The sequence below is a fragment of the Glandiceps talaboti genome, chromosome 15 (assembly GCF_964340395.1).
Source record: "Glandiceps talaboti chromosome 15, keGlaTala1.1, whole genome shotgun sequence".
NCBI classification, from domain to species: domain Eukaryota; kingdom Metazoa; phylum Hemichordata; class Enteropneusta; family Spengelidae; genus Glandiceps; species Glandiceps talaboti.
Window position 1 is genome coordinate 21,470,033 of NC_135563.1, and position 72,089 is coordinate 21,542,121.

Genomic DNA, 72,089 nt, shown 5'->3' on the forward strand with positions numbered 1-72,089 from the left:
AATGTGACATGCGTTTATTTGAACTCCAAAGCCCTGTGTAATAGACAACGTATGAAAGCAAAACTTTTCATTTATCACGCTCAATTGGCTGTCAGAACGAAAGAAATCTGATATGCTTGAAACGAACATGATGTATACATGACAGCATTAACAAGTATTCAACACGAAATTGCCTGGAGTATGGCAAGTAACAGCAAAATATGACGGGCAAAATTAAGAACTTGACAAGCCCTCTTTCAGTTGTTAACCTTTCAGTTACACCATGTACCAGTTTCGTCAAGCAAGCAAGTCGAGGTATTATACATCTCAATAAATGAGAGATTAAAATATAAGTAAAAAACTAAAACTTGGGTAAATTATTCCAAGGGACGGCTAAATAGTATAGCACAGGCATACTATTAAAACGGTGATTCATGATATATATATCGTGGGTTTGGAAATAGATTTGGCACTTAATGATGGTTTTCTTGGCGGTCATTTTGTTAATTGTTATTGTGATCAAACGTGCAGGTGCTAGTTTAGAACTGAATGTTTACCTACATCAAGTCGCTAAAATAACAATAAAATAAAACTCTGTATCCTTCTGTTCCCAGTTGAAAGAGCCACGTGCACGCTCTCGTTCTTTCCTATTTTAAGATGTACTCACTTACGAGTCAATATCATTTTTATTGTTACTGCTATGGTTTTGGAGTGCAACCTCAAAAAAGGCAACGGTTTGTCTCAAAGTGAATACATATTTGTTGAAAGCTATCCTAACTCGTGACAAAACTAGCCGCAATAGCTCGGGGAGTTTACTGAAAACCATATCGTGAACTGAGACGGTTGTTGAACACAATTAACGCGTAGAACCGTGGATGGATGATAATTAACTGGTGCCTCAAAGTGTGTGTATGCTGTTAGAATCGTACGTGTGATACAATGGATTGTTTTTATCACTACGTCATCAAAATAGATTATGTCAAAGTACAGTGATAAGTAATATTACAATAAATGCATGTGAAAAAAAATATGGCCACTGTGGCAGAGTATATGTAATAATCAAAAATTTGAAAAAGCAACAATGTGAAATATCATTTTATTTCGTGCGTATCACTTTAACAATAACGCCAAATGATTTCAATTGCATATAAAATGCTCCCTGGGTTTTGATTTAATTCACGTACAAGACAATAAAACAATACCCATCCATGCCTACCCTCATGTCGACCATTCGATTCACACGTACACGTGTATGCGTTTTAATATACGTAGAAATGTTTAGTTACCAGAAACCCATTGTTCACCTTTTCATGAAGTAATATTTCTAAGTTTTCGTCATGACAACAACTTTATCTCACTAATTTGATAGGACGTAGAAAATCAAAACCACATGAAAGCATTCTAGTGGCATGTTATGTCAATACGATTGGTAGGATTACACTGGTTAAAATCACGATGACAGTCAGGAAATTAACACGGATACATACAAAATAGTCAAAAATATATATAAAAAAAAAATATATAAAAAACTGAGGAATTGAGAGTCCAGGAAATGGTATCAGTATCATTTCAAGTTTAGTACACAAAATATGATACACCATCAAACAGTGTATTCGTTAAAGGTTTTGCACTTCAAGCTTACACTAACCGCTTTCCACAAAGTTTCAATCTCATCATCATATAATCCTCCTTCAGTTCGTCACGTCGCTTGAACCATAAACCTGCATAGTGGAGAGCACATCACAAAGAAGCAAGATTAATTTAATGCTCCAACATATCAATATCCCACTGATTTTTGTCATTGCTTTTCTCACAAATATGCTCCGACCTCGTTCTTTTTATTGGTAAGATACAAAGAAAGGTCTGTCGGGTGTCAATTACATTGGTGTATATTTTCACGCCACGGTTGTTTTCAAATTTACAAATAAAGAAGGATCACCGGGTATCATCCCTCACACTAATATGATATGTTTATATGTCAAGTGAGGGAAATATCGTTGTATTCACATAATTGAAAGCCCTACGCCCTCACAACGTACGGCTTCTTTGCTACTAATGAAGTCTCCGACATCAAACCCCCAAGAAGCGGAATCTGCCATGCATGTGTAAGTCGTTTCATCTTTCCGTCCAGCTGGATGTCAAATTCAGATTTAGGAATTATTTTTTGGATAACACCTTTAAGATATGAAAGCGGCAATATTTGATGAAAGTATAATTACCAACAAAAAGGTATTAGATGTGTGACTGATATATATACTTGTTACTGCTACAGAAATTGTATAAACTTATTTAATATCGTTCGAAGAAAATTAAGTTCATATTGTTACACCATTACAAAATGGTAAGGGAAGGGGTTGAAGCAGACACAACATTTTTATTGGAATATACACAATGTCACCAACGCAAGCTCGAAACAGACACGTATTTAATAAGTTGAAATATGACATAATTGAAAGATTTTACCAACGTATGGAAATATTTATGTCTTTATGATTGAAATATACAAGATTTTACCAAAGCAACACACCAACTGCTTGTTTCCTATACTTTACATCTATATATCCCACAATGTGACAAAACTAAACTTTTACTGGTAAAGGACAAAGAAAAGTCGAATAATTGTAATTTTGTTAGAAACCGGGGTGATATATATCCATATTTTCTGTGTTTGTATGAATAGTAGGACATACTATATGATGTATCAATATGCAATATAATCTAGTTCACTTGAAACAGATCGTCTGTCTACAATTTCCATACATTTTAAAGTTGATCAAGGCCCTCAAATGGATTCAAATGTATCAATTTAACTTCAATTTTTGTGGCGCCAGAAGATACAATGTAGCAAGGATAACAAGGAGCCAGATAATAATTTTATTCATGTTAATTTATTTCTGTTGTACATTACACTTGGTTTCTGTTTTCTACACGGTCCTTGTATGATCTTTAATGTTGTATTCACTATTGTCAATGTAATGTGGAATTATATCATTTCAAACAAAGTTTGTGTATGTTGGCCTCCTCTGTTACAAATCGATATACGAAAGATAACCGTGTTATAAACAATATTATTCGGATAAATATTTTTTTAAATTGTTTTATTCTGAGGAATATGTCAAGAATCACCCGACCCACCATGGAAATATGATTTTCAAACATAGAAGTTTAGCCGACTTTCTTAGCTACAGTATAAAGTTTATTTTCGCATATCAAAGTAAACCTAGATCTGCCCCCTCCGTCGTCACCCCCCCCCCGCCCCAATATGTGTGACATAAATACTTTCATGTTTTAAATATTATGAATCGTGCACGTCAATCATGACGTCACCAAGTCGAGTCTATCATCAAATCAGATTGAAATTCATAGACTGAAGAAATTATTTTGACTATTCTCTCATTTTTTTTCATTCTTGACTTTTGCAATATTACAATCAGCCTTGGGGGGAAAGAGAAAGTCACATACTAAAGTCAAAATGTATGACCATCCTGCAAAGTACGTAAACCTTTGAGACCTTTATAGTAAATAATCAGCATCATCCATTCTTCACTTAAAAGCGTTAACAGTTATTTCTTAAACTGTTTCTGAAGTGCATTGCTATGATCAACTATGAACTTTTCTGTTTTATATTTGGTGCAAGTACTTTAAACGATCTAAGTTTAAGTCGTTGTTTTTGGCTTTCCGTTGCTCACCAAGTAATTTGAATTTGAACTAACAAAACGATTAGTTGTGGTAACGAAATTTTGGACCAGGCAGTTCAGTTCCAATTCTTTACCACAACTAATCGTTTTGTTAGTTCAAATTCAAATTACTTGGTGAGCAACGGAAAGCCAAAAACAGCGACTTAAACTTTGATCGTTTATATATATATATACCAAAATAATATACCAAAATAATGACTAGAAGAGATGAAACAGTTCAAAAGTCGGCTTCACTTCCAATCCCAAGATTATATACATATTGGATTGAAATGTTCCTATGTTCAATCAGTTTCTTGGAATGTGCCTTACTTATGATAAATTCATCATATTACATCTTATCGTGGCAAAATTTCCCCACGGAAATTATAGCCCTCAAATAATATTATGTAGAATTATAGAGTCGCCAAAAAGACGAGTCGAAACAATGTCATAAGCGCAAATTAAAATGGAAAGTAAAGGTTTGGCTATGCCCAAATATTGCATTGGTTGATATAACTGTCTAGAACTGAATTGACAGGATTGAATCATAACTAATTATAACTAATTAAAGAATTAATTAAAGAATTAATTAAAGGTGGTAAAATTTATTTCAATTGAAGTATCTCTTCATCAGTCATGAAACTTATCAATTCCATGCTAATGGTATTCTGTATTCCTTTGCCTTGAATTGGATCATTTACCCCTCCTATTCCCCAGGACTTCAGAGAGAGCTACTTGATAGAGGAAAAACTTTAAATTCGAAAACATTACATAAATTACAAAATCACCAGTGAAAACTGAATGGTCTCAACAAAACTCAACTCAAAGATTTCCAAAAGTTCTGACTAGCTTTCACCCTGTTAACAGAGCATCATCGGTGCCTTAAAATACAAAATAAAAACTCAAATAAAAAAAGGAATACACTTGCTTATTAGAAACTAATGTTATTGGTGAATAATGTTATTGGTGAATAATTTGTTAGCGGAAATAGAGGGAGTATAATTGACAAGTTATGATATTAATAGTTCTAATTAATATTTACATTGATAAAAAACAGCCGTATAGCAGCAGGATACATCTAGGTATAATATTGACACTGGACTCCAAGCAAGGAGTTGACAAATCGTTTTCATCGCCTCTTTCATTTCCTTCATTACCTACGGGTGTTGTGAATTCTCTAAATTTCACTTTATCTCCATGGCGACTATGTATTTGGTAAAAAGTGTGCCGTTCAGTTCACAAACTTGTTTGTCTATCAACTTAGCAAATCTATTGTGATTCATTATAAATTTTCTTGACTCTTTCAACTGAATGGGGAAAAATAGAAAGGTAAGAAACAACAAATTTCAAATTTCTGAAACCAGGATACCTTTCAACACTTGGAAAAACTGACCATGTTGTAGCCACTCGCGACTCTTCAAGGCTATATCTCATAGGCATGTTATTGTGGCCTTCTGGCCCAACCTTCTTAACTGTCATTTAGCTATCTCCAAAGTACCCACTATTTGACAGACGAATGCTTGACTGTGGCAAAAGTTGAGACGCCAGGCAATAAATATGTCACAACTGTCACTTATAGAGTCAGGTGCTGGGTCCACTGAAAACAGACCTGCATACTTCGTATTCTATCAGTCGGTCAAAGGTTTGCACCACCATCTCCGACAACACTCAGCTATTTCCTTCGTAGCGTTCTCGGGGTTTTTCTAGTAAACAGTACTGCGAGGCAAAAAATAACGGCTGCACATGTAAACATCCACCTTAAGTCAATTTTCATTAGTCGAGCTTATAAGTTTCATATGTTTTTATCCCACGCCATGAGTATATGCTTTGGCGTCAACCGTTTCTTTGCATATATGAAGATTTATATGAAATATGATTTTTTTTGGCTGGGACGATAATGACGTTGAAATAAACCCTACTTATCAAAACTCCTGACACCCCAAGTATGACATGTACACATTAATAAACATCATTCTGAGATGAACCTAACCATTCAAGGGATAATTTCATGACCTACCTAACTTGCATGATGCAATTGTTGACCTGTCCGGAAATGTGTTCTGTATTACCTTTAACCCCGTACCACCGTAGGACTTCACATAGACCGATGGCCACTACTATACATGCAGTATTTATTGGTCATATAAATGGTCCCAGTAAAACTGCTTAAAGGCAAAAATTCGAAGGGGACGTTGCCATTTTATGAAGTCCAGTTCAGTATCATAAAAATCGGTTGCCTGTATCTGTACCAAGATACCAGCTTAGCTAGCTAACGAGGGGCCATTGATTATGTTGGAGAGATAAAACTAAAGTGCAAGTTTAAGGTTACTTAATTCATTTTTCAACATATATGAATTTATACAGGAGATTGTTCTCAGGTTTCTATATTATCGATAAGTTTAAAGTTTCACTTGTAAATTTCAATATTTTGAAGAAATGCAATAGTTTGGAACTCCCATAACATATAATGAAAACTAAACTAATTCAATAACAAGTTTATCTTAGGAGAGGGAAATTATGTAAATTAATGAAGCTATTAACACTAAAAGAGCTCTCCTATGTTTGCGATGTTTCAAGTATTATATTAGAAACACAATTTGGGGTATTGGTGTAATATAACGTGTACGTAGCCACATCACACATGTGTAGCACAAATAGTGGAACCGTCACTTGAAATCAAACCTACAATATCCCTACACTTCTCAGAAGTCTTGAACTTTGGTATTAGTGGTATATTTTGTGAATAGTAGCGAAATCTCCAATGAATTAAAAAATCGATCCGTGCATGAGGTTTTGTCAGAACGTGTGAGTTGATGTATGGAAATCAATTTAATATCAGAGTGGCGTATTTTACACTTTTTTCTTAAAACTTGGCATATCACATAATTATGCAGCACATTTGAATAGTACAAACTAGAACTGTAGAAGATACAATGAAATGAACTTTGCAATACATCTAGAGATTTGTAAAAACGATATATCCGTTTTTAAGGTTATATTTTGTAAAAGCAGTCATGTCGAGGAGTGAACAGCGACATATATCTACATATTCTCAGTTCTCTAGAAAAAGCCCGTGTACCTTTGCAAACCAAGTCGAGCCACTTTTTGTTCTCAGTTAAGCTTACAACTGATTTTTCTGTGAAATATATTTTTTATGTCTTTTATAAAAAAAAAACTTAAATAAAATTCAAGTGACATAGTAACCAGTACTCCATAGACACTTGGTATATCATACAGAACAATCCTGTGTTGACAACACACTAGAATTAGTAGTCAAACTATGCCCCTGGTAGGAATGTAGATTTTGTAGTGAATTTAAATTTGTAGCCCGTAAATAACTCTTGTAATATAGTTGTCACAAAACAAAGAATTTGACAATAAAATCACATTCTCATCTCCTGATCTATTGAGTGATTAATAAACATATAAACTCAATTCATACTGAAAGACGTTCTCGTAGGATATTTTAGGTCAAATTTGTGGATTTTTTAATATGAAATAATTAATCACCAGGATAGCGTAGTGACCGGTTTTCTGTAATCTAAATGATGTCAAAAGGACACAGTTTACATTCTCAACATTGTTCTACGTTATTTCTGTTCAATATGAAGAATTCCTGACTTTACTGAAACTTACATACTTAATCCTCGCCAGTTACTGGGCAATCTGTAGCATCGTTGCTAGTTACTGGGAGATCTGTAGCATCGTTGCTAGTTACTGGGAGATCTGTAGCATCGTTGCTAGTAACTGGGGGATCTGTAGCATCGTTGCTAGTTACTGGGAGATCTGTAGCATCGTTGCTAGTTACTGGGAGATCTGTAGCATCGTTGCTAGTTACTGGGGGATCTGTAGCATCGTTGCTAGTTACTGGGGGATCTGTAGCATCGTTGCTAGTTACTGGGAGATATGTAGCATCGTTGCTAGTTACTGGGAGATGTGTAGCATCGTTGCTAGTAACTGGGAGATCTGTAACATCTTTGCTAGTAACTGGGGATCTGTATCATCATTGCTAGTTACTGGGAGATGTGTAGCATCGTTGCTAGTAACTGGAAGAAAGTGATGATGCTGTTTAATTTTGGCAAACTAAATGAATGGTTTGATGGGAGGACCAAAATATGGTCATTGGGATCGTAGCGAAACGAAAATGGTATCATGAAAATAACGATGTAAGGTGATTTTACACTCACAGCGTTTTGCAGCCCTGACATTCATGTGATTGAGAAACAAAGCACATCAAATTTGTTTCATCGAGTCTCATGGTATTGACAACAATCTATAGCTCATGCTAAAATGCAGATTTTGAAATCGGTTTATTCATTTACTCGCCATTTTAATATTTAGTTTGTATTTAAAGACAACGACCCATTTAACGGTACTTTTACACAGAGTACACAATATACTAGTGTCTTTATATAGTGTTGTAACTTACTTTTCTTATTTCCCAAGAATTGTCGTAAACCTCCAACATCTTTATGGCACTTTACGAGAAGCATCATCAAACTCGGAGAAGCGATAAATTGTTAATGTTCGTTGCTCTGGCTTGTCACCACTTATCATAAAGACTTATTCCTTGGGTTTTCCTGATGTAGAAAATCATAACAATACAAAACTAGTAAGTGCCATTATATAAATGCTGACATTCATATCACTTCTAAGGGTGTATTTGTTAGGTTAAAGCCAGTGAGAAGAAACAAGTCGCATACAACTGCTAAGAGATCACAGATAATAGTAGCATTTTGCGATGAAATCTTAAAACATTTTAATCGTTAGTGAATAAAATCTACCTCAACATTTCAATCATCATGATTCGACAAATATTGGCAAGTTGGTAAATGGCCAAGCAAAGAGCAAGCAGAGAGAGAGAGAGAGAGAGAGAGAGAGAGAGAGAGAGAGAGAGAGAGAGAGAGAGAGAGAGAGAGAGAGAGAGAGAGAGAGAGAGAGAGAGAGAGAGAGAGAGAGAGAGAGAGAGAGAGAGAGAGAGAGAGAGAGAGAGAGAGAGGCATGAAAACAGAGAACGCTTTAACATATTCGAAGAAACAGAGAGAGGGAGGGATGGACAAGGGGTTGTAAGATATCATAAATAATGATACAACATGCCTAGGTCACAGCTCACGAACACGTTTAACAATGATACGGACAATTTCTTCAATTCTGTGCTTTCCGGGTTTAATCCCGTGAGCACATTACATATACAATATTCGACGAACAAGCGTCGGTATGACTCGGCAGTAATAAACCATAAACAATATCCCTTTTGAAAGAAAGCGTGACATATCGGGCTTTAATCATAGAGTATTTATGGATCACCTGTATCGCACGTAATCACCGTCAACGGCACGTGAGAGAATCATTACGGGCCGGGATGGATACCATACACAAAAAGGTGGGGCACAGTCAGATTTCTTCAACAATATTAATTCTGGGAGGGTAACACTGATAAGATGAAGTGTTTTTGGCTGAACAAATTGAAAATTGCTATCAAAATGTGGGTGGAGAAATTAACACTATTTTTCCAGATTACCAACGGCTCGGTGAGATATGCTACTGATAACTGTTAGGCCACGCCATGTTTTTAGTCATGTAGTGTTACATAAATATCGTCAACTATATTGTTTTCATTGTTTTCAGAAATATACAGGTGTTATATGACTAGTTTACATGGCAACGATAGCTATCTCTGACGTCAGCATAACTGTGTTGTGTCTGGTGATATTCTATATGAGTGTATTTATTTCACATAGTAAACTGTAACATATCTCGACCTTTTTATGAAAAACTGGTGTTGTTGAAATTCTTAGGTGCTTGTTTTACATGTATACACAGTGTTAAAGGTTGTCCAGAGAGCAACTGTTGAGACCAAAATAGAGTCAGTGGTGTATACTAGTGGGATGGACTTTTAGTTAGGAAGATTTTTGATTTCAATAAAAGACTGAGATAATTGGTAAATTTTGTTAGAATCTTATATCTGGAGGTTGTTTAAAGTTGGAAAGTTGATATAATAATTTCGTTACATTGTTTTTTATTACATGAATCAGCTTAAGCAGAGTATGACTACTTATCGTTACCATATTAGCGTCTTATACATATATAATCGTCTATTCAAGGAATACAATGAAATAACCATTGTGCGTGATAAGACATTTTGACGTAAACACAGGTGCAGTGACAGGGAAAACTTGACATAAACATAGGACTGGTGTGACAGGGAAAACTTGACATAAACATAGGACTGCAGTGACAGGGAAAACTTGACATAAACATAGGACTGGTGTGAGAGGGAGAACTTGACATAAACATAGGACTGGTGTGACAGGGAAAACTTGACATAAACATAGGACTGGTGTGACAGGGAGGACTTGACATAAACATAGGACTGGTGTGACAGGGAAAACTAGACATAAACATAGGACTGGTGTGAGAGGGAAAACTTGACATAAACATAGGACTGGTGTGACAGGGAAAACTTGACATAAACATAGGACTGGTGTGACAGGGAAAACTTGACATAAACATAGGACTGGTGTGACAGGGAAAACTTGACATAAACATAGGACTGGTGTGACAGGGAAAACTTGACATAAACATAGGACTGCAGTGAGAGGGAAAACTTGACATAAACATAGGACTGGTGTGAGAGGGAAAACTTGACATAAACATAGGACTGGTGTGACAGGGAAAACTTGACATAAACATAGGACTGGTGTGACAGGGAAAACTTGACATAAACATAGGACTGGTGTGACAGGGAAAACTTGACATAAACATAGGACTGGTGTGACAGGGAAAACTTGACATAAACATAGGACTGGTGTGGCAGGGAGAACTTGACTGTTTGCCGATTGTCGAGCTATACTCCCAGATCTCAAATCCTATTCTCATGTATTTCATATGCAAATAGTATATACTTTAATACGTTTTATTTCAAAGACTAAAATTTCAAAGACTAAGACAGGCAGACAGACAGACAGACAGACAGACAGACAGACAGACAGACAGACAGACAGACAGACAGACAGACAGACAGACAGACAGACAGACAGACAGACAGACAGACAGACAGACAGACAGAATATATGAATTTATACAGGAGACTGTTCTCAGGTTTCTATATTATCGATAAGTTTGAAGTTTCACTTGTAAATTTCAATATTGTGAAGAAATGCAGTAGTTTGGAACTCCCATAACATACAATGAAAACTAGACAGAACAATTTTGTAATTGTAACTTACTTTAAAATTGGCAATAAAATGAATGAATGAATGAAGCTATTAACACTAAGAGAGAGAGAGAGAGAGAGAGAGAGAGAGAGAGAGAGAGAGAGAGAGAGAGAGAGAGAGAGAGAGAGAGAGAGAGAGAGAGAGAGAGAGAGAGAGAGAGAGAGAGAGAGAGAGAGAGAGAGAGAGAGAGAGAGAGAGAGAGAGAGAGAGAGATCATACACTGTGAAAATTTATCTTGGTTGAAATCGTCGATGGGATGAAACCGGTTATTATTTTGGATGACTAATTTGGGTGAAAGTTAAGCTTTGGTGATGTCTTTGGCAATCCAAGGCAGAGACGCGGTTGTCCGGGGAGCACGGAAACGGTTCGCAGGAGGGTCTATTTGGTTGACAACCTCATTATATGCTATCAAACAAAGTGTCACAACTTGAAACTTTTGTTTGCAACTTAAAAACCGGAAAGCTTGGATGAAAAGCGTTATGGTGAAACAATATAATAGATGGAATTCACAATTCTAAGTAACGATAAACACTTTCTTTCCCAAGTGGTAGAGTGTGGACATAAAAAGTAACATTGATTACAATGGCCTATTGAGTAAAGAAATTCACCTGCTGTATGTATCATACATCTCATCGCTAACCAAATTGGTATTTCACTTTACCCCGTTGAGTTATTGAAGTCCAAATAGTGTTGACTTGGAAGCAAAGTTTTGAGGTTTGGCACCGCTGTCAGGCACTTTCTAGACTAGTGCCTATTAAGCATAGCTAAAAGTTATCATATAAGTTGCTTATATTAGGTGTGGTGAGAATCGGATGGCAGAAAACGAACTATGCATACTATTAACACACACTAACAACATCAACATTCCGAGGTTTCTGTCTGAAAATGTGTGACAGTTATTTTCGACAACTATTGATCAGTAAACTTATGGATTTATTCTTCAATTCCGATTCAAACACTTCCTTGTCTGTACAAAAATGTAGAAAACATGAATGTCGTTCTAACAAGTAGGGTTGGCGGGAATGTCACCGTAGTATCAAGTATGGTACCGAAACCATAACTCTTTCACAAACTTATATACTACAGATAATACTATACATACAGTAAAATGAATGTCATGCAGGTAGTGTATCAATATTATATTTTTTTTAAATATACGTAGCTGCTTATTGTGTTTAATATATCGTTGGTCATTTCATGTATATATTACCCTCTATGTTTTCACATCATATCCCACAGCTGAATCTCAAATCATTCCCATTCCCATTCCGCTCTTAATATGGTTATATTTAGTGTTGGTATAGATCGTACAGGATATTTAAAAAAAGAAGAGATCTCGGTTATAATCAAACAAGCAACTTAGATCATTCCCATTTCATGTAATATAATGCTTTTGTTAGTTGATCATTGTACAACTATGTCGAGATCATTGAGATATGGCTCTGAGATGTATAACAAATATCTGACAATAGATAAAATGCCAGTATATTCAAACCTGCACTCCCTACATTTACACACAAACTTACACACAAACTTACACACACACACACACACACACACACACACACACACACATACATACATACATACATACATACATACATACATACACACATACACACACACATACATACATACATACATACATACATACATACATACATACATACATACATACATACATACATACATACATACATATACTCACGCCAAATTTGACGATTCAATTTCCATGAAGAGCTGAGGAATGTTCACCCCAAGCAGTTGGAATCAATCCACCGTCGATTATCTTTGAAGTAGCTACTTTTCACAAACTTGGACAACAATGTAGGCCACAGTAAGAAACTATCAAGTGAATACTTTGTCATGATTTAAATACCTATCACTTGATAGGTTGTACTACAAATGCAAGCTCAAACCTTGTAGACAATAGAGTCCATAAAATGATAAAATTGACAACGGTTTTGGATTAGTCGGAAGTAGAATAATAAAATTACAAATTTGAATGTTTTGTTAATGTACGTATACATACATAGGCACTAAACATTACTTGTTGCTTTACATATTGATAAAATGAATTTATCGTAGACTTTTTATTATTAGATAATTTTGTCCATCGCTTTGGTTAAAGTGACTGGAGATTTCCACATCAAGACATTGGATGGCTTTAGATAATAGCCGTTTAAAGGTTTATATAAATTATGAGGACTATAATTATGTGACACTTTAGACAAAAATACTTATCTCTCTTTACTAGAGAAAATGTGAGGCAAAAAGTAAAAATATTTGTGAACGAGGAGATAAGTGGATACATTGTGATTGGGATATAGAAAACTGCTTTGCTATAATATGTTTTACATGACAGTGAGGATATTTCAACAACCAACCAGGATCGTATCTTCTGCCAATTACATATAACGACATTAGGTAAACATTCAGCCGACAATTCTATCAAATGATCAGTAATAAATGAATATAAAAACGACTTTCATGTTGGGCTTATGCTTAAATCTACAACCAGTTTAGCACCTCAGTTTGTTTTTTTCTTTCAAGAAGTTAGGTTTGAATTTAATAGAACATGTTGAACAATTCATCAAGAAATTCTGAAAATTCAATGTACCCGTACACATTTTGTGGTGTATGCAACTATCAATGATTAGTCTGTAGAAAAATGTGTATAAGAGACGTTACGCGGATTGTTCTCAGACATCATATACTGGCCTCGCTACCGCTGAGCCAATATGTGTCTTCGGACTGTATCCCTTCCATGATGATAAAATCTACTACCAATGTTGGACCAATCAATCTGATGTATGACGTTCAATTGTTACATTCGATCTTGCTACTTTTACATTTATACTTGAAATGTCCTTAGTTTACTGTTTAGTACATGTTCAACGTGTAGCTGTAAACATTCTCGCAAACCAGAACGGATATTTCTTCCGCGACACTGCGAATGAAGGTGCGTCTTGGACGGTGCAGTAGAAGAGGCTGTAGTTTACGACGATGGTCTCTCAGTCAGTATGTCTGTGTGTATGTCCATGTACCTCTACTCTCGCCCCTATAAGTTGAGAAGGGGGTCGTCTCCTCAGTTTGATTGACCTTATCATATCATTATTATAATTATACCATCACTTCTGATAAATCTTCCTCGATTAACATCTTCATATAATTATTGTTTATAACCAAGTGTTATAAGTGATACGTTTAGGCCATATACCCTATTGATAACATGAACACAAATAATTGACATATTTGACCTCAAAATCTTGACAATGTCTTGCAATTTTGCAAACGTTAGTAAAAAATGTATTTTACGTTATATGTAAAACACTCAAAAGAAAACACTAAACTCAAAATTCTTTTAATTATTACTTTTTTTCTCTCGAGTTGTATAAAATGTGAACACTTCTAATGTATAGTCAATTGTCACTGGGATGATAAACGATATAGTTGTTGATCACTAGTCGCCTTCGTTATGTCAACTTTCTATCCCAATGCAATGTTTGAAGAAATAGTGATGTTTATCATGTATAAATTATGTACATATCTATTATTGGTACATTTTATGTTAGATACGGATCTTGACAGGGATATTCTGATGACCTTTGACCTAATGAGATATTGACCACCTTGACGGCAGCTTGTCAAATGCCATCATTTCTTTCCTGTACGTATCATATTATTCACACATCATGGTGTACATTTCACCTTGATTTGACGCTGGTCTTTTGCTGGCTTTAGATTGAAATACCGAAAACTATTTATTGATCGCGACGGTTTGTACCGCAAAATCTTACACAAAAATAAGTTTAAACCTTGACTGATATTTTCACTACTAGATAATTTTTCATTTTTTCAGCTAGTTCTCAAAGACTAATTTTCACTAATTACTAGACTGGTATATTGTGTTCATGTACAAGAAGGCGTTTTAGTCACTACTTATTTTCACTAATTACCAGACTGGTACATTGTGTTCATGTACAAAAAGACGTTTTAGTCACTACTTATTTTTACTAATTACCAGACTGGTACATTGTGTTCCTGTACAAGAAGGCATTTTAATTTTTAGTCACTACTTATTTTCACGTTTTTGTTTTCCAGCGAAATAAGCAAAAATAAATCTTTAGCGAAAATTGGCAGGTTTACAGTATTAGTTGTAGGTTTTTTCTTTCCTAAAAAGCAAACTTTAGTCAACGAAAAATTGAAAAGTAAAATAAAATCTGTATAAATTTGGTTATCAATACAGACATGTAGAATCAGTTAACTAAACTGAGGTGTAATGATCGGAAAAGCTGCCATTCTTTCCTAGATCTAACGCTTGAAGGATTTTAAGCCCCCTAACTCAATTATCTTAATCGCTATGATAAGCTAAGATAAGATAAGATAGGTGCATCATTTGTAGCTGGAAGATATAAAAAGCATTTGGATATGATGGACATGTTGGTGCTTTGTATAAATATGAAGTCGTCACACACTACACACACAGAACAACGGGTCAATATTTGGGTTATAATCAGGCCGAGGTGAGATAGCATCGAATTAGGGTTACTATGGCAACTATGGCGAAAAACTGGTACTTGTGATAAACGGCCATTGAACTAGTTGAACTCGGGCATATGTGGAAAGTTTGGATCGCAAGATTTTTGAAATTCATAAAATCTTGATGGTGTGTCTTTTTTGTGTGTGTTTATAAACTTTTTATTCGAGTCCCAAAAAGGAAAAGAAAAGGTTACATTACACAACTGTCAGAAAATCAACAAAGAAACGTTACAATCTTCCTGCTTCAACGTCTGACGTAGATTTGAATAAACCCAGGCAGATTTGATGACGTTGACAGTACGAAGAGATGACGTACTCGTGTACTAAGTGCAAATGTGACGGTCACTGGAACTATCCTTATCAATTTCAAACTTTGAAAATACTTAACGTAGTTGTGAATATCCCGCAGTATCAACATAGTGTTGTCATTCAAACGAATATCGTATACATGTACTCGATTTGATCACTAAAACAAAGGTAACCATACGATACACCGTCGGGGATACATATTTCTCGGCCTATCTTGTTTTTATGTGATAAAAAACCGTCAAGCGTAGTGAAAACTCATGTATGGTACCAGTACCGCGGAATTTAACGTCCCTTTCGTTGACTTTGCATTTTGCTACTTCAGATGGCACAAGTCGAGTTTATAAGCTTTTTTTTCACACGGGTGAATAGACTTACAGAAAAGATTGATCAAACAATTTTAGTACAATGTTAACATCGATGGATTGTTTTTAATACCATTACAAATCATCTTGTGGTATATTAATTTGTATGAGAAAACGTCGCGTTATGACCATCAAACTCATTACACGTATAATATGGAAATTGATAATTTCAAAGTCGACTACCCCAAAGATGTCCAACTTAATAGAATACAATTTCAATAAACGTTTGGTATAATCTTTGGTATTAAAATCAAAACGTTGGCGATAAAAGAGCATGAGTCTACAAGTTGAGAAGTAATTGTTTGTGAAAAGAAAAATGTTCGCAGAATCATGACTAAATTTCTTTCTTGTATTTTTTTTATATCCCCCATGTTTCCCCACCCACCACTATCTTTCCCCATCCCCCCACCATGTTTCTACATCCCCCTCCATGTCCCCCCTCCCCTTCCTATGTAGATCGATATTTTTAACGTTAATCAGTCTCACTGGAAAGGCCCAGTTCGGATTATGATTTAAAATTTAGGCCGGGTGTGGATTAGGACTGAAATTTAGGCCGGTTGTGGATTAGGACTGAAATTTAGGCCGGGTGTAGGTTAGGACTGAAATTTAGGCCGGGTGTGGATTAGGACTGAAATTTAGGCCGGGTGTGGATTAGGACTGAAATTTAGGCCGGGTGTCAAACACAAAGCCATGGGCCTAGAATGAGTTGATCAGAACAAAAGAATGGTAGGGTGATATGGATTCATTAATAAGATACGTTTTACACTAAAATGTCACCCTGGGATAGAAACCTTGGCCTTTACATGATGCCCTTTTATTATATCATCTAGTTTAGCTCCTAATATAGAAACTTTGGATAATCATAAATTACTCAAGTTATTACAATAATCACCATCATAACCCCCCCCCCCCCCCCAACCTCCCTACATGTCGGGTCAGTACTGTCGGCAAAAATTGCACTTGAAACACAACCCAGTAATACAGGAATGCGTTGTTGGTACATCGCACCTGGTCAATTCTTCAACTGTAATCGTTTGCCTATGGGTCTGTCTTCGACTCTCGAAAGTGTCTTTTCTGATATTGTAAAATGGTTTGGTAAAATGACAAATCCAAGTCGGTTTCTAGGCGACTCTTGAGTCGTTGGAGAGCGTATACGATCTTACTTGAAATGGGCACTACTTCATGTCAGTTTCACTGTTTGTGTCTTCATTTCACTCTAGTCTGCGCATTACCGACAAAAGGACCAGTTTTGACAGCTACAAGGGAAGAAGTACAAGTACATGTTTTCACTACTGAGTATTCATCCATCTTCTTTTGCCCACAGACATCTTCAAGTTCGGCACATGCTTGACACGCAATATTTTTAAGGGTCGATGACTCTCTTGTTGATGAACACACCCAACTACCGTTTATTAAGCTTTCACAAACTACGGAATGCAGCTATCGCTGATAATGACAAATTAGTCATCGCATCGAGGAAACCGATCAAATTTGTGATGTCACTGTAAAAGTAATTCTACTTTAACTAAGTTGAAGACAACAACAAACACGGCGACGGATGACAAGACCAACTTGTTTCATCTCTCAATATATATACCTTCTCGTGTTTGTAAACACGTACAGGCGGGATTAGGGGTCATAGTGTAAAGTGTGATAGAACGTCTCAAATTAATTCTCATAATTTACAAATGGCGGTTGTTTGACCGTGACAGAGTGGTTATAGGGTACAGAGGTTTTATCCCTCAAAGATCTACAACAGCCCTATGTCCTAAATTTACATATTATTGTCGCCAGTTGCAATCTTCGATCAGTATAAGTGTGGTTAGAGATGTATGGTTGTAGACGTACATTGAGCTTGAGAATAAACAATCTTACGATATGAAAACTGACGAGACGAGACGAGACGAGATGAAGACTGAATATGTACCAAAACTTTGTACGCGTGTAAATTTTCATGAAACTGACACTTACGGTTTGGTTTACAGTATCGCCGAAATTTTGACAAGATATAAATGTAACTTTGAGCAATTCTAAGACTGCGTATGTATAAAGGTATGGCACTAGAGCATGCTTAACAAAGATGATAGTTTTACGATATCGTACTTCGAGGGTTTAATTCAGTACTAAAGATAAATGGAGACATAGACTAAAAAAATGTTAAACCGTCTCTACAACGCATTTCAGGGATTCAAATAAAGCAGAAGCGTTAACCAAACTTGGACTTGTCCTTTTATTCAAACTCAAGTATTTCAAAGTCGATTAAAACTGCAAATCACACCTTATTCTCGATTCTCCATCTATCAACCATTTTACTTTTTAAAGTTAGAAACGTGTCTCTAATTTGGGTCAAATGAAGTCAATTCACTGTTACACCAGACTGAATACAGGTAAAATGGTGGACTCGATTAACTTGCGTCAATTGGACCTGGCCTGGATCAATTCCAAAATATGGGTGCAACAGTATGTACTAGTAATGATACATCTTGACTATGTAATACTTTAGTTAGTTCATTTTTAATTCATTTTGGCCAGCGGGTCATGGGTTTTGAGAACTTCAGTTTTACGGCACTCACGTGCTTCCATAGTAAAACGTCGATTCACAAACCTCATTTTCGGGTCGCAATGATTAATAGAACACATCAACACTTGAAAACTCTACGATGGTTTGCATCGACAAAGATTTTTATTGTTTGTTGACAAAAAGTATGCTCCAACTTATCATCGCCCCACCTCTTCTTAACATGAATTATTCGTTAAATTGGTTTTGATAGACAACTGTGTCCAGTAGAACTACTTTCAATGGTGACGATCGTGAAAACCACGGAGGTCTTAAAAATACTTATGTCTGAAAAGACTTTTTACAGAGTTTTCTTTGGAGAAACCCTTCATCACCCACCCACAAAACACTGAAGTATGTTTCCTTCATCAATTACAGCTGCCGGGTTGTCTCCATCACCATCAACGGACGACAACAAAGGAATAGACGGGAGCGCTGTTGAAAATCCATCCACCATACCTCTCACTCTTACAGGTGGTGACAGATATGCCAGCGTTGCGAGACAAGATGTTGATCTCTGCAGTGAAATGGACGACACTTTGGAAGGGGAGCTACTGTTACAGGTACTACGTTTCAAATCAGTAACAATGTTTTGATTATTGTATACATGATCTATGATCGTGGTCAGTTACATTTAAATAGTGTTTACTACGAGTACGAACAAAGTTGACAGTACGACATCCTTAATCATCTTAATAGTCAACGCGAGACGAAAGTGACGGGTACGTCCGTAACATATTATGCTCTCGAACGGACCGCAGACATCTGTGTGTATTTACTCATTATGCTAACTTAAGTTAAATAACGAGTTTTAAAGACTGGAAATTCTTATACATAGTCAGTAGTTGTTATGAGCAAAATATACTGGATAAATAGCACATCAAAAGGCATGTCTTCGTTTGACAAACAACCAGGTGAAAGATATGGAGTAATGAATATAAGAGAACCATACAGGTAGTGTAAATGTCGTCGAGGGTTTGCGACAATATCTCTGACTCATTTTAAAGAGAGAATTGGTGTCAGTCTGTCTCTCGTTTATTCGATAAACGGAGTCATTTACCACTTAGTAGTGCTTCCATTTCTTTCTCAAACTGTCTGATGACCCTGTGGTTCATAAACAGTATTTGTCCATTGGGCAAAAACTGGTGTATCACTGTTGTTACTTTGTCAGCTTTAGTCATTGCTTCTGTAGGTCTTGAAATTACTCTTACGTACTCTTGAAGGTATCGAACAATTGTCCTTAAAACGCTCTCAGCCTGAATGCGATTTTCGTGTTTGTAACATACCAGAACGAAGGCACAGTTCACTGTGCCAGTCCATACTACAAGTCTTTCTTCCTTGAAGGGGTCGCCATCTCGTAATCGAAATATTCCCGTTTCGTACGGTAAAGATGATTCCGATGAGTTCAGAATCTGTACTTCTTCGTCGAAAGTCCTTCCCGAGACTGCTCTTCTAAAGGAGAATTCTGACTGCACTTGTTTAGCGACGATTTCAATTTGTTCTTTGCGGACTGTCCGAAGTTCACTCCCCTTCAGTTCATCACTGTCCTCGCTATCTGATTGTTCACGTTCGATGTCCTCTTGACCAAATGTTGAGGAATACAACACCCTGCACGAACCTGGTTCGAGCGTGTGTATTATAAAAGCATAAACCATCGTTCTTTTGAGAGGAAATAGTCAAGAACACTGGTTCTTCTAAGTTTAACACGAGAGCACAAAAATCAGATGTACAATCATTAGTCAACCCGGAAGGACTACAACGAAGGCTAAAGCGCATGTGCACAACTATTTTTAGTTTCAAGATGTCTGCCCCCATGGACTGTCATAACAATGCAATCACTCACTCTATTTTTACGGTTGTCTTTCTTCATAGGCGCTTGATGGATTTCTATTTGTGCTTACGTCCGATGGAACTATACTTTACACGTCTGAAAATATTGCCACTCACCTAGGATTCAATCAGGTTGATCTAGTACATCGGTGTATTTATGGCATAGTTCACCCAGATGATCACCATGAACTAATGGTCGTCCTCGAACACACTTTACCAGACCCAAGAAGACCGGTATGACTTTTTTTCGTTTTCTTTTTAAAAAAATTGTATCTATGTTACGATAAACGATTTTCCAAAGACAAGATAAGATTGCTGCTACATCTCATAATTTCAGAGTAGTAACACTAAAAGTTTCTCAAAGTTTGCAGTAACCATGGCAACACTAACGAGCGCGTAAAGGCCCACTTCGGATTAGGATCAGAATTTGGTTTTGAAAAACAGTTGTTTTGGAGAGCTTTATGGAAAATGTTGTTCAAGGACAAAAAAATAATCCCATGTAATCATTATGGCTCTACTGTCAAGATAACACTGTACATAATAATTTAAATGCAGCAGATGAAAATTGCTTGTATACATTTTTATCAATTTTCAACCTTGTATATTTCACTTGCTTTTTCATGATTTGTACCATACTACACTCTCTGATAGTGTGTGTAGTGGATAGTAAAGATTGATTGATTGATTATTTGATTTGATTTGATTTGATTTGCTCTGATTTGTTCTGATCTGATAATTTCCTGGTGCGGTGATCAAGTGATCGGTCGATAATCAATGTGATTATACCCAGGATTGAAATGCAGCCCTTTAAATGGTAATTTATAACTCCAGGAAATGAAGACATTTTTGTAAACTTTGGGTTCTGGTTCATTTCATAACTGTACATCACTTGTATTATTAGCGATTGCTGAGAAAATAACGAGTTGACTTTGTTCATAATTCATTGTTTTACCAGGATTCTCAACAATCTGTCTATGATGTCACAAATTCAGAATGTCCTGATTACAAAAAAGTGTGTTTCCTTTGTCGACTCAAGTGTTTTAATGGCACCAGTACTGGATATGTGGTAAGTCCGTTTTCTCTCTCAATATAATAACAAATTAAGTAAATCTTTATACAAAGCGGGTCACTTCAAGTAATATTTTTGTTGTAACCTATTTGCATACTTCTTTAAAATGTTATGTATGTTTTCACTGATTCTGTACAAGTGTTTGAAATCTCCAGTATTGCTATGGATACTGGTGGTAAACAATTTTTACAGCAACAACTGTAAGAATAATTTATTTCACTGAAAAATATGTGTTTGTCTTCACTACTGGAAATGGAGAGGAAGTGTCATGAGAGGCTCATGAGTTTGAAAGATACATGACTTTGAATGGCTTGTCGACTTTGAATGGCTTGTCAACTTTGAATGGCTTGTTGACTTCGAATGGCTTGTCATAGAGGGTGCTAAAATGAGATCAAGCAGGGAATACATGATGATGATGATGATGATGATGTCATGATGATGATGATGATGATGATTATATGATTTGTGTGATTTCAATCTATGATTTGAACTCTAGGATTGTAAACGGTATAGAGCTGTTTACTGATTTATCTCTATTTAAATATGAATCCAGAAAATGCAGTGCAATGGTACAATGAGGTCATTTCCTGAAGTAGTGAAACCTAGCAGCAGAACGTCATGTCAAGTATTATTTGCTGTCTGTCGACCTTTTGTTACCATGGCATCAGATGCCAACATTGACGTCAAGAAGAATGTGTTCGGTAGTAAACATGAAATGGATCTGAAAATCAAAAATGTTGATGACAGGTGAGAATTTTTGTTAGGTTTTTCTGATCTTTGTTTTGAAATTTTCCATTTTATGAAAAGTAAAACTAAATGATTAAGAGTTGCAAATATAACATTATCTACCCTTAATCATTACTTTATCCCCCATACTTATACTTAATTATTAATTTTACTTTTAATTGACAAGCTATTCTGCACAAATTTTAATTTGATTGATTCATGGAAATTCGGTTACTCATGGAAAATCTTTTTGCAAATCTTTTGATTCTGTTTGAGTAAAAATCAGATAGCAGTGCATGATATAAAGCAGAAACTTATTGTAAACCAAATATCTATAAATAGTTGACTTTATATCGTTGTCAATTTTTCTCCCTAAAAGACTAAAAGTTGTCCATACCCTTCCCTCAAACTACAAAAAGTTGTCCATTTTCATTCCTCAAAATGTAAATTATTGTTAACTTTCCTTCTTAAAAATACTAAAAAATGTTGTCCTAATCCTCCCCCAAAAGTAAAAAATGTTGTCCACTTTCTTCCATAAATCAATTCTTCCTAATGTAGATATCTCTACTATATTTATTATTCCTGTAGGGTATATGATGTAACAGGTTTCCAAGCTGGTCAACTTGAAGGCAAATCATTCTATGAAATTGCTCATTTACATGATATCACTACAGTCTATGCCTGGCACAAACTATGTGAGTATTTGTTTGTCTCAAGTTTTAAACCCCAATGTTTGAATCTCATGGTATTGGATTACTACTATCTTGTCAGTGAAGATGTACAGATTAAAGTGGTCATATTGATGAGGATTGGGTATTTATTTGGGATTTTGGATTAATAAAACAATTTTTATCATGGCTTTCTACTTGACAAATCAATGTGAAACAACATTGACCAAGTCTATGTTTGTAACGCAATTAATTGCAAAAACGTCAAAAAAATGTGTAAAAAGTTTGTTATTGTACATACAATAACAAACATTTCACACATTTCTTAGTCTTTTGCGAGTTATTGAGTTACAAACAAGGACTTGGCATATGTTGTTTCACATTGATTTTTCATGTCAAATCCTCATCCATCTGGCCACTTTAAATAGAATTATTCAAATACTCAGGAACAAGCTTCGTTTGACAGTTATTTTTTATACCCAAAATTTTAATTCTAATATTACATTTGACTTTCCGATTTTTGTTCTATATTCCTACAAAAATTCACTCAGCTGAAACATACTTGACATAAGGGATAGTTTACTATTCATCCTTGATACATAGTGAGAAGGCTTTTTACGGTAATTGTATTTTCCTGGACAGAACTAGAATAACATCTCATTCTATTTATTTCCACAGTGGTCGACACATGTGAAATAAACACCATGTATTTTCGAATGATGAAAAGTGATGGTTCATGGGTGTGGCTTCATACTAGAGGGAAAGTGGTCTATAAAAATTCCAGGAAATATTCCATAACCATGACACACTGCCCTGTCAGGTGAGTCACACAAAACAATATAGTCCTTTGGCTTCAGTATTCCATAGTTCTTTGACAAGAATGTAAGCACAAGCAGACTGAAACGTCTATCTGCTTGGTATTAAAATGAAATGAAAGATGTAACACACAAGCAGACAGCTGCTGTACTATCCTTGCATCAACAGAGTTGAGGGGACATTAAAACAAAAGATATAGCACACAAGCAGACAGCTATACTATCCTTGCATCAACAGAGTTGAGGGGACATTAATTCCCTGGCATTATGAACATCTACAATTCACTGATTATGCCGCCACCTTGAGGTCAGATTTAACTAATTATGATGTGCCAGAATGTTGTATAAAACTTAAAAGACATGCTGAAGACAAAAGCAAAACTTGTGTGAAATTCTGTGCATAAAGAAATGATCACATCATAATTGTGCAGTATGCCATACTCTAGTTACACATCTTGTAGCAGTCTTGTTCAAACGAAGTGTCACAAGAGAATGCTCCACATAAGGAAAAATAAGGGCTAATAAAACCCTTTGATAGTACATGAAACAATCAACAAAATGTAGCTATTTAAGACAACTCTGTGAGTTCCTAAAACTAATGAAATCTAAAAGACAGTTTACAGATGCTGTGGCTGCGTCACAATGCAACCAACTTAATGTTTCATAAAGAGGCTATAGTGCTTAACTATCATGGCCCTCACTTCTGAACCAAAAAGCTAGCGGTCAAACTCCTAGTGGTCAAACTCCTAGCGGTCAAACTCCTAGCGGTCAAACTCCTAGCGGTCAAACTCCTAGTGGTCAAACTCCTAGTGGTCAAACTCCTAGTGGTCAAACTACTGTAAAACTGGAAATTTTTTATAAAGACTTATTTTCGATTATTATGCTAGAATACAAAAATGGAAAATTAAGTAGTGACTAAAATGTGTACATGAACAATGTACCAATATGTTAATTGATTAAAACATAGTCTTTGAGAACTAGCTGAAGGTTGTACAATGAAAAAAAAAAAATTCTAGTGGTGAAAATATCTAAGATTTACAGTATACTATGTTTTGTCTTTGTGATAATCAGATCATGGCATATTTGATTCAATGATTGACTTATTCATTTTACTACAGGGAAGAAGACAGTTCTTATTTGAAACAAGAGGCAATGATGAGAAGTCGGTATGCCATTGAAGAATTGATGAAGAATAAACTACCATCAGAATCCATAACAGATGCTGACCAGTACATGCAGTGGTCTCCACACTGTGCAGTCTTAAAACATAAACAGTTCATTGAAGACGGACCACTGTCATTGCAAACATCAGCAAATATTTGTCCATCAAGTTATCACCAGTCATCAGATAGGCATTCCCCAGTGTTTCCCTCCACATATGTCTACAACAGGTATCAACCAAGAGATCGATCGATAAAATCAAAAACTTTTGAAACAACTGCAGCACAGCAGCAGCAATTTCAATCACTGCAGCAACAAGAACTGCAGCAGTTCAATGTGTACGGGTATTCCTATGGGCAGCAGTTTACTTGCAGGCCAGTGGAGGAAAGAATGTTCCAGTTTAGTAGCCAACAAAGACTGACTCACCTTCCAATGGAATGTTACAATGAATGTACAGTGCCAGTTGAGCAGCCGGAAATCAAAACAGAGCCTGTATATTCAGATTTTGATAATTATCCTGCAATACCACATGATCAGATGCTAACACCCCAAACCTCTCCTGACTGTGTATACCAAGTGCAATATCAAACTCCCGGAATGACAGCACAAACAAATCACATTGTCTATCCCAATACCCCACTCTCTCCTCCTCCATCTCCTGTTACCATGACAACAGCACATACACAGTGCTCCCAAGTGAATCCTGCCAGAAGCATACATCATGTCCAAGGTCCCGACAGCGGGTTTTCTCAGTTTGTTGCCAGAGATAACTGCAGGGGGGTGATGCATGGTAATGCTAATCACAGGACAGCAGTCATTAACAATACACATCATTCCAATAAACACATAGACAATAATTGTCATATCTTTATGCATGGTAATGTTGGTATGATAAGTAACAATAGCTCACAAACTTTCACAAAAAGCTGCCGGTATGCGTCAACCAACAGTAGAGTTTCTGGTCAGGCTAAATACTGCCAAGTTGCAGAAAGTCCCTCCGTCTCTCAACTGCCTCCCTACCCAATCCAAGCTGCCAATAATAGCAACTTTGTAGGAGCCAGGGTTGCTAGTTACCATAGCGATGAGCTATTCCCCAGGGCTTCATCGCTTCCTCCTATAGGTAGTTTTTTAGACTTTCTAAATGAGGAGATGATTGTACCTATAAATAGCTCATAGCTGGTGTTCACAGGTGTCTGCTATATTGTTGTGTTTTTGTAAATTATTATAAAGGTAAAGAGATGTGGTCCAAACTATAGGCTGTAAAACGCAGCTTTTCTGCACCTGTTATTCTTACCTCACATAATCTAAAACATGTGCAGCAGTGCCAAATGATCATAGCTGTCAGACAATCCAGAACACAACAATATATGTACATTCAGTAAATTCAATATTCTCACAAACTATCATTATGATAATTATGTCAATTTTGATACACCTTTTATTTAATGCTATGTGTACTGTCAATTATTTATGGTTATAAACTGGTTATCAAGACTTTAAGTTTCAGTACATGTATTTCATACTTTGTACATTTACAGTAACATGGCTTCATGATTGAAAATGCTCTTTAATAATACCTTGATAAAAGCTGGTTAGAATGATGTCTTGTTGATACCTTAATAATATCTGGTTGTTATCTTGATAATATCTGGTTGATACCTTGACAATATCTGGTTGATACCTTGATAATATCTGGTTAATATCTTGATAATATTGGGTTGATACCTTGATAATGTCTGGTTAATATCTTGATAATATTGGGTTGATATCTTGATAATATCTGGTTGATACCTTGATAATGTCTGGTTGATACCTTGATAATGTCTGGTTAATATCTTGATAATATTGGGTTGATATCTTGATAATGTCTGGTTATTATCTTGATAATATTGGGTTGATACCTTGATAATATCTGGTTATTATCTTGATAATATTGGGTTGATACCTTGATAATGTCTGGTTAATATCTTGATAATATTGGGTTGATACCTTGATAATATCTGGTTGATACCTTGATAATGTCTGGTTGATACCTTGATAATATCTGGTTGATACCTTGATAATGTCTGGTTGATACCTTGATAATATCTGGTTATTATCTTGATAATATCTGGTTGATACCTTGACAATATCTAGTTATTATCTTGATAATATCTGGTTGATACCTTGACAATATCTGGTTGATACCTTGATAATGTCTGGTTATTATCTTGATAATATTGGGTTGATATCTTGATAATATCTGGTTGATATCGTGATAATGTCTGGTTATTATCTTGATAATATTGGGTTGATATCTTGATAATATCTGGTTGATACCTTGATAATGTCTGGTTATTATCTTGATAATATTGGGTTGATATCTTGATAATATCTGGTTGATATCGTGATAATACCAGTTAATATCTTGATAATGCCTGTTATTTTCTTGATAATGTCTGGTTAATATCTTGAAAATACCGGGCTGATATCTTGATATTATCTGGTTTCTATCTTGATAATGTCTGTGTAATATCTTGATAATATTGGGTTGATATCTTGATAATATCTGGTTTCTATCTTGATAATGTCTGTGTAATATCTTGATAATATTGGGTTGATATCTTGATAATATCTGGTTGATATCTTGATAATGTTTGGGTAATATCTTGATAATGTCTGTTTAATATCTTTGATAATATTGGGTTAATATCTTGATAATATCTGGTTTCTATCTTGATGTCTGGTTAATATCTTGATAATGTCTGGTTATTATCTTGATAATATTGGGCTAATATCTTGATAATATTTTTGGTAAAAGAGTCTTTTGAGGGATTACCTCGCTATCAAAAGAGAACGTGTATAATTAGAATCAAGTTATAGGCGATAACTCTTTGATAATCTTTGTGATGACAATGAAGGCTGTCATTTAGTAAAGTCTTGTTCAAAATAAATCATTTGTAAAAACCCTTGTAGCTGTAATTAGAATCAGGTTTCTAATCTTTGGTCATGTGGATGACAAATGTGTATTTATTTTTGTGAAGTTTAAACTTTTCAATTTCCAACACAACCAACTCTTGGAAAGCTGTACCTGAATACTGTGTATTTATTTTGAATCTTTACTTTATAAAACAACTTTACTGAAGTTTTCTACTTCAACAAATGATGCAAAACAGTATACATCATATCCTTGTTTGTAAATCAATAATTTACAAAAAGCTAAAAAAAATGTGTCAGATGTTTTTTATCGTATTTATGAACATAATCTATGATATAAACATTTTAAGGATCTCAAATCTAAAATAGAATTTGTCATTTATTGAGTTACAAACAAGAATTTGGTATTTTGTTGTTTTACAGTGTTTTTTCAACTACAAAAACATAGTAGAGTTGTATTATCAATAAAGAATTCCAAAATAAATCCATATTTTTCATCCAAATAGCCACTTTTAATTTGTATTTGTTGAGGTCACCTAGTGATCAAACCTTATCAGCTTCCCTCAAAATTACACTTTGTTGACAAACAAATGGTGCATACTGCCTATTTCAAGTGTTTACACATGGACATCAAGCTAGTGTACAGTACAACCATAAGCCTATTTATACTGTTTACACATGGACATCAAGCTAGTGTACAGTACGACCATACAGCCTATTTATACTGTTTACACATGAGCATCAAGCTAGTGTTCAGTACATCCATACAGCCTATTTATACTGTTTACACATGGACATCAAGCTAGTGTATACAGTACTGTCATTGACTATGATAGTAGATATATTTGTGAATTGGCTGTTTCCAGTAAAGGTTTAGGTGTACTTTTCAACTCACTAAACTTAATGAAAACTAGTATTGAAAGTTTAAGCTACAAGGGTTTCACACTATTATTGTTACATGTATTTCATCATTGTATATAGCTATGGCTGACTTCAGACCTATGAAATTAAACTATTGGCTTTGAAATTGTGTGGTATTTCTTTCCTCTTATTTCTAAAGTGTAATACATTGCCAGGAAATGTCTCCTACTTCAGACTTGTTTTGCATACCTAGTTAGTCTGTAAGATACATTGTGTTGTGGTGGCCATGACCTATCAGCAACTACTTCAGAGAAGGGTCAAATGAGTTTATCCTGACAAGGCATATCCTGCAGACTATACACCTTATAAAATCTGTGAAAATTACATTCAGTCTTTGATGGTGGCTTATCAACGATTATTAGTGCATTTCACCCTAGACTGTGAGGGCGCTGTAACAAATACGTGTTTAAATTTACAAGTGGCATGTACGACTACCCTCTATCAATGTTCCCTGTTAGAATGCTGTATTGATATTATTGCTTATTTAATTTTCTTGTGGAAAAAATCATTTCGTAAGTTCCACTTGTGAGGCCCAGAGGGTGCTGTATTGAAATTTGTAGATTACACCTATGAGGGCGCTGTACTGAAATCCAGTTTCTGTATATGAAGTCTGAGGTTTCATGATTATTGAACGTTACAAAATTGTTACAAAATTGTTGATGAGAATCATACATCTACAACCATGGAGAGGAAACTGTTTAGGAAACACGTACTTGGAAAACTCACAAATTTATATATTCTATGGCCTGTTAGCTATTAAAGAGAATGTGTGTTCTTGAATTAAGTATTAATCATCTCTAACCCTGTAATACATTGAGATCATCTGATTCAAACCCAATGGATAGCCTCTACACTAATTGCTGTAGATTTACATATGTTACTCATGGGATTTATTGCTGTGTGAGGGCGCTATTGAAGCTGCAAATTTACATATGTTACTAGTGGGTTTTATTACTGTGTGAGGGTGCTATTGAAAACTGTAGATTTACATACATTAGTGGATTTTATTGCGGTGTGAGGGTGCTAATGAAAACCCGTCGATTTACATACTTACTAGTGGGTTTTATTGCTGTGAGGGCGCTATTGAAGCCGTAAATTTAAATACGTTACTAGTGAAATTACCTACCATGTACAACCATATTTTGATATTGATACCTACCCATGTACAACCATAGTTTGTATCAGATCAACAGTTTACTAGTCACCTTATCAACAAGAGATCCATCTACACAACAATTCTGATCAATTGATAAAGAAATGTATTTTATTACACCTGGAAATGATTTTTAATAGATTAATTTCGAAGGCCGAATACTGGTAAACTGTTGTGTAGATAGAAGCAGACAATGCTTGCATCTATGCTAGTAACACTTGCCTGCACTGACTGAATATACTTATAAACAATAAACTACTTTGTGCACCACATATACACGGTCAGAATTTAAAAAAAAAAAAAAATGCATATATGACAAAAAAATCAAAACAGAACCTTCACCACACTTAATTACTACATACAAATATGTAATTACTCAAGGCTTTATCAATGGTGACTGTTGAGATGTTGATATGTATATGTATGTATGTATTTAAATTGGCAGTAACACATGATGAACAACACAATTGGAGAAATCTCCATGAAATAGTCAAACAAAATAGACTCATATTGGTTTAAGCTATCGATTTTAGAGTGTCCCCTCCAAGATCTATGGTTGTGTTGGGAATATTCCACACTAAGTATGTCTGTTTGTATCAAGACAATATGTCCTCACACTGGTGTCAGGTGATTGAGGTCATTATAGTCAAATCAAATATTGGGTGATTGAGGTCACTAGGGTCAAATTTAATGTCAGGTGACTGAGGTCATTAGGGTCAAATCTAATGTCAGGTGACTGAGGTCATTAGGGTCAAATCTAATGTCAGGTGAGGTCACTAGGATGATATAAGACTATCACTTTCACTATGACTATGTCATTGTGTTTTTGCTAAGGTTTGGAAACCCCGGTAACAAAGATGGAAACTCTGGTAATACTTTATATAGATTTCCAGGGTCACACCATAATGTTGATGGAATAACTATCAAGGGTAAAATAACTGATGAACTTACTGATTTTACCACACCTTAACATAAACACCACTACTAAATATTGATAATTATAATTATAATTCTACCCAGGGAAGACTGATGATGAAACAGGGTAAGTCAAGAACTACCCATCAACATTAAAGGAGGGGGTGGGGGTGAGGAGGGATGGGGATGTTCTGTAGTTGCCACAACCCCCTCCCTCTAGCCATACACGACTTAGATCAACAGAGGGGTGTTATGTATTCACCACAACTCCCTACCCCCTTATCAACTCCTCTCCTCTCTTTATACACACACAACTTACATCAATAGAGGGGTGTTCTGTAGTTGCCACAACCCCCTCTCCTCTTATCAATTTCTCCCCTCTATTTATACACACACAACTTACATCAATAGAGAAGTGTTCTGTAGTTGCCACAACCCCCTTCCATCTATTCATACACAACTTTAATAGATCAATCAAATCATAGAGATGAAATATCATTTAATGCTCAAATGATTAACTTTGAAGGTGTTGGCCTCCATTACAACTTTACAAGTTGACAAGACAGTATTCAATACTCAAGTTAGATATATGACACTTCAAGAAACTAAATCTACATAATAGAAAAAACACTATGTTAAGAATTAGACATTGTTAGACATAACTACAAGCAAACACTATTTAGTAATACAGTTTACCATGAACAGATCCTGGCAAAAATCCATTTATTGAATTGTGCTCTCATGATCTTTTCAGTGTTTTCATTTTAAGTTTCTTCACATATTTCATGAGAAGCACATGAAACGATTTTGTAGGTCATCATAAAATGTACAGTATGGCATCCACCAACTGACCCATTCTGTCAATGTCAGAGACATTCTTGGTAGAGGTAATACCATTGGTTGGATTTGTAGACTGTGTCTATCCAATGGTAGAGGTAATACCATTGGTTGGATTTGTAGACTGTGTCTATCCAATGGTAGAGGTTATACCATTGGTTGGGTTTGTAGACTGTGTCTCTCCAATGGTAGAGGTTATACCATTGGTTGAGTTTGTAGACTGTCTCTCCAATGGAAGAGGTGATATCATTGGTTGGGTTTGTAGACTGTGTCTCTCCAATGGAAGAGGTGACATCATTGGCTTATTTTGTAGACTATGTCTGTCCAATGGTAGAGCCAATACCATTGGTTGAATCTGTAGAAAGTGTCTAACCTGTGGTCAATTTGGGTACCAACTGATGGATGCTACACTGTATGCAAGAGTCATGGTAGTTATGGTAACAGATTATTTATTACATGTACAGCTTGGCTATACAGGATATGTTAACTCTTTCAGGAAATCATTCCAAAATATTTTGTTTGCCAATTTTTGTGTCATATGATCACATGATATATGTAAATATGTCAGTATTTCATTTGACAACTGAATATCATAAGTTTTATTTGTCTCCTTGCAAAAAATTTCTTCAAGAAATGAACAAATTAGTCAATTATTTTGTTTGGCAGGATTCCTACACCTCTCAAAGTTTCAATCTAATGAACTTGTCGTTGGAGAGAATCCACCTACTAGTAATTTTTATTGAGTTTAATAGGGTTCAACATGTCATAATTTTTATAAGTCTGTGTTTAATAAATCATGATTTCTGGTAAACAAGTTTCAAATGGCTTCTTTTTTTTGCACCTTTACTAACTTATGTGAATCATCATTAACATCTGGAGATGAACAAACAAAAACTGGAAACCTAAGACATACATTTCTTATTTTGGTTTATGAAGACAACCATGGATCTTTTACTGGCAAGATGTCTTGGATCCTTTACTGGTAAGATAAAATGGTTTTGTTGATGATTTCAATACACTCTTGCAGCTGGTCTTTGGTGATGTTGAGAGGGGGAGCAAAACGGATGATATCACCATGGGTTGGTTTGGCTAGGAGACCGTTGTCACGGAGACGCATGCATACCTTCCAAGCATCAAACTCTGAAAACAGAAACAAAGTATTCAAATTTTAGTGGTATAAACATGTACTCGTATATATTATTATTGCCCCCATAAATATGGGCTTTTGTCACTAGAGGATTGGATGGTAATTATCCACATGATACAAGGAGGGGGAATCAAATCCTACTCTCAAATGTCTACATCAGGGATGTATGATGAATATTTATATAATTCATGATAGAGGTGAATTAATCTCCTCTCTCAGAAGGTACTGAAATACACATATAAAACATTGCATGGTGTCCCATAGACTGTGAGTGTATATACACTACTGGAAGAAAAGAAGCTCTGTAACAGCACCTAGGCAACTCATGAGCATCCCGGGATGAACACATCTGGGCATGTGAGTCACATATGACGGTATTTTGAGTAATCTAGGGTCACATATGTATGTTTTGATAATGTTTCAGCATCGAGTGACTTCCTGACACGTTTATGAATTTCTGTATGTGTATATCACGTTTCCATGTAAGTTGTCTAAAATGTGAAAAAGTCCATTGTAGCTTGCAACAGTGTGTATGTGTGTATTTTGTGTGGTTGATGTGTTGATATGTTATATAGACATCTAACCTTTCATAAATGAAAATGGCTATTTTCTGAGGTTGCCATCTGCGTGATTGTGACAAAGTTACTTATTAATCATTTTCTTTACTTTCATGTCTTGCTCATACTGAAACATTTACCTAACATTACCTTCAATAATTCCCTAGGAATATGACAGAACCACATGACACGAGTGCAAGTGTGGCATTCTCAGGATATTTGCATGAGCGCTTGCAATGTTCTCTGTGTCCTCTATGAGCAGAGCGACTGAAAATGCAGCAGAAAACACTACAAACACAAGTAAAAATAGCCCTGAGTACCCACACTGGATCTAACATGGCATGGGGTTCTGTTATTATTATACATGTTTATTTGAAACGGCAAGTTTCTATAAAAATCATACAGCGAGATCACCTAATTTCATGTGTCGTGAACGATCATGTCCACATTTGCATATCATTTGCATACAGGTATGCAATAATGTTTTCCGTATTGTACTGCAGTGAAAATACTTCTAGTATGTGCGCACACCAGTGCAAGTAAACTCTGGTACATATGTAATAATAAATAGCATGTGTTATCTATTTTGCTTCGTACACAATCTTGTCCAATACATATGTACTTTACCATGTTGGTAAAGTCCTGTGCTGTGGTTGATGGAATGTCCAGTAGTGGACTTTACCATATTGGTGCAGTCATGTGCTATGGGTTGTTGGAATGTCCAGTAGTGGACTTTACCATATTGGTGCAATCATGTGCTATGGGTTGTTGGAATGTCGAGTAGTGAACAAAGAACACGTGCTGCCAATATTTCTTCCCTGTCACATTAACCAAGTCTTTGTTCCTTTCATTAGTTTTCTCAGATATTTTGAATGATTTAAAATTAGTTTGTGTCTCATTGACAACATTTCTTTGAATTTGAAGTTTAGACACTTTTTGAATTGCGATATTTTCTCAACACAAACGTTGCTCATGTACATAATACTATAAGACATCACACTTTCACCTGTTTCCTTCAGTGCCCACATTAATCTAGGTCAAGGGTCAAGGGTCAACTTCCACTTCCACTATTCAGACTTCTATGGAACTCAGAAAATGTCATAATTGGTCAACTCTGTATTTGCAAATGTTGAAGGTGAATTCAAAGCAACCTGGAAGACAGTATCTTGATAATTTTGCTTACCTTTATCTAAATCCGACAAACAATATATCCACACCTGCATCTACCCGAAATCCACATAAATACAACCTTCTCGCACACGTGAATTCAGATCAACCTGTTTCTCTCGATGGCAAGCAATTTCAATGTGAGAGCCCCTCAACAGTTTAACACCCTCGTTACTCATGCAACATGATAGCTTCTTTTTTTTCCACACAGGACTTGATATCAGTAGTCCAAAGCACATAGACCACTAAACATAGTATCTTGACTACCAAATTAGCAATAGTCCAGGGCACATAGACCACTGAACATATAGTATCTTGACTACCAAATTAGCAGTAGTCCAGGGCACATAGACCACTGAACATAATATCTTGACTACCAAATTAGCAGTAGTCCAGGGCACATAGACCACTGAACATTGCATCTAGACTACCAAATTAGCAGTAGTCCAGGGCACATAGACCACTAAACATTGCATCTAGACTACCAAATTAGCAGTAGTCCAGGGCACATAGACCACTGAACATAGTATGGCCTTTCCAAAATTTGCCATGGTGGCACTCTACTTCCTGTCTGTGTGTACCTTGGGGGTATACATGGTATAGGTAACTCACTTAATCATAGAGCACTGCTGCTTTCCTTGATGTCTGAACAATATGAAAAATATCCCTGCTTTACACTTCTACAGAATACCAAGGGACAAAGCTCTTTAAGAAACAGTACTATGAGGTAATGATACCCCCAATTTGAGCGAGGGCGCTGTATTCTCAATTTCCTGTTTGCAGTCTGGAATGTCTAACAGATCAATGGAAATCAATAGAAAATCGTAGCTGAAGCATTTCATTTGGTTAAGTCTGACCCCCCAATATGTACTTAGTTAAAAATGTGATATTAATGTCCATTAATGTTGATACCAGGAAATCACAACAATTGTTATTTGCTTCTATCTTAGCTTATCTAAAGTGAGCTCACCACAGAAATATTTTAACATTGAAAAGATTTAAGGAGTGTCAACCAATGTCAGAATTCTTATCAAGTTTGCGTGACATTGAAAGATTTCATAGAATACATACTTGTGACCATGACTGACAGATATGATAATTGTGATTATGCTGTCAATGGGTTAGGGTCAGATGTAAAACTTAAAAGTGATATGTAGGCAACTTATATGCTTTCATGAACAAAGGCTGTATCAACAACTGATAATTGTTACTTGTTTACACTGAATCAGTGAATGCCAAAATCTAGTACTAGTATGGACATAAGGCAAGACTACATTTTCTTATTCACAGTCATAATATGCAAAACACTTGCAATGTTTAAGTTATATTTATTATTGCATTGATAGTTTGTTATTTATTCTCTCACCTGGTGTTTCTTTGATAACAATGGCATTTAATAATCCCTTTCCTCTAACTTTAGTTACGACATTCTTGTCTAACTTATCCAGTTCACCACGTAAAAAGTGTCCAAGAGTCTCAGCATTTTCAGCCAGTTTTTCATCCTCCAAAACTTCCAGTGCTGCTATGGCAACCTTGCATCCAAGAGGGTTGCCACCGTATGTAGATCCATGTTCTCCAGGCAATATTGTCATCATGATTTCATCATCACATAAGACAGCTGACACCTACAAAGTATAGATCACAACTGTCACACATCACTAAATATCCGAGGCATACACCTCTTCCTCACATTTTCCACAAGTTATAAATTGGTCACTTGCCCACAACCAAACAGCATCTGTCTGTCTATCTGTCTGTCTGTCTGTCTGTCTGTCTGTCTGTCTGTCTGTCTGTCTGTCTGTCTGTCTGTCTGCCTCTCGAGTTACCCTGAGTGATATACATACATACTTACTGGATATAGACCTCCTGATAATGCTTTGCCTAAAATAACAATATCAGGACGAACATTTTCATGATCCACACAAAGTCTCTTTCCTGTTCTACAAAGACCAGTCTGAACTTCATCAGCAATGAACAATACCTACAAAGAAATAGGACAATTTACATGAACAATATACGTACACAGAAATTGGATAATTTACATAACCTGTGACAAAAGTCATAATCTTAAGACCAAAACATAAAACTGTAATTAACATATCATAATTTATGAAGAGGCACAATTTTTAATGTATATCAAAGTTTAAGAACACAAACCAAAAACAACCACATTGACTATAATTTGAACTACAGTAACTTTAAATTATTAGAAATCCAAGAACACAAACCAAAAACAACCACATTGACTATAATTTGAACTAAAGTAACTTCAAATTATTAGAAATCCATTAGGGTTATGATTTAATTATAATTATTATTTATTGATAAGTATTAAAGCTATAAATAAAAACCTGATATTTTCGTGTAGATAGATTTTTGTTACTGCGAGGTTAATAAACTTTGGTCTACATCTTATCAGAGATACATTAATCATATGATTTAGAGTAATGCATTCAAATAAATAATCAACAAAGATTTATCAGACTGGTTTTCACTCCTAAGTGATTACACATGTTCTGTTCTTAGCTCAGAACTAAAGGGTAATTAGTAATTATATCTCTCTATTTCTGTTAGTCTATAATATCTTGATAATACTTGAGAAGGGAAATTGTATCAAATGTTTACTTCTGGTCTTTCATTTATTAAATAATAATTTTTTTCAATTGTTTCATGTATTACGTATAATCTGTAATTTTCATTACATAGTGTTTTGATGATATTTGAGAGGGCTATCATATCAAAATGTGTACTTCTGGTTTTATATTTCAGTTATTACAATAACATAACGAAATAATTCATCTTTCAATTCTTTTACCTATTTCCATACCAGGTCCTGTAAAATTGCAATCTATAATTTTCATTATATGTATTAAATCGATAATATTTGAGAAAGGCAATCTTATAAAAGTGTCTACTTCTGGTGTTTCATTTGTGTTCCATCAATATCTTTTGTAGGCATTGATTCAATTGATTTAGACAAGCTGAGTGATTTTTACAATGACTACTAAAATCCATTAAAGTAGTCTTCTAAGTAGGTCATTGTTTTCATTTCAAGGTACAGTAATCTTCTACTTTCATTTCATTTCATTTCCGATAATATTCAGGAAAACAGGAAGTACCTGCATTTACATTCTCTCTACAAAATACAGAATGACCATATCTAATGTAATTCAATTTGTATTTGTCATTTGTATGTTGTATGTGTTTCACTTGATATGTCGTATATGTTTCACTTGTTATGTTGTATATGTTTCACTTGTTATGTTGTATATGTTTCACTTGATATGTTGTATGTGTTTCACTTTATACTATTTGCTTGGTAATTGTACTTGTTAATTCTATATTAGATGTGACTACATGCAGGTAAACCTTTCTATTCTTCTTTTGGTCAAACCTTACCAGCATGTCACAATTTAAAATAAAATACATTGATCACAAGTATTCATCTGAATTATTACATATGTATTATAATTGCTTGCACCAGTACACACTAATACTTGTGGTGTTTGGACTGCAGTGCAATACTTAAAACGTTATTGCATACCTGTATGCAAATGAGTGGCCGTTCATTGTGCATGACAGAACATGATATTCTATAAATGCTTTCATGATCACTATTTTCGAATGAATTTATAAATGCAGGGCACCTAATTGCTGTCATGACATAACATGTTACATGGTAGGAATTCTTAATTATCCATAGTCTAGACCAATCTTCACTGAACCATAAAATGGCAGAATAATTAACACTTTGTTCATGTACTCATGTAGACATTAATACCAGATGTGATCATATACTTCAAATGTAGACAGTGTTTTCTTGGCTCGCCACGGAAAACATCAGCTGTCTTGCATACAGATAGAGAATCTCAAATTGGACCAAATTGACTGAATGAAAGCGTGCTCAAAATAGCATTATAATGAAATCAATGTACTGTAAGATTCCTATCGCTATAGCAATGACACTCTCACCACCATTACCATGGTGACAGCACAGTTTTTATTTCATTTGTATAGCAAACATACGTATGTACAAGCAGTGCACATTGTAAATTGGTTTTACAAGTCAGATATAAAATGAGAAAACTAATGCAATGACAATCTAAGGCTGGTTTTGCATGATAATAACATTTGTGTGAAAAAATGTTCACGATTTTTTTCAACTAATAGGTATTCTGTGATGATTAACATGATCATGGTTTTCAAGACATCACTTACATTTATACTTTCAATGTCCTTTCAATGTCTTGGGACTGACTTCTATATATACATCTTCAAATTTCAAAGCACTTTTATATATCTTGCTTGATTACAGTACTATTACATATATCGCTATAGTAACCAACATGTCTAATAACTTAAAACATGTCATTATTATTGGAACTGATTTGGAATTAGGTAACGCAGTGTCTTTAAATTGTACATCATTTGTTGTATAATGTACCTGATGTTATTTCTAGGCACACTCTTTTCCTTGTAATTTGTTCTAATGAGTTTAGTCCTTACTGAACACTAGATTTAATTTGATTGTGTGTGTGTGCGTGCGTGTGTGTGTGTGTGTGTGTGTGTGTGTGTGTGTGTGTGTGTGTGTGTGTGTGTGTGTGAGCATCTGTATCAATGTGACATTGTGACATTCTCTGAGGACTCACTTGCAAATCATCTTGCATGTAACCCTTGTATAAATTCATAATATATTTGCAATTTTAATGATCTTACTGCTGTGTGTTTCTCTTTTCCATTTTTTTCCATTTCAAATTTGCCATAATGTACTCTTTTTTTTTTAAAACAGTGCATTACAAATGACTGGTACCCAAAGCCCTTTTCAATGAACCACATTTGACGAAAGTATGGACATGTTTCAAAACATACTAAATACCGGTACTTACATTATTTTTTGTACAGATATCCCTGACTCCCTTGAGATAACCTGGATCTGGAACCATTACTCCAGCTTCACCTTGAATTGGTTCCACCATAAATGCACATACATTAGGGTCACTGGTAGCTTCCTGGAAATAAGACAAGAAATTATATCAAGTTATATCAGATGTGTGGTAAGATGGAACTCAGTTTATGAAACGATCACATTACTTATGCTATCAAATTTCTTGACACAGACCACTGAAACAATTGTGCCAACATTGTAATAAATACATGCTATGGCAATAAAACTAAGTCTTCGTTGAACACATACTGAACGATAGTACAGAAGTATACTGAACATCAAGGTCAAAATCTAGTGATACCAAGATGGAAGGTCATCTCTGATAATATGGAGTTAGACACGAACTGAAAGGTCATTTCTGATAATATGGAGTTAGACACTTGAACTGAAAGGTCATCTCTGATAATATGGAGTTAGACACTTAAACTGAAAGGTCATCTCTGATAATATGGAGTTAGACACTTGAACTGAAAGGTCATCTCTGATAATATGGAGTTGGACACTTGAACTGAAAGGTCATCTCTGATAATATGGAGTTAGACACTTGAACTGAAAGGTCATCTCTGATAATATGGAGTTGGACACTTGAACTGAAAGGTCATCTCTGATAATATGGAGTTAGACACTTGAACTGAAAGGTCATCTCTGATAATATGGAGTTGGACACTTGAACTGAAAGGTCATCTCTGATAATATGGAGTTAGACACTTAAACTGAAAGGTCATCTCTGATAATATGGAGTTAGACACTTGAACTGAAAGGTCATTTCTGATAATATGGAGTTAGACACTTGAACTGAAAGGTCATTTCTGATAATTTGGAGTTAGACATTTGAACTGAAAGGTCATCTCTGATAATATGGAGTTAGACACGAACTGAAAGGTCACCTCTGATAATATGGAGTTAGACATTTGAACTGAAAGGTCATCTTTGATAACATGGAGATAGACACGAACTGAAAGGTCATCTCTGATAATATGGAGTTGGACACTTGAACTGAAACGTCACCTCTGATGATATGGAGTTAGACATTTGAACTGAAAGGTCATTTCTGATAATATGGAGTTAGACACGAACTGAAAGGTCATCTCTGATGATATGGAGTTAGACACTTGAACTGAAAGGTCATCTCTGATAATATAGTTAGACACTTGAACTGAAAGGTCATTTCTGATAATATAGAGTTAGACACTTGAACTGAAAGGACATCTTTGATAATATGGAGTTAGACACTTGAACTAAAAGGTCATCTCTGATGATATGGAGTTTAGACATTTGAACTGAAAGGTTATTTCTGATAATATGGAGTTAGACACTTGAACTAAAAGGTCATCTCTGATAATATGGAGTTAGACATTTGAACTGAAAGGTCATCTCTGATAATATAGTTAGACACTTGAACTGAAAGGTCATCTCTGATGATATGGAGTTAGACACTTGAACTGAAAGGTCATTTCTGATAATATAGAGTTAGACACTTGAACTGAAAGGTCATTTCTGATGATATGGAGTTAGACATTTGAACTGAAAGGTCGTCTTTGATAATATGGAGATAGACACTTGAACTGAAAGGTCATCTCTGATGATATGGAGATAGACACTTGAACTGAAAGGTCGTCTTTGATAATATGGAGATAGACACGAACTGAAAGGTCATCTCTGATAATATGGAGTTAGACACAAACTGAAAGGTTATTACTGATAATATGGAGTTAGACACTTGAACTAAAAGGTCATTTCTGATTATATGGAGTTAGACACAAACTGAAAGGTCATCTCTGATAATATGGAGATAGACAGTGTAAGACACAAACTGAAAGGTTATTTCTGATAATATAGTTAGACACTTGAACTGAAAGGTCATCTCTGATGATATGGAGTTAGACACGAACTGAAAGGTCATCTCTGATAATATAGTTAGACACGAACTGAAAAGTTATCTCTGATTATATAGTTAGACACTTGAACTGAAAGGTCGTCTTTGATAATATGGAGATAGACACTTGAACTGGGACACTGATTAATTGTGGATTTTATGCAAAAAAAAACATGGCCACAAGTTGGTCAAATTTGATCATATAGAAAATTTAGGAATGTACATATGCCCACAGTGACTATGTCACCTTTTTGTCAATTCTGAATGAAACCAGACTATGTATGTCAAAATTATGGTTGAACACGTACAAACGAAGGCATAGACAGACAGAACCCATTCTTATAGCCCCCTGGATTTTATCTATTTGGTCCCGGCTAACGAGAAAAGTAAATGCTGCAATCTTAATAGTTTTAATTCATACAATATACAGTGGGTAAACTGAAGCGAGGGCACTGCACATATGGATCTTGATATCAGCATAAAAATTTATTTGGTAAACATTTCACTTGTCATTATTTATATTTATTACCGTCAAAGTATGACAAGGTACCATACTTTATTTGGTTAGTGATTAATTTATAATAATTCAATATCAAAGATATATTTATATACATATATATATCATTTATGAATGTTTTTATATCTTGACACACAGGATGATGCAATCCAACCAACTACGGCATGATGCAATAACTGACTTTTCATTAAGCATCAGTTGGCTGTTGTTGTAACAGGACTTACACATAACTTGGAATACTGGTTTTTGTCAACTGTAATAACTTTCAGACTAATGTGGCAAAATCTAATTTTCAATCAAAACAAAACAAAAAACATAATTTCCTTACAAATTACATTGCTATTATCATTATAATATGTAAATTTTTCGGCAGCAAGCTGTACATATTTTTTCCAATGAAAATACTAGTCTTCATTATGTGTTTTTTGATGGTTTGGTTGACAGAGAGTTCCACTTTCCACAACAATAAGGAAAGTTTTGTTCCTGATCAACCAAAAAAATGTCCTCCCATGAGTACACCAGTATATAAATCAAAATTCAACATAACAGTATTCTGACCACAATGCATACAGCGTGATTTTATTTGCTATTTTGAAAACAAACTGCCTAAGCAATCATTTTGAGTAATAAATTTCAACTTCATCTGGTTTAGCTATAATTAGGATACTTTACTAACTTTTGATATGCCACAACAGCAAGTCAAAGTTCAAACACAAACCATGTCAGGGTTTACAGGTATGTAAAACTGACCTAGTTCCTGTTACTAATACAGTAATAATAAATCATTGATTGCTATACTAAAATGGGGACAGCATAACCTTGAGTAAATCATTTAAAGAGTTCAAACACTGTTTTCTGTATTTTGTGAAGAGTTCCCATATGGTACATACTGGGATGCTGGTCTATTACTTGCATAGACATTATACACTGTACACACTGGGACTGGTCTATAAATTGCATAGATTGTGTACACTCTACACACTGGGATGCTGGTCTATTACTTGCATAGACTTTATACACTGTATACACTGGGACAGGTCTATTACTTGTATAGACTATATACACTGCACACTGGGATTCTGGTCTATTACTTGCATAGACTTTATACACTGTATACACTGGGACAGGTCTATTACTTGTATAGACTATATACACTGCACACTGGGATTCTGGTCTATTACTTGTATACACTTTTTTACACTACACACTGGGACTCTGGTCTATTACTTGCATAGACTATATACACTGTATACACTGGGACGGGTCTATTACTTGTATAGACTATACACTGCACACTGGGATTCTGGTCTATTACTTGTATAGACTGTATACACTGTACACACTGGGACGCTGGTCTATTACTTGTATAGACTGTATACATACATGCAGCATACACCATAGCTCTGCTAATACTTTCTGTACTCTACACACTGTGGTCTTGCTGTATTAATTGTGACTAACTGCACTGTACAGGGATGTAGCTGAATTTAAAACTAGTTGGTTAAATGTGAAAAGTTGGTGGTAATATTTATAAGGAATGAAACCCAGTAATCTGTCCAACTGTGGAAATATACTGGTTGAAACAAAGAATTAGATAGAAAATTCTTGAAAAAGTAGCCGGTAAAACATTGCAGTGGAACCAGTTATTTTTGTTGGCTATGGCAGTCTCTCATCTACATCCCTGACTGTATAATACATTGTTACAATTTTACATCCAGGTCCTCATCTACACCATTGACTGGATAATACATTGTTACATCCAGGTGTTTGTAAGTTACTCTCTATATTATTATTGATCTCAATTTAGTACACTATGGACTTTGGTATTTCGGTTTGCTTCTGATAATAACAGAACGATGGAAAAGTGCTGAATCAGCAATTTGATGATTGCTGACTCATACTATTAGAATCTGAATTCTAACATAGAAATTAGAAAAGTGCAAAAAGGGGAATATTTATAAGACACAAGGCTGAAATCTACCCTACATGCCAAGACTGCTTAAATACAAAGTCTAAACTGCTTCGAAGAAAAAAGAAGTTTTTCAAGAGATAAATATGATAGAACAGAGTATGTAAAGTGTCAAAAAAATGTGTATTTACTAATCTGCAAAAAAAAATAAAAAATTAGGAAAAAAAAAAATTTGCGTCGTCGTACCACTTTAGAAAGTTTACCCTGATCAGAACCAGATAATTTTTTATTTTTGGCCTAATCATTCAACCATTCATTCAGTGCTGGTGGCCTTATTTATAAGATACATTTAATCTTGTTGGACAAACAGTGTCTAGAATAATTCATTTTGTGCACGTCTACTTAACCACAGTTGACTTGGTTGAAATCTCAAAACTGTGAATTTATAAAGATTAATAGTAAGAATAATAAGGTTAATAAGATTAATACAAAAACGGCATTGGAATAGGTTGAGCTTGTAAGTATTTTACTCGGGTGAAATTAGTTACATCAAATATCAATCAAACTGATCCATTATAATGTTAATGTTGATGCCTAACTTTATCTTTTGGCATTGTTTAAGAATTGTATAGTTGTTAGCATAGAGGTTATTCAATACATATACCAAATCATGTCACTGACTCATTTACATGTTATGGCTGAATATCAGCTTTGTGTTCTGCCAATAGCAATTTGATATTTAGGAAGGCTTCAGTGTGATATTCATCTACTAAACCTCAGAGTAACAACTTTGATCAGATAAAATAGAGTGTATAAATTAGTATTATGCTAAAAATACTAGGAAATATCTCCTGAGATTCTGACTAAGAATATGATGACAGTAAAGTGACATATAACCTTCACAGAAACAACTACTTCAAATTGATAATTTTTTTCTCAACTAACACTTCAAAATGTTATACATGTACTCAATTATACATTAACAAATACTCAAGGTGAAAACAAGTTTGACTTTTCTGTAGTATCCTTACACAATATGTGTACTCACTTTGTTATCTGAAAACAGTTTGTGCCAATACAATATATAAAAACAAATTTCATGAACTTTTCTGTTTCATTCATGTACAAAATATGTACAATGTATTTTTATGTGTATATAATACTATTTTTGATAGAAGAATATATAGAAAATAAATCCACTTACATCCAATGCCTTCAAATCATTGTATGGAATAATTTCAAGTCCTGGCATGTAAGGTCCGTAATGATCATATGCAGATGGATCGGTTGAACTGGACACTGCAGCCAAAGTACGACCCCAGAAATTGTTAGCAGCAAAGAGAATTTTGGCTTGGTTTTTGGGTACCTTCTTGACTTTATAAGCCCACTTCCTTGCAAGTTTACATGCAGTTTCTCCTCCCTCCACACCTTCGAAGACCAAAATAGAAAATTAATTATTAAAAATAAAATGTATGACTAGTCATCATAATAAGGAATATGAAGAATAGTTACAAATTCATTGCAGTGTCATCTCATCCATTATATGCTCAATGATAATATGAATGAAATGTCAGCCAGAACATTGCTAGTTTCACTGGTTTTTATATATATGTGATGTGTCAACTGACATCTAGTATAAGTGATGTGAGCCAATGAGAGTGCATCTAGTTAACATAAAAAGAGGATTAGCCAATCACAAAGAGGTAAATTTTTTGATTGATTCTGATCATTCAACTATGATTCAGCATTCTACACATGACATCACAGTACATGTATGTATTAAATAGGAAGACCCATTACTACATAAATAGTGATACAACTTTGGGTTTGATCACTAAATTGTTGGGCAAATTAAAGAGTATGGTGATCAAAATCATCCAAAAACTGAGACGGGTTCTATGTCAAATTTAGGACAAATAAAGCAAATCAAAGACAGGACAATTATTTGAATTGAACAGGACATTAATGACAACAATAAAACAAGTCGTTTTATGATAGGGCAAATTTTATTGTTCGTAAATTTAGTCATTGCTCCAAGAAGGTGAAATGTACACTTTTTAGAAGTTTTTTATACAATGTATATTGTTTAAATGTTTGGTGTAACTATAGTACTAGGATGATGCATACTTTAAAAGTGGCATATAACAACACAATGAGATTAGTATTTGACCTAAGAGGTGCAGTCAGCATTAGTAATATCTGTGTATCCAGTGATATTTTGAATTTTTCATCGCTCCACCGAAAGTTGCTGTATACATTTAACAGACGTATTGTTGAGAGTCACAATACTTTAATTCGAATCTGCATAGACTCTGATGCATACTTTCGTTCAAACTTTTGGAGAAAGTATAGGATTGTCATGTATACTACAAGATAGTTGCTAGTTTAATATTATTTTATCTGTCTCATTCTTTGTGTTTGTATGTTTCTTATATTTTTATGGGACATCTTGCTGGCCTGAATTAAAGTAATAATAATAATAATAATAAGGCTTAAGCTACAAAGCATTGTTATTAGCAAACACAAGAATAAGTCAACCTTCTACCAATGACCCACCAGGGGACCACTAATATTGGTTTTAGAATGACATGCTCATACCAGATACAACACAACCTGGTTGATTTTACAAATAAATAGTTCCCTGTATTAGTACAAGTACTATGTATAGAACCTGGTTATCAGTAAATAAGTACTATGCACTGGTAACTCTGGTTGACTGTATCCAATGACAGTAAGAAAGCATGGCAAACATATCATTGTGTCAGTGCAGTAAGGCCGTATCATAAAATCTGCCTATACAATTGCATAGCAGATACAACCTTTCTGCACTGACTCAATGATATATAATCACTGGGGATGACTAATCAATATTGGAACAGAAACATTGAAACTAGGTCCGGTCAGGTCAGGTCAGGTCAAGTTACCTCTATGTATGTCTGATGAAATAATGGGTCATTCTTATCTACAACACCTGGAGTAGGAAAGTATTTTATGACATATCACAGTATTACTTGTTTGTGGATATCAATGTAGGTTACCTTCACCCGATCAAATATTAGCTAATACTTCTATACCTGGAGAAGAAAACTTTGCTGTTTATGGACATCAGAATATTTCACAAATGGTGTTACTTTGTGCCAAGTGTCTTAATGTACTCTTAGCTTTTACTTGAATTACAGAGGACTTGTAATTTTACCACATAGTTTCTCACCTGTATTCATTGGTAGTACTTTATCATATCCAAACAACTTTGTAACATACTCTTCATACTCTCCTAGTACATCATTATAGAAAGCCCTGGATGTCAAAGTTAATTTAGCAGCTTGGTCTTGTAAAACTTTCACTAGCTTAGGATGGCAGTGACCTTGATTGACAGCACTGTATGCACTCAGGAAATCATAATATCGCTTTCCCTCCACGTCCCATACAAATACACCTGTTGGTAGAGAATCAGAGAAAATTGCATACAGACTCATATGTTCCTGCTTTTTATTTTAAGAGTGGTTTTTGTCCTTACCACTTATATTTCTTTGTCATATTTAGTCAATGGAAAGTGCTCTATATTTAAGTTCTTCATATCATTTGCTATTATAGCATTGCTACCCTTTCTCATTGCACCCACACTAAATGAATTTACATTATTAGACTGTGGCCCTTGAATATTCAGCAAAAAATGATCTTTACAGTGTTGTAAAAACACAGCAAATCCTTGAGGCACAATACAGCATATGGTGTTGTATCACAGTAAAAATATGTTGTTAGCTTGTCAGAATGACACATACCTTCACCCTTAGCTAATGCAACTGGTATTGGAGCATAGTTGTGAGCACCATAAGTTTTCTCTCGATGAAACACCTCTTCTGGTGTGAGTTTTTGTACTGCAGCAGCTGCTGGGTTAGTACTCTGACTTCGGACTATCAGAGGAGCAACTTGGCGTACTTTCTGACTCAGTCGGGATAACATCTTTTATACTTTGATCTGACGATTTGACAGAACAATAATAAAGAAATCATTTTGTTTCATCTAAAATATATGGCAAACTACACTATTACACATTTCATTCATTCCCTCAGTCATTCAAGATTGTATACAAATTTTACTTTCTGTGAAATAATTAATTATTGCATTATAATTTGGTAAAAAGAGAGAAAAGTTGTTTAAGCTTACTGTTAGTGATATGCATGTTTATTATCATGACTTATACTTCCAGTGAAATTACAGAAAGATAAACTATTATTGGATAGAAACCTTTTCTTCTAAAGTAAATTTTGAGGTATACCCATTTGGTGCAGTACAAAGTTTTTAAATTTATTTTGTAAGTTTTATATTAATATATGTTGTGTTGTCATGGGTGTGAATCATTTTTGTATCACTGCTATTTCAGCAGTTCACCTAAGACATTGACACGTGAAGAGAGATCGAGCATGAAGCTGGCCATATACTGACCCCCTGGTTATTGTACTGTACCACCAAACAATGTCTGAGACTGAACACATCACTCTGGTTGGCCATGTGGAACATTGACATGCAAATGAGGTTGTCGTACGTTACATTGCTGCAGTATCCTCAGAAAAATACAAGGCCAGCTGTCGTTATATAACAACTGTACAACAACAACACAGTCTTGCAAACAACCTTTCAAGTAACATCTTGGTTTTGAGATTATAACTGTGACAGTCATAACGTTAATCATATCAGTAGTGACCTTAAAAGTTAGAACTCGTGTTGTTTGCGTGCATGGTGCGCGCATATATCCATACGCTGTTGGTTCAATAAAGATCTCGGCTCAAAAACACGGCGTAAAAGAAGTCGGGGTCGCAAAACCTAACCATTAGTAATCCGTGGGGAGACAACTGTCAGTCTGGGCAATGTGCTCATATTACTCTAACATCTCGACTTTGAAACACGCGATGGGCTAGCAAAATACGACATCAACGTTTTGATGACAACTACGGCCGGTCGCACTGGCACTGATAGGACATGCAGCGGTATGTCCACATACAAAGCCTCCCCGAATGACAGAAATTGAGAAAATGATAGTGATATATATATATTGACAGCGGACCAATTTCGACTGTCCAAGCGGTGATAACTAATGCTATTTGTTAACATGTATGTCAGACGGTATCCAGTCAAAACGTCCCCGGGTCAAAACGTCCCCGGTTTCCATAAGTCAAAACGTCCCCGGGTCAAAACGTCCCCACGTCAAAACGTCCCCGTCTTTCCATTTTCCTTGACCCAAACTATTTGTGTGTGAGTGTGTGTGTGTGTGTGTGTGTGTGTGTGTGTGTGTGTGTGTGTGTGTGTGTGTTACATTATATCCTTATTTCTTACTATTTCTTACATCACAATACAGTAATGTGACTGCGTACCCACCTCAGGTGGAATCCCGACGTTACGTAGATGTATGGAGATCATTCAAATCGAAATATAGTAACGTCGGGATTCCAGACTAAGCAGAGGGACTCTTCGTATTTTCTATTTCATTAAAAAAAAGGCCGAGTCTGCTGATAAGCGCTTGTCACTAGAACAATATGCTGCTGACAAGCGTGACCTTTGACACCCATTATGATGTGTTTTGGCGTCAAGTGTAAAACGTTCTTATTACCCTTGAAATTGATTGCACTTTATCACTTTATCAAACACCATCAGTTCTTAAAACTGTTAATTTACGTGTGATAGCTCCTGTTTTATCCAACAACCGCGAAGTCCGCCGCGTACACACATGTACACTTCACCGCCATGGCCATGGCCGCGTATGTGATGTAGTACTACGTGCAACGTGTAAACAGTAAAGGTAATTAATCTAAAACAACTAAAGTTTGTTGCATCAATAACATTCATTATTGTGAAGGACAGGTAAAATGCGTATAGTTTTTGTGGTGTTGCGTGGTCTTTTTACTTGTTTTATCCCATGTGCAGTGATGGCCTCAAAGTAATGACATTTGACCTGAACAGCTCGACGACAGCTCACCGGCCGCGCAAGTTTAAACGCCGAATCGTGAAATAAACATTAAATCTCAAGTACTATTAAAGCTGGGGTGAGAAACTTGAAACTACTACAGGAAAACGACACGGTGACGGTATTACTCCATTCCGGGACTTAATTGTGTCAAAGGTACGGGTCAGTACTAGCGCACATGTTGACGTCGACCAGGCTGTAGTACACACGTACGCTCGGCGCTTGTGAAACGCTGTTGATCGGCTTACTTTGCAGTTTATCGATATTGAATGTTCAAACGGGGAAGTACTCACTCGCACTGCTGTTCCAAATCGTCAGTCTATTTCATTAAAGACTATAACGTTGAATTAGCCGACCAACTAGTTTCTTCTCAAACCATCTCTTCTACGAGGTACCGTACCGACTTGAATTGTGTTGAGTAGAACTCACAACGAAACATACGTATCTGGTTCAACGAACGCCAAGCTAACCACTTGGTTGATTTTATTACATGACCAATCTCCGTCTCCGCCTCTCCTCTCGAGATGGGCTAAAAACCCAACTTAAATACATTTCAAAGTTTACACAAAATCTCTATTCTTAGAGTATGACGTATTCTTAAGTCTTATGATGAAAGACATCATCCGAGATCTAATATCCAATCACCTTCCCTAGATTAGTAATACAAGTTCATATCTCAAAGACCATAAAATAGTCATGTCATAATAAAACTTATTGACAATTCAATCGTACCTGGTACAAACAACTCAGAAACACCCCATGTAGAGATGTCAAAGACCTATGTTGTTACGCAACGGAATGTCACTGTTTGTACAAAGTTTAAATGCTTTTTGACTTCAATTTAGAGTTCATAATGAAAATATACCAAAATGTCCTGAATGAATATATTTTAGATCTGTGACTCGTAACACTTGTCACGAGAACAATATGCTGCTGACAAGCGCTTGTCACCAGACACTCCGTAAAAAAAATGGAGTGTCTATTGACACGCGCGCGTCAATAGCAAATAAGTATATACATATATTTGCTATTGACACGCAAGACTTTTACAATCTAAATTACTTGGCAATGAATGGATATGTATAAATATTCATGTCTACGTGGGTGAACGCCATCCAATTTTTATGAAAATGAGCATGTAAATCACGAACAGAAAATGGTTCGGAATATGGGCATCGATACTTGACCGTGTTTTAGGGAAGGAACGGAAACTGTTACACAGTCAAGTCTCTTGGTTAAATTTTGGTCATACCCGAGGACGTTTTGACCCGGGGACGTTTTGACCCGGGGACGTTTTGGTCATACCCGGGGACGTTTTGACCCGGGGACGTTATGACTGGTAAGCTGTCAGACCATTAGAAATTAGACAATAATTGAAAGCACAGACCTTGCATTGCACCATGGAGGTGGTTATACGCATGCGAGCATATGGCATAGCTCGATCTCCGTGCTCTCACAGACTTGCAACTGAAAACACTTTCTCAGTTCTTGCGTCAATTCCGACAACTTTTGTAAATCTCAAATTACTATTTTAGAACAAGTGAAACCATAAACACGCACTTGGCCAAGAAATGTCATGATGTGTTTTCAACCTACCTGTTTTAGCGCCAAAGGTCGCCGATCTTATGATGTTGACGTTTGTGCACACACTGAAAATAACTGTGAAGGACACGTTATGGAAAACGGTAACCGGAAGCTATTCAAAGTTGTTTCGCGAATGATTGAGGGCGTTATCAGCCGGAATCTCTGGAGAAAGTTCCAATACATCGTTCCAATAAAGTAATAATGGTTAGGCCTACATGTATGGGAAGCCGTTCAGGCTTAGTTTGTAAGTACGAAAAATATAAAATACTATAGCTAAAATAAAAAAATACTTTTGGCCTGAACGGCTTCCCATAAACAGCTGCAATACCTAAAAGTTGAAATCCTAACAGATTGAAAGAAAACATAGAGGTGGGTATTTGCAGATTATGAACACTTTCAACTATGGGAAGCCGTTCAGGCCAAAATTATTTTTTTATTTTTGCTATAGTATTTTATATTTTTCGTACTTACAAACTAATTTTAACAGTTTATGTACTTTTATTCCATGTTCACATTATTTCAATTGAAATAAGTTTTCATTTATTTGAGAATATTGTTTTATTTTTCGTCAAACCAGAATTATTTTAAGGATTATATATAATTGAAAGTCAAAATATATTTTTGTTAAAGTTATTTTATTTCATTTTTTAAATCTAAAAAAAAAAATTTCAACTTTTTTTTTTTTCTTCCCAACTTTTTTTTTTTTGGGCCGAGTCTGCTGACCAGCGCCTGTCACGAGTACGTCGTGCTCGTGACAGGCATGTCCTTCGACATCCATTACGACGTGTTTCGGCGTCAAATACACCTTCTCATTATCTTCGAAATTGGTCGCTCAAACATTATATCAGATCTCAAAACTGTTAATTTACGTGTGATAGTATCTGTTTTTTCCAACAACCGCGACTTCAGCCGCGTACACACATGTGTACACCGTCACGTTAAGGTTATCGACCGCATGTATGATGTATTACATGATGTTACGTAGGACACGATCCATGTGCAAAGGGTATAGGTAGTTAATCTAAAACAACTAAAGTTTGTTGCATCAATAACAATTACATTCATTATTGTGAAACTGACCAGAATTGAAATAAGATGGTACACTATACTGTGAGCGTGAGCAAAACAGCTTTAGGAACAAAAACGTGAGGAAAAGCGAACGCGTATTTCCAATGGGTCAGTCAGGTACTACTTCTTGTACGAGCGCACATATTGACGTCGACCTGCTGTATTACATATCAACCTAAACCAGCTATTATCGCCTTGTTATCATTGTTGTTGTTGTTGTTGTTGTTGTTGTTGTTGTTGTAAAGATTCAGTTTACTTCATCGTACATTGTAGTATACATTCTCTCGGTGTTCTGAGTACACATGCAAAGTTGAGAACAACACGTCTACGTATGTAATACAGCAGGTCGACGTCAACATGTGCGCTCGTACTAGAACTTAGAAGTACCTGACTGACCCATTGGAAATACCTTTACCCGTTGCACATGGATCGTACGCGGCTGAAGTCGCGGTTGTTGGAAAAAAACAGATACTATCACGTCAATTAACAGTTTTGAGATCTGATATAATGTTTGAGCGATCAATTTCGAAGGTAATAAGAACGTGATGTCAAAGGTCACGCCTCGTACTCGTGACAGGCGCCTGGTACGAGCACGACGTGCTCTGCACCGGCGCCTGTCAGCAGACTCGGCCAAAAAAAAAAGTTGGGAAAGAAAAAAATAAAGTTGAAAATTTAAAAAAAAAATAATTTAAAAAATAAAATAAAAAACTTTAACAAAAAATATATTTTGACTTTCAATTATATATAATCCTTAAAAAAATTCTGGTTTGACGAAAAGTAAAACAATACTCTCAAATAAATGAAAACTTATTTCAATTAAAATAATGTGAACATGGAATAAAAGTACATAAACTGTTAAAATTAGTTTGTAAGTACGAAAAATATAAAATACTACAGATAAAATAAAAAAATATTTTTGGCCTGAACTATGGGAAGCCGTTCAGGCCAAAAGTATTTTTTTATTTTAGCTATAGTATTTTATATTTTTCGTACTTACAAACTAATTTTAACCGTTTATGTACTTTTATTCCATGGTTACATTATTTTAATTGAAATAAGTTTTCATTTATTTGAGAATGTTGTTTTATTTTTCGTCAAACCAGAATTTTTTAAAGGATTATATATAATTGAAAGTCAAAATATATTTTTTGTTAAAGTTATTTTATTTTATTCTTTTAATTTCAAAAAAAAATTTCAACTTTTTTTTTTTCTTCCCAACTTTTTTTTTTTTGGCCGAGTCTGCTGACAGGCGCCGGTGCAGAACACGTCGTGCTTGTACCCGGCGCCAGTCACGAGTACGAGGCGTGACCTTTGACATCCATGGCATTACGTACACGTTCTTATTACCTTCGAAATTGATCGCTCAAACATTATATCAGATCTCAAAACTCTTAATTTACGTGTGATAGTATCTGTTTTTTCCAACAACCGCGACTTCAGCCGCGTACGATCCATGTGCAACGGGTAAAGGTATTTCCAAACGGTCAGTACGTGTAGACTGTCGACAGTCGCTCGCGCCTTTTTCCCCCTACGTTTTATCTAAACTCCGATCCGGCGCAACACTAGTCTAATCGCAAACTGATATCGAGGGCCGAAGGCCCGAGTGATCGAGCAATTCGGCCCTCGAAATCAATTTGCAATTATACTAGTGTTGCGCCGGACCGGAGTTTAGATAAAACGTAGGAAAAAAAAGGCGCGAGCGACTGTCGACAGTCTAGTAGACGTGTTGTTCTTAACTTTTCATGATATATGCATGTGTACTCAAGGAGAATGTATACTACAATGTACGATGAAGTAAACTGAATCTTTACAACAACAACAACAACGACGACGACGACGACGACGACGACGATGATGATGATAACAAGGCGATAAAAGCTGGTTTAGGTTGATATGTAATACAGCAGGTCGACGTCAACATGTGCACTCGCACAAGAAGTAGTACCTGACTGACCCATTGGAAATACGCGTTCGTTTTCCTCGCGTTTTTGTTCCTAAAGCTGTTTTGCTCACGCTCACATTATAGTGTACCATCTTATTTCAATTCTGGTCAGTTTCACAATAATGAATGTAATTGTTATTGATGCAACAAACTTTAGTTGTTTTAGATTAACTACCATTACCCTTTGCACATGGATCGTGTCGTGTCCTACGTACTACATCATGTAATACATCATACATGCGGTCATAACCTTAACGTGACGGTGTACACATGTATGTACGCGGCTGAAGTCGCGGTTGTTGGAAAAAACAGATACTATCACACGTAAATTAACAGTTTTGAGATCTAATATAATGTTTGAGCGACCAATTTCGAAGGTAATGAGAAGGTGTATTTGACGCCGAAACACGTCGTAATGGATGTCGAAGGACATGCCTGTCACGAGCACGACGTACTCGTGACAGGCGCTGGTCATCAGACTCGGCCAAAAAAAAAAAAAGTTGGGAAGAAAAAAAAAAAAAAAGTTGAAATTTTTTTTTTTAAATTAAACAATAAAATAAAAAACTTTAACAAAAAATATATTTTGACTTTCAATTATATATAATCCTTAAAATAATTCTGGTTTGACGAAAAATAAAACAATATTCTCAAATAAATGCAAACTTATTTCAATTAAAATAATGTGAACATGGAATAAAAGTACATAAACTGTTAAAATTAGTTTGTAAGTACGAAAAATATAAAATACTATAGCAAAAATAAAAAAAATACTTTTGGCCTGAACGGCTTCCCATACTGAACGGCTTCCCATATTCAACTTCATGTCTTCATATGTTTGTAATTAATAGTTGATTGGAATATTCACACGGTGTGTTGGCATTCCTGTTAATCATTAATTAAACGCGTTTGTAAGTGGTGTACTGAACGACGTTTGTAAGGAAGGGGTGTACTGAACGACGTTTGTAAGGAAGGGGTGTACTGAACGACGTTTGTAAGGGGTGTACTCAGTGAACGACGTTTGTAAGGGTTGTACTGAACGACGTTTGTAAGGGTTCAAGTGTACTGAACGACATTTGTAAGGAAGAGGTTACTGAACGACGTTTGCAAGGGGTGTACTGAACGACGTTTGTAAGGAAGGGGTGTGCTGAACGACGTGTGTAAGGAAGGGGTGTACTGAACGACGTTTGTAAGGGGTGACGGCATTCAACGACGTTTGTTAGGGGTGTACTCCTTAATTTCTGTCCAGTACCTAATACATCAACACCGTCCTTTTATGGCAGGTATTTGACTTTATACTGTCTACAAAAGATATGGGTGACATTGATGGTTTGAACAGAGATATGAACACTGCAATGAAACGGTAAATAACAAAATCTCGAGTATCAAGTTATTAGATTATACACAAATACAAACAAGTAAACAAATCCCTTGACAAAATAACATTTCAACTTATCAAATAATGTAACAATTATCTTTGACATTTATTATTAAATTTGACACTTAAAAATGCCAGCGGCAGTCACAAAGCACAGCCCTCATTACTTTGAATAATGGTCAAATTTATTGACGCAATTAATTATCTACATTAATTTAGAGGTTCACGTTTTACTTCCCCTGCATGTAAGTAAAAACCAACATATGGACGGAATAATACGTAAAAAGTGGAAAATATATTTTCTCCATTAATCTGTATTCATTCTTTTATCTTACAGACCTGCAGATGATGTACATTTTCCCTACAAATCACCAAGTGACTTTAAGTAGTTGGTGCTGCATGCTGTGATAATAAACTTAAATGCTAATCATCAAAAAATAGCGTAAAATTGAAATAAAATAAAATAGCAATCGAATTGCTTCAATGAGAGCTTATTCTTTTGTTTGAACTTGAAGCCATTCCTCAATATTTCCTACATTTAATTCTTTCCATTTGATGTTGGAACGGATTCTTTCAATGGCTTGCTGGAAGGCTTTAGTTGCTGTGCCAAGATTTGGGTGATTTTCCACGAACTCCTCTAGCTGTAGGGAGAAATATAGAATAGAAACAGATATACACTCGAGATAGATTTTGTACACAATTAAGCTTACATGTTGACTTTAAAAATATAATTCTGCGTTTATAATACTTTCTTGATTTCAAAATATGTCTACATAGATAAGTTATTATTATTATTATTATTATTATTATTATTATTAATATTATTTATATATTAATATATTATAGATTATGAATAACAAGCTGAGATTTGGTGGCAATGTTGGCCGATCTAGACCGCGCCCTCACCAGTTACTAGTATTCAAAATAGCGATATTGGACGATCTTGCGATAACTAAATGTCCAATTATTGCCAAAGGGGTTTATTTTAGGTTTAGTCATTCAAATGAATTGTTAAATACATTCCTCGAAGACCACTTCGCTCGTCTTCTGATTCTCGTCTTCTCTGTGTTCCAAGGGTGTCAACCAAAACATTTGATGAAAGATCCTTCTCTTACATTGGCCCTACTTCATGGAACCACCTCCCTTTTGATCTCCGCCATTCCAAATCTTTGTCAACCTTCAGACATTCTCTCAAAACACACCTCTTCAACTGCTAATAACTGTTTTTCTTTCTCATTTTATTTAATACACATTCCATTGAATTCACATTTCCATTAACTATTTCTGTATCCACTCTTCCTCTGCACTTTGAGCTCTTCGGAGATGAGGCGCATTACAAATCATCTTATTATTATTACTAGCTAGTTGATACGAAATTGATATACACTGATTGATTCAGGGAGATAACACTTTAAATTTATACCTACCTCTTGTAGCCTAATTGGAGTAGAGAAAGGGTTTGTAACGCCAGTTACCAGTGTAGGAAATGAAAACATATTTGTTCCATATCTGTTGAGTTAACACAACTTATTGGATTAGATTATATGTTGGGTTAACACGATTTAGTGGATTAGATTATCTGTTGGGTTAACACGATTTAGTGGATTAGATTATCCAGACGATTTACATTTAATTATACCTTTCTCCATAATTTACTTAATCTTACTAAGTATTTGAATCACCATGGGTAATTGCCATCAAACAAAGAGTAGTTATTTTTGAAGTATCACCTTCTCAAGAAAGCAGTCACGTGATATAAGGGCCGATAGCCTACAAAAACAAAATAAACAGCTTTGCCATTTCTTTCTGTCGATTTTGTTGTTGTTGTTGTTGTTGTTGTTGTTGCTGTTGTTGTTGTTGTTGTTGTTGTTGTTGTTGTTGTCGTGAAATTATGTAAAAACAGCCTGTGTACCATCATACTACCAGTGCTTGAATGATTGGCAGATCTTATTCTTAGTCTTGGAGAATACTAAAGCTGCAACTGGGACGTTTTTTAAAAATGTTTTGTTGGGTACAATAACTTAGTACTTGTAATATCGTACCCCGAGAACAGTATTACATCACCTGTAGGTAAGCATTTATTTTTTTGTAGTTGTATACACGATAAATCAAATCAAATCAGCGCCCTCAACGGCGATCACGATTTCAACCTCAATGTTTCTGTACTGCTTTTGGATAACATTGACCACTGATTAACCACTGATTAACATGTACAATGTCTAATTATTGGTATTTTAACAATTTTCAGTGAATATACAGTGGTTGTCTGATTGACTTGAAAATTGATACTCCAGTTACAACAGTACAGTTTTAACATGGAGACTTAATGAGAACTTGCCGCAACACTTCCGGCAATATTGATCACTAATTAAATGATGCAATGGGTTTTTTTTACATGTATAAGCAATTGACAATTTTTGGTTGAATATCTCTTTGGTTATTTGATGAAACAATGTCCTAGTTGCAGCTAGTGCAGGTTTAGTATATGCATTTAAAATAGCTTGGGGTACGGGGTGTAATGGTGGTTTTTTTACAGTTAGCATGACGATGTTGAAAATCTCACTGATTCTACCCCAAAATAAAGAGAAGTGTGCTCAAATGTTGAATGTTGGTGCACTGTCCTAAAAATTGTTGAACATTTGACCTCATCCCATGACGTTCTCCGGCCTGCTTTAGGTAAATAAATTTGCATAATTACGCATGAAAAAATATGTGCGTCACAATAACACAGACCACGCCCCTTCCTGAATTGTGAATATTGGTGATGCCAAGTATGTTGACAGTACCCGGATGACAGTAGTAAAATTGTAACATAATCAAAAACTTACGTTTCGAAGTAAAAGTCCCAGTTTGCTCTAAAGAAGTCCCAGGCTAAGGACTCACCATAGGGATTGCTAGCAATGTATGAGATGACATTAGTAGCATCTTGACGACGAATTTCATTGGATTGTATAGAAAGTTCAAGGTATCTAAGAAAAGACAAGCAATACTACAATATTAGTGAAGACTAGTTTAGAAATTTGTTTTCAATACAAAACCCATTTTTAGGATCTGAAAAGACCACACATGATTTACTGGGAGTTTTTAGATTAGGAGTTTTCCTCGACATAAAGAATAAATACCATAAAGTCTCTCTTGTGGAAGTATAAGAAATGTAAATGTATTCAATTTATCAAGTTCCTCATTTTGGTATAAGATACTATATCATGTGACAATTTTAAGTTCAGCTCATTTTTTTGGTATTTTCTTTGACCAATTTTAATATGTATATGGCAATGACTATATATTTGTAGTTGAATAACACGTAATTTACTAATCGTCTGGTTTTGGGTATACTGATTGTGAAGATTTCTTCACTACTTTTATATGTATTCTTTCCAGTAAATTTGATTTTATAAAATCGTCTTTAACATTTGGATGTTCCCTGTGTTGTTTCCATTTGTCTTTTTAACATCCCATAATATTGTACCGTAAGTTGGTATTCTATTATTTCTCACCGACTTAACAACCATGGTAGTTTGGTGCATGCCAATGCTTCCATTAACAACGACTGTTCACCACTTTCAGTGGTTTTGTACTGATCCCAAGCAAACTTCCAATGTTCTTTACTGCCATGGGTGATAGCCGTACAATATACAACACTTCTTATGTTAGCAGAGATCCTATGCAAAAATAAACATTAATTATAATCACTAATTATAATCTCTCTCTCTCTCTCTCTCTCTCTCTCTCTCTCTCTCTCACACACACACACACACACAGACAGACAGACAGACAGACAGACAGACAGACAGACAGACACACACACATATATATATATATATATATATATATATATATATATATATATATATATATATATATATATATATATATATATATATAGTTACACCCTCAAATAAATATGTTTATCACAAAATATAACTTACAGATTGACACTGCTGTTACTCATCCATTGGTCAAATAATGCTATGGCTGTACTAATACATTCTGTATGACCATGGTGACAAGCTAGATTCAGTGCCAACGTTCTGGAAAGACTGTAAAATACAGAATCAATGAACTCACATACAAGAACTCTCAATATGCAATGTCTACACTGATATTTAACACTTTTCAGGGAATATATTGTTGGGTATCTGATCACTAAAATAATATCCGAGTTACAATTAGTACAATTTTAATTAATATATCGATCATTTGTCATGAGAGTGGCGAATAAGAATTAGTGTCCCTTCTGGGCACTGCCCAAGGGGAGGGATGGGTTCGGTCAGTCTGTCCATGTGTCTGTCTCAGTGTCCGTCCATCGCTATATAACTCTGTCTCTTGCATGTAATGGTTGATTTCATTCAAATCTGGCACAAAGGTGACATGCTATAGGGGATGCATGCACGTTATAACTTTAATTTAGTAATTTACAGTCAACAGACAAAGATGACCGGGAAATAATAAATTAGCCCCGACAAAAGCAAGGGAAAATATAGACAGTATCAGGCTTTACGCGTTTCTATATTGGTTCGAGATGGTTATAGCCACAGGTTTATAGGATTGGCTATTCTTTAACAGCTACAGGGTGGTATAAATGATAACATCACATCAGCTCAATACCTTTCTGCGACGTCTGAGTTCGTATCATCCCAACCAACATCTGAGTAGTATGGTGTCACCAAATCAACTACGAATTTCTGAAATAAAAATGTCAATTTTGACGTTGAATGTTTGATAAATTCAATATTAAAGTCATTCAGAAATAAAGGAAGTCGGTCTGTCGAAATATCTTAATAATTATGACACGGTTTTAATTAACAAAGTGACGGACATTGTTGGTTTTACATCACAATATGAGTGATATCCATGATTCAGGATCCTGTTTCTCGTTGATACCTACATGCATTACTGTAACATTGACAACTCGCCACCAGTAGCTAACTTACCTGATACATGCCATGACTACCCGTTGACTGCAACATCTCCCCTACATATGAAAATGCAGAAAAAGCAGCAGACCACGGAACGTACTCCTTCTCATTCCTCAGATAAAGGCTCAAGTCAAGTGCATTTGTCGTACTACTACGATCTCCTCTAGCTAGAGTAAAAATATCATTGACGAGGGCAGCGCGACTAGTCGGGGGGATCACCTATACCATAAAAGTTAAAACGATATAATTGTTTTAATAAATAATATTGAATTTTAAAAACACTGGAAAATTGACCTTTTTTCAACGTAAATGTTTGTAAGAAAATTTGGAAAAACAATTACAGTATGGTAGACATAACCTGGCTAACAGAGAGTACATCGTAACTTTCAGACTATCGTTACACCAGAAGTACTCTATAAAGTAATTGGTGAAAGTAAAATGTTCGTATCGTACATGTATACCCAGTGGCCGCTCATCCTAACAAAACAATTGACAATTGAAAGCTCAAAATCTAAGTTGTATTTACCAACGTACCTAAAGCAGTTCAGTACTTTCGAGAGATCTTGCCGTAATACAAAAGGGTAGAGTCTTACCTCGTGATCCACCAGTAGTTGGGTTTTCAATAAATTCCAGTTTTCGTTGTCATAGTTGACAATAAAGTAACCGGTCTGGTTAATATTAGCAAGGAGCCAATCTTCGTTACCACCAGCCAAGGAGGAAGTATTGTCCATAATAACTTGTAAATCAAAGTTTAAACAGATAGGTAAATAATATACCATAGCAATAGGGAACTATAGAAAGTATATACAAGAGAGAGAGAGAGAGAGAGAGAGAGAGAGAGAGAGAGAGAGAGAGAGAGAGAGAGAGAGAGAGAGAGAGAGAGAGAGAGAGAGAGAGAGAGGAGAGGAGAGGGGAAAGAGGAGATATAGAGAGAGGGGAGGGAGTGAGAGACAGAAAGGTAGAGATACAGAGAGGTTGACAAACGGACAGATAGACAGTCAGTCAGTCAGTCAGACAGACAGGCAGGCAGACAGACAGACAGACAGACAGACAGACAGACAGACAGACAGACAGACAGACAGACAGACAGACAGGAAGAGGCAGAGACAGACAGACAGACAGACAGACAGACAGACAGACAGACAGACAGACAGACAGACAGACAGGAAGAGGCAGAGACAGACAGACAGACAGACAGACAGACAGACAGACAGACAGACAGACAGACAGACAGACAGACAGACAGACAGACAGACAGACAGACAGACAGACAGACAGACAGACAGAGAGGAGGGTTTAGATGGACTCTTAAAATCAGTTCAATGATAAGTGCATAAAATGTTGTGAGAATCACAGTAATTACCAGAATTCTTTTCTAGCCAAATCATCCTCACATCTTGTTCGTTGTATTTGGGGTTAGAACCATCAGTAAAAGTAAGCGGTACGTACCATGTATACCTTTTAAGAATAAAAAATAAAACAGTATGAAACAATGTTAATGTCCATGGTTTTGATGTTAAGCTTTCTAATTTAAAATCAAATTCTCGTTTCGCTTATCCACCGTGAAGTAATTGGCATTCCTTTGGAATGTGATACGGTGCACTATACAATATCAACATATAACAGTCTTTGAAGGGTCTTTTTAAAACATCACGGCGTGGAATGACAGAAAATGAATGACTTAATAAATAGAATGACACCCAATACAGTGTAGATCAGTGTATGAAAAGAAAGTAGAAAAACAGCGGATAGCTAGAGGAGCGATTTACCAAACACATAAAATATGGTTAGACTAACGACTATCATGATTAGAAACTTACTCATCATCCGGAGATGCTTCAGGGTCAACAAGAAAATGGTCTTGATCGCATGAAAAGCTAATTACGTCATCAACTGAGTAATCACGTGATACTGTGACGACAGGGAAACCCATCTGTAAAGTCCAGGTGTTCATGATATCTCTAATGGAAGCTGGCAGAATAAGTCCATCCTCGTCCACTGCCTAGCAAAGACAGCATATAGCAAAATTAGTTTATTATTGAAAATGTTCACCAGGAGATGTACACTACAAGCCAGTGAACCTAAAGCCGAATGTTGTCTGACTCGATTTAAATAAATCTCACTACATTTTATCGTTTGGCTCCACAAATCTTACTAATTACATTTCACAGTCCAGAGCGACAAACTCTTACCATAGAGGTATATCGCCATGCTCTTACCGGCATTGCTACATTTTATTTGCCTAAAACGGCCTTTACGCAATCTACACCGGGTCCCTTAAAAAGATTAAAATGTAGTAACATTCGCACCAGACGATAAAATGTAATGGAAGATATTTATCGAGTCAGAAAGACGGTCTGTTTCATTCAGGTTAACCGCTTACTTTTATAAAACCATAGAGTCTGAGTCGGGTAGTGACTGAGTGTTTATAATGACAGAACATGGTATTAAATACGACTAAACGTCAGTCATACGACTTTTTAAAAACGTTTTATCTGGTCGGTCAACAGGCTTCGTCAAACTGCTCATTTTCTGTAATCTTTAATTCAACTCAGTGAAATCCTTACCTCACTCAGTACATCCCAAAGATCATTCATTTTGGCGTTGCTATAGGCATATCGATTCAGATATTTCTACAGGTAAGAAAATAGGTGTATAAAGTTATTGGAGACTTACGGCTTACTACTAGCATGGAACATGGATGGATATATACATGTACAGTCTGTTTCAAGTTATCGTTCATACATAGGCTCTGTTTGGTACAACCACGCATCGCAGAAACCAATAGAAAATTACATATTCTGCATTAAGATAGAAAGATTACAATTTCTAGCTACATTTAGATGAACTGCAACTACGTGCAGGCGGCGATGTTTTGACGTCTGTAAGAAACTGTATTCATGCAATCTGACTATCTTAAATAAACTGGTTTCAGGGTGATTGTATCAAACAGAGCTGATGGACGGTAGTTTGAAAAGAGCTGTACGACAACTCAGCAAAATAGAAAGAAAGTGACCCAGAGAAGCTGTAATGGACTGATTGCCTTTGTATCTGCCTACAGTATCATCATTAGCAGCTCCGAGATAAGATGGCACGGAATCTGATTTTTTTATACTGCGAACTATAAGTAGTCCAGAAAATTACAATTATATTTGATAATAGAACAATGTTACACATTTACCTGTAAGCCATTGCGAAATGTATCGTGTCCCAGAAAATATCGAAGCATTCGAATTATAGATGCCCCCTGGAGTAAAGTAAAGATTGGGTTATACATTAACATGCGATCATTATACTAATATTCATTCACGATCATTTGTCTATTTATTTTTTATATATTACTAAGTTATTTGTTTTTATTTATTTATTATAAAACGCTTCAGAACAGCGTGGTTTTATACACAGAGCACAGGGAGTATATGTATTTTACTTTACGAAGTACCAGTAAAGTCAAGAGTGTACAACGCTATCTTTAAAAGCTGTACATTTGTCAAGTACTTTCATGTGCAGTCACCTCTTTTTGATTATATACTATAGATGGCGGCAGACCATGCTTATTATATTAAGATTTATTCACCCCTCCCCTACCCCTGCCCCTGTAAATATGTGATTGGAAATATACTAAGTACTATAGATGTCGGCAGATCATGTTTATTATATTAAGATTTATTCGCCCCTCCCCTACCCCTGCCCCTGTAAATATGTGATGATTTACTATAGATGTCGGCAGATCATATTTATTATTCACCACCACCACCACCACCACCACCACCACCACCACCACCACCACCACCACCACCACCACCACCACCCTACCCCACCCCAGCCCACCCCTCCCCGGTAAATATGTGATTTAAGAATGTAACTTACCTTGCTATAAGAAATAGCATCAAATATTGAGTTAATTTCATCCACATGATTGACAGGCACGGAGATGGGATGAGATGATAGCAGAGAATCCAGGTGGAATGCTGGATGCACATCAAGAATTAGAAATTGATCAAGCTGTAACGATATAATATCAATGTAACCACTACAGGCAATAGAAACTGATCAAGATATGATATCAATGTAAATGCTTGCTTACTTGCTTGCTTGCTTGCTTGCTTGATTGATTGATTGATTGATTGATTGATTGATTGGTTGATTGGTTGATTAATTGATTGATTGATTGATTGATTGATTGATTGATTGATTGATTGATTGATTGATTGATTGATTGATTGATTGATTGATTGACTGACTGAATGCTGACCTGACTCATTATTTTAATATATTGATTAACGACTGACTGCTTGACAAACTCATTAATTTTTTTATTTATTTATTGAATGCCAATTAATCGATCGATTGACGGATTGGTTGGTTGATTGATTGAGTTCCTTACCATGTGCCATTGAGGTTCGACGTGATCAACTCCATAATATTCCATAAAACTTGCAAAACCTTCTTTAAGCCATAGATCCTCCCACCACCAGTGGGTAGCTAGATCTCCAAACCACTGTCAAGTTAAACATTGTATTAAAGCTCACATGTAGTCTGTAAGGTACGCCGTGATGGGGCGCCCTCAAACAGGGCGAAACGTCACGACGTATCTTACAGTCTAGCTCACATGTAAATCTATCCAGCAACATTATATTGAGAAACGACCGTCCCAAAAATTCCCAATCATGTAGCTTTTCGCAAGACAGAGACGACAGTGCCTGATGGGCTATTAGATTAATGTAATTACACTTAGTTTTTTCATGTGGATGCACATTCAACCTAGTTTCTAACTGAATGCAACAAGTTTTTTAGTTTTTCTGTAGACTTCTATGATCATCCACTACATACGTTTTCGGAGACTTCCAGTTACACTATCTTGATTACAGGGTGATTATATCCACATACCCCAGGCGCTGCTATCACCATCATCCACTGGTGTAATATGGGTAGATCTATTTAAGTTTGTACTTTTGTCATAGAAATAATACATGTGTGTGTTGTAAGGATATGCGATCAGATAAACACGTGATTTTTTAACTTCTGTACCATACAGTGTGGTGTATATAGGGTATAACAAGTTGCATTTCTAACCTGATGAGCAAGTTCATGTGATACTACTGTGGCCACTCTTCTCTTTGTTAATGTTGTTGACACTAATGGGTTGTACAGAAAAGCACTCTCTCTGTAATTAATTAAACCCCAGTTTTCCATACCTCCAGCACCATAGTCAGGAGTTGCAACCATATCTAGTGGATGTAATAAATCAGTGTAATTATGAGAGAGAGAGAGAGAGAGAGAGAGAGAGAGAGAGAGAGAGAGAGAGAGAGAGAGAGAGAGAGAGAGAGAGAGAGAGGGAGAGAGAGAGAGAGAGAGAGAGAGGGGGGAGGTGAGTGGACAGACAGACAGACAGACAGACAGACAGACAGACAGACAGACAGACAGACAGACAGACAGACAGACAGACAGACAGACAGACAGACAGACAGAAAGAAAGACAGACAAACAAACAAACAAACAAACACACACACACACACACACACACACACACACAAGTAAGTAAGTAAGTAAGCATTCATGTAGGTAGTTACGGTGGCTTTATTATATTTATGTTTTCAACAATCTTACATCAATTTGCGCAATGGGATAACACATGTACACGAATAGTACCCTTATTTCGATTTGGTTAAGACAGTCATGAAGTGGAAACATTAAACAACAAGTTTTTTCCTACCTATTTTTGGTAGCGGAAATTGAATGTCGAAATAATCTTCGTAATACTGCAGAATTGGTACAGCTATATTCATTGCATAATCAACCTGGTCGATGGCATTACTGCGAGCCCAGGCACAAACCTGTATAGGATATACCGGCCATGTAAATCAAAGTGACGTTAAAGGAATGGTCCAAAAGTGTTTCATTTCCCTTTCGTTCGTTTTGGTGTAAAAGGATAGTGTGTGTTTTGCCTACACACTATTTCACACATTTTCAACATTGAATGCATAATTTAATTATAGAGTGTCTTACCTCCACTTTTTCTCTTGAAGTATGACACACTTTTTCGAAGTCGGTTACAGCGAACCCTACCACATATGTTGACATCTTAGGAGTTGAAGCAAAAGTTGTCTCCATCCAGCCACTGTGTTCTGAACTTGGTAGGCTAGTGTACGGGGCCATGTTAGAGAGGGCGCTATACTCTGCTCTGTGTACTAATGTAGTTGTAATATTTGCTTTCATCGTCGGTTCGTCAAAACATGGAAATGCCTTTCGAGCATTTGCAGGTGAGAAAAAAGATGCTGCCAAGTACCTTAAATGAACAAAAATATACACACTTAGAATGAAAATGACGAACACCGTTCGTTTGTGAAATAAAAATGTGTTATAACATACACGTACATACTATACCAAAATCAGAAAGGAGTCATGGACACTGTTTGAAGTATATAGCATGGCTTTTAATTTACTATTCCATTTGCGGGTTCATTCCCAGCAGTTTCTATGTACCCAGTTTCTATGTAGGCAGCTCCATGATACTACTAGTATATGGCGTTATCTGAACCAAAGAGTCAATCACTGAAAAAGTTTTCGACGGATATCAAGCTGTGTAGTTAATTATTCACGAGCAACTTTTTTTGGGGGATTTTACGCACCTTTTGACACCTGTAGCATTGGTGTACGAGCTTCTGTATATACCAATAAGGTCATCCTGTAGTTGACCTCTGTAGATAATACTGATGACATATTGCTGACCAACAGTCAGAGTGCTTGACAATTTGACAGCGAGATACTGTGTATCTGGATAAAGTTCAGGCTCTCCTGACAGTGGTACGTCCTGGTTATCTAGAATACGTGTAATTTGCACTGAATCTCTTTCAATATCTAACTCTTTGCTATGAATCAACACTATGTCTGTCTGTACTAAACAGTTGAATGTTATCGCTACGTTACCGTCAAATACAAACTGGTCCAAATCCACTTTTATCTTGAGATTGTACGATTTGGGTTCAAGTGTACCGGGGAGACGGTATTCTTCCCAGGGTGCTTTGGGTTCTACGGATGGTGGTTGGTTTGTATGCGGTGGTGGTGTGGAGGACGAGGGTAGTAACACGCCAACGTCTGAACGACAATTTGGGTCGCGTATGAAATATGCAAGTATTCCAGTACCAGACAGCAACGTTATAGACAGCAATGATGCTATCACAATAGCAGTGGAACTCATGTATATACTGGTATCGCTCTTCATGTTTCTACCTTAATTAAAGTTCGGGTTCTGTGTACCACCTGTCGACGACTTGGTGTACTACTGTGGAACTGTCTCCAACCGAGGTGATTGTCGAACAGAGACCAGTATGCAACAAACGATTAATTGTGTTCGATATTGACAAACAAAGTGACAACAGTGACAAGTTTCTACCCCCTCTCCTTCAATCAAACATAAATATAAACCAATCGCATTGACACAATATTGGCAAACTGACAACTGGCTTGATATACAGCATGTATAATTTGTTCTAAATATAAAAGTTAAAAACACAAGAGCTAGACTAAATGATAAAATACCAAAAGAACTTGTTCATAACCTCCGTCGTAGTAAAGAAAGTGTTGTAACTACGTTTTTTAAATGCTTTGTGTTCCTTCAACAGTTTTATTACAAATAGGATTATACAGACAGTTTTTATTGACAGAGTTCCATGAACCTGCAGTGTACTGTTTTGGGACTTCCAATGTATACACTATCTTAATCACAGGGGATTAGATTCACACAACAGTGGAACCACTATCACCCGAAACCTTGGTTACCAGAGTCGTACAATATCGGGAATAATAAATAAGACTTCCGTCTGGTGATTTAGCATTTTCATCACTCCACATGTAACTTGTAAGCTTATACTGAAATTTTGCGTTTGGTGCACAAATGCATGAAATGTTCGTATACGTACTGGTACTGTAGTATGTAAATTTGATAAGTATAGTATGTAAATTCGATAAGTTATCTATCAAACCTTGGTGCATAAATGCATGACATGTTTGTACTGGTACTGTAACAATACTGTAGTATGTGGAAAATGGATAATTATTTTATCAACCCTCAGGAAAATTAATGTTAGTCTTTTTCCCTATCTATTTTCTTTGTCGGTGTAATTTATTTACTGGCACCATAATGATGATTTCATATGACATGTTAGGAGTATATTCCTTTCAAGTGGCTTATGGGGATGAACAAGCCCAGTAGTCACGTATATAGGCTTACTTTGCCAGCTACAGCAAACTGGTGTACCATTTCAGCCGAAACAGAATGTACGTCGCGTCGCCACTGTCTGGCTCGACAAAAATCGGATTAGGTGACTACACACTTTATTTTTTTTTATTGGGGTGTATTATGTGTGTATGTGTCTAGTGGTATGTGTCACTGGGTGTGTTGTATGTGTTCTTTTTTTGTCTGTCTGTGTGTATGTGAATACACATGCGGCGTGGCATAATTAAAGTCGAAATATTAAAGTATATAGGAACGGCGGGTACAGCTAACGAGTAAAATTTCTGTACTCATTAGTTATACTGAACTATATTGACACAGTTTTTTAGGCATATTTTGACTATAACTGACAAAGACTTTACACCTGTTATCCCAAACAAGCAATTCGGTGACACACACGTGAGCCATGGCCAAGACGACATATGTGATTTAAGTAATGGCTGGTAATTAATCTTCTGGTATTGATGGGATTACGCCTGAATATCTTAAGAATGCCCCGTCTAGAGTTTCTTTGTTGATATCCATGTGTTTCACTGTCATTTTAATACATGGTTTATACCCAAACAGTTAATGAGGACTGTTCAAGTCCCAATTCCTAAAGACCCCAGTGGTGACATCTGTGATAACAGATAAGTCAAAGTATTGTCATGTAGCTGTGGCAACTATTGCATCTTAACTTCTGGAGAGAGTTTGATTAAATCGCTCTATGGATTGTCTGTCTACAACTGATAATCAGTTCAATAGAGCACGGCACTCATATGGCAATTTTTGTACTTACGCTGATTTGGAGTTACTTTTATTTTACTTTTATTAACTTTTATTTGACTATGTCCGACACGATATTCGTTTTTTGAGACTGTAAAATACGTCGTGACGTTCCGCCCTCACCGGCCTCCTCTCACAGGAGGCCGGTGAGAGGAGGCCGGTGAGAGGAGGCCGGTGGGAGGGGTTGGCTGATGTGTGAGGGCGCCCCGTCACGGCGTACCTTGCAGACTATGCGTTGGTTGGACCTCGGATCATGATTATGATGGCTTGCTCTGACCATATGAGGAGTTGCGCAATACCGTAAGACCACAGTCTTACTTGTCTGTGGTATTAAAGACATACATGTCACACCGCTTCCCTGTACAGTACTGTCAGTACTAACTTCTCCGTGGGATACACCTATACTATATCTCATAAACGCATGGTAATACGTCGGAGAAAACATATACCTCCAAATCCAAGTACCGGTCTATTCCCGACTACTAAACGTTTGCATATGTTGACCAGCGAGTGAGCGCGAATGCTCGTGATTACCTGGTGAGTTATATCGAAATGCATAGTGTTTATTGGCACAGACGTCCATATGTTGTTTGTAAACTTCTAGTCTAGTGATATGATTCTTCATTGACTATTTCACTAATACATCCATGTATACACACAAACTATTTTGGACACATTGATACACGGGTCGTTGATTTGCTGTATCTCAGACCACCAAAAATGTGGAAATTGTACACTACCCGTACCCACGGCCACAGTACAGTTGGTGGCTTTTCTGATGGCTTCCAAGATCTTACAGTGTGCGTTATCATGATCAAGATCTTTTTACTGTAGGTGACTACCATGGTAAATCACATGATTGTGTAATCTACCACTGTGACGTCAAACAACAACAGTTTTCGTGTGTGTCTCTTTGTTACCAGAAACCTCATTCTCGCAAACCAGAATTGTTATTTATACCACTACATTTCGGTGGCTCGTTAAGAACGTTGCCGTAAAACAGGCCGTGGTTTGCGACGATGAGAAACCCGGGTTTTCGCTGTGTTATTACATTTGACTACCGTGGCATGCGAATAACATGAATAACAAAAAGTACATAGGCCTAAACATCACAGCGTAGCATTACTGAATTTCCTTTCTTAGATGTTGTTATTCTAATATATGATTTGAAATAATTAAAGAGGAAAAGCTGGAGGATGGGGAGGGGCGCCATATTAAACATTGTAGACCGTGAAAGAGAATATGTAAATGGCACTGTTGAAACAGGACGAATTAAATTTTCTTTTAATATGCTCCATATGGGCTAATGATGTTACAGTGTGTAAGTTTTGCAGTTTCCATCAATACACACCTTTCAGTGTCTTTGAATAATTGTAGTGGTTTGAGGTATCACCTAATAGGGGCTGAAATGTCGACAATACAATTATGGAAGACAGTTGACTCGAAACAAAACGCCAACAATATCATACCAACATTGCTTCTTTTCAAAGTCTAGCATGAAAAACGGTGTTTTTTTCAGTTTCAGACCTGTAATATACTTCAATGAAGGTTGGTAAAGAGAAATGGAACAGCCACAAAGCGCCACCAATGTACAAATACGAAGACGATCCACCAGATGGTGGTTGGGGATGGCTGGTTGTAATAGCAGCTCACTTCAGTCTACTTCTGTCACATGGCAGTGTTACAGGGTTTGGACCATTCATAGTACGTCTAAATGCCTACTTTGAAGATGATGGAGCTGGTGCAGTTGGTGGAATTAGTGGGATTGCATATTTTGTAACCTTAGCAACAAGTAAGCATGTTAAACTCTATTACTGTGAGGGTACACTCTAAACATGTTGACACTTAGGACGCGTCGCATGTGTTCACTTTGGTCTGGTTTCCAGATAGAACATGTGTATTCTGTGTACTTGATCTGAACCCATACCCTGTGTTCAAAAAGTGCCAATGTGTCAACAGCGTTCTATTTGAACATAATTATGTTATATGTTCAAATAAAGACACTATATGTTCTAAATCTAAACACATGCATTCTAGTTTTCTTTCTGAACATATACACTGCATTCAAAAAGTGTTCTAGTATGTGTTATACAAGGAAATTGAAAGGACCTTCTTAGCACAACAGAATCGGGAGAGGGTCACGTTTTATGCAACAGCCTTGGTTTGATTTCCACCGCCCCCTTGTAGATACTGCAGGCTCCCTAATAGGAACTGTCATTTCTAAGTCATATTGAGAGTATCACCAACATGTACGTACTCATACGTACTCTAAAAATGTAACTGTTCGACACTTCATTTTAAGGTGTTACGATGAGAAACATCGAATTAAAGTACGGGCGCCCTAATTCACATCAGCTCAGCAGAGACTTATCTTGTAGATACTATCCAAAAAAGCTCTGTACACCAGCATGGAGGTAGAAGGACTGTGAATCTACCTCCACGGTGTAGATAACGTTTTGATTCAAG

General features: G+C 36.0%; 4 protein-coding genes across 4 annotated transcripts in view; 1 reads left to right on the top strand and 3 right to left on the bottom strand.

Moving 5' to 3' along the window:
• Window positions 1-18,634: 18,634 nt before the first annotated feature.
• Window positions 18,635-20,375, bottom strand: LOC144446735 (AP-5 complex subunit sigma-1-like). Its single transcript, XM_078136556.1, has one exon. The coding sequence runs from the start codon at window positions 20,296-20,298 to the stop codon at window positions 19,696-19,698; it is 603 nt and encodes a 200-aa protein (XP_077992682.1). The 5' UTR covers window positions 20,299-20,375; the 3' UTR covers window positions 18,635-19,695.
• Window positions 20,376-31,326: 10,951 nt separating this feature from the next.
• Window positions 31,327-51,418, bottom strand: LOC144446429 (ornithine aminotransferase, mitochondrial-like). The gene is made up of 8 exons (XM_078136188.1): window positions 51,331-51,418; window positions 47,555-47,750; window positions 46,984-47,208; window positions 44,977-45,200; window positions 39,412-39,534; window positions 36,378-36,506; window positions 35,892-36,150; window positions 31,327-32,794 (listed from the first exon to the last, which is right to left on the bottom strand). Exons 2-8 carry the CDS (start codon window positions 47,733-47,735, stop codon window positions 32,631-32,633), a joined length of 1,305 nt encoding a protein of 434 aa, XP_077992314.1. The 5' UTR covers window positions 47,736-47,750; window positions 51,331-51,418; the 3' UTR covers window positions 31,327-32,630.
• Window positions 51,419-56,194: 4,776 nt separating this feature from the next.
• Window positions 56,195-67,847, bottom strand: LOC144446336 (aminopeptidase N-like). The gene is made up of 18 exons (XM_078136083.1): window positions 67,255-67,847; window positions 66,632-66,911; window positions 66,339-66,459; window positions 65,699-65,853; window positions 65,010-65,123; window positions 64,493-64,627; window positions 63,804-63,869; window positions 63,190-63,255; window positions 62,443-62,624; window positions 61,986-62,080; window positions 61,216-61,358; window positions 60,638-60,841; window positions 60,312-60,388; window positions 59,633-59,743; window positions 59,201-59,365; window positions 58,532-58,672; window positions 57,131-57,212; window positions 56,195-56,344 (listed from the first exon to the last, which is right to left on the bottom strand). The coding sequence occupies exons 1-18, from the start codon at window positions 67,845-67,847 to the stop codon at window positions 56,195-56,197; spliced, it is 2,880 nt and encodes a 959-aa protein (XP_077992209.1).
• Window positions 67,848-69,910: 2,063 nt separating this feature from the next.
• The window catches only part of LOC144446795 (monocarboxylate transporter 13-like), a 4,508-nt gene continuing 2,329 nt past the window's right edge, over window positions 69,911-72,089 (top strand). Inside the window, exons 1-2 of the mRNA XM_078136631.1 lie at window positions 69,911-70,160; window positions 71,143-71,415. Of these exons, the coding sequence (XP_077992757.1) occupies window positions 71,166-71,415 (250 nt within the window). The 5' untranslated portion in view covers window positions 69,911-70,160; window positions 71,143-71,165. The remainder of the gene's footprint in view (window positions 70,161-71,142; window positions 71,416-72,089) is intronic.

Excerpts from the sequence above, each read along its gene's own strand:
- LOC144446735 (XM_078136556.1), bottom strand. The coding sequence starts at position 20,298 with ATGGTTTATGCTTTTATAATACACACGCTCGAACCAGGTTCGTGCAGG.
- LOC144446429 (XM_078136188.1), bottom strand. The coding sequence starts at position 47,735 with ATGTTATCCCGACTGAGTCAGAAAGTACGCCAAGTTGCTCCTCTGATA. Across the intron at positions 45,201-46,983 it reads AGTACTACCAATGAATACAG|GTGTGGAGGGAGGAGAAACT; the intron begins GTGAGAAACTAT and ends TGGTCTTCGAAG. Across the intron at positions 36,507-39,411 it reads ATATCTGTACAAAAAATAAT|GTATTGTTCATTGCTGATGA; the intron begins GTAAGTACCGGT and ends ATTTCTTTGTAG.
- LOC144446336 (XM_078136083.1), bottom strand. The coding sequence starts at position 67,847 with ATGAAGAGCGATACCAGTATATACATGAGTTCCACTGCTATTGTGATA. Across the intron at positions 63,870-64,492 it reads ATGCTATTTCTTATAGCAAG|GGGGCATCTATAATTCGAAT; the intron begins GTAAGTTACATT and ends ACTTTACTCCAG. Across the intron at positions 62,081-62,442 it reads GAAGCATCTCCGGATGATGA|GTATACATGGTACGTACCGC; the intron begins GTAAGTTTCTAA and ends TATTCTTAAAAG.